Source organism: Pelodiscus sinensis, chromosome 27, assembly GCF_049634645.1.
Source record: "Pelodiscus sinensis isolate JC-2024 chromosome 27, ASM4963464v1, whole genome shotgun sequence".
Classification (NCBI taxonomy): domain Eukaryota; kingdom Metazoa; phylum Chordata; order Testudines; family Trionychidae; genus Pelodiscus; species Pelodiscus sinensis.
Genome location: NC_134737.1, coordinates 17,407,510 through 17,468,457, shown reverse-complemented (window position 1 = coordinate 17,468,457; position 60,948 = coordinate 17,407,510). Strand labels below are relative to the sequence as shown.

The window sequence follows — 60,948 nt, the reverse complement described above, 5'->3', positions numbered from 1 at the left end:
AGCAAGATTAAGCAACAGCCCTGCCGAGCCATGAAAACCAACTCCCAATTCCCGCAGTTTGGGAACCGCTGCACCAGAGTTACCAGCAAAACCTCTCGCCTTGGGAAAGATGTCTGGGGGGCCCTTTGCTGCATGTGGTCGGCCAGGAGGTGAGCAGTTGCAAAGGGAAGTGAATCACAAAGAACGCTTGTCTCAGAGAGGAGCCGTGGTCAGCAAAGGAGCCAAGTATTCTTTAGAACAATGAGGAGTCCTGTGGCACCCTGGAGACTAACAGGTCTGTGTGGGTGCTCCTGCCCCAATCAATCTGTTAGTCTCTAAGGTGCCACCAGACTCCTCGTTGTTTTTGCAGATACCGACTAACACGGCTCCCCTCTGAGACAAGCGTTCTTTGTGATTCACTTCCCTTTGCAACTGCTCACCTCCTGGCTGACCACATGCAGCAAAGGGCCTCCAAGACCTCTCCAAAGGCAAGAGATTCCACTCTGCTTCAGCGTGGCACCTGAACTCTTTGCTGCTTCTTTCTTTCACCCCTGCATTGGATGTGGGTGGGAAATAAACATGCAAATAAACAGCAATTGTTAAAATGAATAACGTACTCCTTTTTATTCTAGTATTAGAACCCAATACTATAATACGCACTCCTGATAAAGCACAACATGGAGAGGAAGGAATATAGCCAGATGTGAAATGAGGAGTGAGTTATGGTGAGACCTACTTCCAGGAGCTCTCGGTCTGGGCACTTTTCTTTTAAACTGAATAAACACTGCTGCTTTTCAAAGCCAGGCAGAACTCACTGACCCTTCCACACCTTCCTCTTCAGCATCAGTTGATGTTCCCCTTTCCTTTGGTTCAGAACATACCCATTTATGATTAACATTTTACAGAAAAATAAAGCATTCCGCATTCATTTCTCATGGCTGGCCATAGCTTGTGATGAAAGTCCTTTGAAATAAAACAGCAAGAGCAGTTGAATTGTTACAACCAAAATGTTTAGATTGTTTATTAGCTGCTCCATTTAACATTTCCATTCTGGTTGTTTAATCTTTCACGAATGTGTGGCGTTCGTTGGTTGGTTTGTTGGTTTGTTCTAAAAGGCTGAAATAAGGTCCAAATGACTTTCTACCCCCTTCTGCTTTTTCCTGACTTTGTTCAGTCTCATTATATTACGTGTAGTTTGAAGATAATCTTCTGACTGAAAAGTTGTTCCCTGCTACATAATGCACTTGTTAGAAATCACAGATAACGTGTAGAACTCTTATATGCTGCAAGCAGTTAACGTGCTGCATATATAAGAGGGTAGACCATCCGTCAGTTCTGTCCACGCTGCAGAGAATATAACTGGCCATTGCATTCTTGAGGTGTGGGATGCTTTTTATGAATATTTTACTGGTCAGCTACAGTTTTGTAGCTTTTCCTTTGAGATGACTTCTGTTATCTGTAGGGCAGGGTAAATAACAGTTCTGAAAGAAAGACAAGGTGTTTGGGGGGGGGGGTTATTTTAAGGCAAAGTGGAACACATCTTGCACACAGATCCCCTTTAAGAATCTTTGAAATCTTCGTGCCCTAAAAATGAAAAGTGCAAAATAGCTAATTAAAGCAGTTTAACAGTCTAAATGCAGCACAAGCTAAATAACAAAGCTCATTATTCTAAAGATGGGAAAAGATCCAAAAATATGTTCAAATATTTTTATATTATCTCTATTATCTCTCATGAACACTGTCTCAAATTCTACCCAGGATGATTAGCATGGCATGGCTTTCCCTCATCATGTTTATCTCAATCAAACTGGTTTTGTTGAAGTCTGAAATGATTCAGATGATATTAACAACTGCTTCGTCTTGTAAAGATGGTAAATTAGTGTGAACTGAGGATGGCAAATGGAAGTGAATGAACACAGAGATGCAAAGCCGGGTTCTGATCTCACTTGTACCCACTGGAAATGCAACGTAACTCCAGAACAGGCACTCTGATCTGTACCACTGAACGCAGAATTTGCCCCTCAGCATTTGAAACATAAAAGTGATACAATTATGGGTAGATTTGCCAATCTAGCAAAACTGGATTTTCCCCTTATCTCTAATGACTGCAAACATTGCCTCTTATCACTATCCTGTAGAAACTTTATCTGTAACATTTCGGTGAGTTCAAAATATTTCAATATTGAACTAGGCCAAAGCAATTATAAAGACATTTTTATGAAGGGAAAGCCCACTGTTTCTTTCAAATCTGAGATACAATATCAGAGATCCTTTGTTGAACAGGTAATTTTCGAAATCTAGCACTCAAAAAAAAAAAGAGCAGAACCATTAATTCTGCATTCTGTTTAATGCAACCAAAACTCCCATTGAAATTAGTTAGGATATTTGAAAACATTACACCTGAGTCACTGAAACTTCTCTTGAGGGGGAAGCTATTTTAGGTTATTTCACAGTAATGCCTGCAGAATAGTTCCTGTGCGGACAATCTTCCTCCCCACTGCACATGCCTTTGTGCAATGAGCTTAATCCAATTCGTTTAAATGATGCAAAGATCCTTGTGTGGAACAAACATGTCCACTCAAACTATTCTGCATCCCCCCTCCGCCTCCCCGGCTTTGCTCCAGGTGTCCCTGGTCTGCTGGGGACTGTCTCCAGCAGACCAGGGACACCGGGAGCAAAGCCCCAGCGGTGGCGGGGTCGCGCGCCTCTGAGGCTTTGCCAGAGCAAAGCCTCAGAGGCACGGCACCCCGCCGCTGCCGCTTTGCTCCCGGTGCCTCTGGTCTGCTGGGGACCGTCTCCAGCAGACCAGGGACACCCGGAGCAAAGCCGCAGCGGCGTCCCGCGCCTCCCCGGCTTTACCACAGCAAAGCCTCAGAGGCGCGGGACCCCGCCGCCGCTGCGGCTTTGCTCCCCGTGTCCCTGGTCTGCTGGGGGGGGGGGGCAGCTAGTGTCCTCCTCCCTTCCCCCAGCAGACCAGGCTTTTGTTGTGGACCCTGGGGTAGAGCAGCTGGGGTGCTGCCGGTTTGGTCCTGCAGGGGGCCTACCTGGCAGCCCAGCTGTTCTGTCCCAGGCTCCAGATTCAGCCGCTGTTGAAACTGATCAGTGGCTGATTCCAGGAAGCTGGGGGCAGAGCAATTCTGCCTCCAGCTTCCTGTAGTCAGCCCCTGGTCATTTTCAGCAGCAGAGGCTGAATCTGGAGCCAGTTCTGACTTACATACAAATTCAACTTAAGAACAAACCTACAGTCCCCATCTTGTACGTAACCCGGGGACTGCCTGTAGTTCGGACTGCGTGCCGCGCGGCTACACGCGGCACGAACTAGCTAGTTCGGATTAGGCTTCCTACAGCTAGTACAGCTTCCTACAGCTTCGTACAGCTAGTTCGGATTAGGAAGCCTAATCCGAACTAGCTAGTTCGTGCCGCGTGTAGCTTCGTGGCACGCAGTCCGAACTAGCCAGCATTTAAAAATGGCGCCAGCCGGCTTCATGCAAATGAAGCCCGGGAAATTCAAATCCCGGGCTTCATTTGCAACTCCGTATGACTACATTACCCCCCCTAGTTCGAACTAGCGGGGTAGTGTAGACAGACCCTCCATCCTTTATTCTCAAGCTGATGTGTCTTCTGAGAAAAGCCGCTCCGTGTTTCCCTGGTCTGCTGGGGGGGGGGGGGGGGGGGCGGCGCTAGCTCCGCGTCTCCCTGGTCTGCTGGGGGGAAGCAACTAGTGCGGGGTTGCCTCACCCCGTTTGTAAGTAGGGATCCGATGTAAGTCGGATCCAAGTAACCCGGGGACTGCCTGTATACCAAAAAACACACCATACTTCATAAAGGTAAATCAGTGATCCACAAGTCTTTGGGGAGGAGAGCGAGGAGCTGAACTGGCAATATGTGGTCACTGTAACAAAAGCAATTTTAGCTTTTCCAGAGCTTTTAGTTCCCTAAGAGGGATTTTTAACTCAAAATACACTTGGCTTTCACTCCCACACAGGGTTGCCAGGTTTCTGGTTTGGAACCGGACAGTCCAGTATTTGAGCTTTCTGTTCAGGAAACAAATTGAGGAAATAGAACTGTCCAGTATTTTCTAGCTAAGATGTAATGTAGATTGTGATGGAATGTCAAGTGTGTCCGGGATTTGTGTTGAACCCATCTGACAGCCCTACTCCCACAGTTTGCTACAGTGGCTACACAGAGAAGTGAAATGCATTTTCCTGTACTACCCAGACCGCTCCTCACCACCACGTTGCTTATTGCAGCTCCACGTACCCTCAATTGGCCATTCATTATCTAATATACTTCCGACAATAGTGGCTGTCAGTTTCAAACCCCCGCCACTCATTTGCAGTGAGCATTTCCAGATTCCCGTGTGAGAGAAACCTGGTATTAGTCATTTAAAGGGCACCGGGCCAGGGACATTTGTCACCAGCCTCACTTCAGTGACTTCGACTGAATCGCTCGCTAGTTAAATTAGAGTAGCCAAGTGTTCAGCCCTGGGACTATCTGCACCAGGACCATTCCCCTTCCCGAGGATGGAAGGATAAACCGCCTCTGTGGAGCCTGTCACAACGCTGGGGTAACTGCACCCATTGGCCCCCTCCATGCTCTGCTCTAGGAATGCCCAGTCAGGTCTCAGGCCCCTAGCCTCACCTTTCTGTGGGTAGGGGCCTGCTCACCTATTCCCCAGGGGTCAGGTTCCCAAGGCTGTGGCACAGTGAGCCAGTCCTGCCCTGCCACTCCCAGTATCCATCAATATCCAACATCTCTACCGGCACAAAGGGGTACGAAGCTCTACAGCTCTGGCCTAGCTTCAGACAGAGATTGGGAGATGCTCGTGCTTTCAGTACAAAACACGATATGACCCTCCTCCCCAAGATACTGCCTGGTGTTGCAATATCTGTCACAGCACCGCTACCGATTTCCCTTTGGCTGTGCTGATGGAAACGAGCCGGGCTAGGGGGAGAGGTATGATTCCTGCAAAGTACGTACAGGCACCATTTCAAAGCAAGTGTGCAACACCCCGCAAGCTGGGAGAGGTGTGTGTGTTTGTGTGTAATTCCAAGAATCTCACCTTTTCCCCATGCCCCCATACTAGGCAAATCATTCGCTCTCAGGTGGAAGCCAACGGTGCTACATTTCAGCTTAGAAGCACTGTTCGCTCTGAAGTTCTAAAGAGCCTGATTAAAGAGGCCAATGAACAAGACACAGAAATAGGCAGAATGAATTTCCGTAAAGCAAAGAGGAAGCATCTGTTTTCTGTTGGAGGGCCAAAGCCTGAGCCCGGCATGAAGCTAGAGTAAGTGTGTTTTGCTGAGTGGGCAGTGGGGACTACTGGGCACCAAACAAGGGACTAAGGCGAGGGAGCTTGGCCCCCTCTGCCCCTACTCCTCTGCAAGCTGGGCTAGGTGCCATAGTGCATGGCTATTTTGGTTTGCACCAGAAACTGTGATGGTGATGGAGCCATAAGTCAGATCGGACCCCGGGGCTGCCTCAGTTTTCCCAGGGCCCGAAGCAATCTAGCTGGCTTAAGATAGCTGTCCCCTTGGGCTTTGCTTCTGGAGCCCCGGCACAGAATCTACCTTTCACCCCTTCCAGCTACCTCCCCTCCCAGCCCAAGGGCAGACCCTGTCCAACGCCCCTTCATCTCCCTCACTCAATGCTTATAGCCCGGGCGTCTTCTACCATTAGATTAGGTGATAGGCACTTAAAATTAGTCCCTCCACTCTCTTCACCAAGCGCTTTTAACCCATGTAAGTGTCCCACTCAAACAATCTCCCATCTGCCAACACACGGCAAAATGCACCTGCAGAAAATCTCCCCTTCTTGGTCCAGGCCACAGCCTCAGACACCTAACTCCACATGGTCTGTGCATGACTTCAGGTACCGCTGCCTTGCTGGGCATGTCTCCAATTTATAACCACAGGTGAGCTCGTACTACCTGGAAGAGTTAGTCATGTTTTAAAAAGCAGCTAGATAAGATCAAAGCTCCCACCTGATTCAGGTCAATCTGAAATGAGATCTGCTTTCCTGTACGGGACTGGAGCCAAATTCATCCCATTCACATTTTGACTCATTCAATTAAAAATAAAAAGGGGGAGCGAAGTGATGATTAAAGCCAGAGGGGATTTATTTTTTTAACAGCAGAATCTTTGGCAATCCAAGACTCGAGGCCTTATTCAAAAAAACTAAAGTTCAAGGACTATGTGCTGGCATACCCGGCACGTACGCCGATGTGCTAGAAAGCATTTCCTTCCATAGCGTTGTGTGGCACACCGAGCCCTTCACACCTTTCAGTACTGATCATATTTTTAAGTGAATTGAGTGCTCTCGGAAGGTGCCAGATTCACAGCCCCAGAGATGTGTGCACTTAGGGTTACCAAATACTTTCATAAAAAATACCGAACATGGTGGGGAAAGAAATAAGACCAAAGTTGTTGAGCAAAAAAACCAAAACAAACAGGGGAAACAAAGTTATTGAGCAAAAAAACCAGTCACTGCGCCTTTAAATCCCCACGCTGCCCGCTCCTCCTGCCACCGCAGCAGGGGAAGAATGTCCCAAGCAGCCTTCCATCTGAGAAAAAACAGAAAATACCAGACATTTTATATGTCTGGTATTTTCTGGGGTTTTTTACCGGACACAGGCTGCAAATACCGGACTGTCCGGGCCAATACTGGACACCTGGCAACCCTACGTGCACTAGTTTCAAGTTAGGGGTGAGCAAGGTTGTTTTGTTGCAAATGCTGTGGGTCTGAAATCTTGACTTGAGCTCAAATGCTACGTTTGAGCTCCCCTTTGGAGAGCGTGATAAAAGAAGTAGATGGGCTGGGTGAAAAATAGATATAGACATTTGAGAAATGAGAGAGAAATGGAGCAAAGTCTGGAAGAGGAAAAACAAACACAGCAGAGCAAATGAGCAGGGAAAACAAGAGAGAAAAAAGTAATGAAAACAGATCCATTGGGCTAGGTCCTCGTCTGGTGTAAATTGGCGTAACTCAGCTGGAAGTCAGACTCACTCCAAAGCACAGCAGTGAGGATCTGGTCAAATGAGCTAAAATCAGCCCTGCTGCATCCCTATCAACATTAAAGGAGCTGCAGAGTTGTACCTGCATGAATAATTTGGCCCAGTGGCGTCAACAAGTCAAACCACTTGCCATAGCCTAGCTATTCTCTTCATGCAGGGAGTTCAGGGGTAGTTCCTCTGTAAGAAATCAAAGCACATGCTCCTTTTCAGAGAAGGAAACATTTTTTGAATGAACCTCCCTTGTGAGGAAAAGCTAAACATAATTTTAAATTGCGGAGGACAAAAGTTTCAATTCCTGTTTTGCATACAAAGAGTATGTGAATGTCATAAAAGCTCCAGCTTCCTGATAGCTCACCTGCCCTTTAGTTGAAAATTAATAATTATAATAACAACAATAATAATACTATCCTGTTCAGGGTCTAACTGATTGCCCTACGTGGGGCTGGTTTTTATTTTCACCTTCTTTTGCAGCATGTGGGTGCGGTTAGTTGCCAGAACTATCTGTATATTTCCCACTTAATCAGTTCACTCCCACGTCAGGATCTTGTTCACCTCAATCCCTTCTGTTCTCTGCCTGTGGCACATAAATAGTCTGTGAACTTGGTGTAACTTCAGTTACTGTTTTTAGAGGGCAGGTGCTGGGGTGGGGGGTGGCCTGTGATACACAGGAGGTCCTACCAGATGATGTGGCCTTAAACTCTATGGCTACATCTACGCTGGAGTGATCTTGCGCAAAAACTCTTTAGCGCAAGAGTTCTTGCGTTAAAGTAGTTGTGCAAGAGAGCATCAGCACTGTCATGTGCTTTTGCGCAAGAGCATCCTTGCCAGTGTAGACGGTCTCTTGCGCAAGAAAGCTCTGATGGCCATTTTAACCATAGGACTTTCTTGCGCAAGAAATTCATGTTGCCCATCTACACTGGCCTCTTGTGCAAGAACAGTTGCGCATAAGGGCTTATTCCTGAGCGGGAGCATCAGAGTTCTGGGGCAAGAAGCCCTGATTTCATACATTAGAACGTCATTTACTTGCACAAGAACACGTGGCCAGCATAGACAGGCAGCAAGTTTTTGCACAAGAGTGGCCGCTTTTGCACAAGATCGCACCAGTGTAGACACAGCCTATGACTCTTATATTTTGTCTTGTGACTATAGCTGTCAAAGCACTTCACAAAGGATCTCAGTGTCATTATTTTACATATGGGGAAACTGAGGCACAGAGTTGGGCTGTGACTTGCTCAAGATCAGCAAGCAGGCCAGTGTCAGAGATAACAGAATGATAATGTCCTGAGTCTTAGCCCAGAGGTCTATCCACTGGCCTGTACTACGGTGATAATCCTGGGCCTTATTCTGTACCTGGTCAGCTATTCAGATGAAAAAGAATAGCAGCAAATGTTCAATTGCCATTCTCTAATTTTACTGATGGGTGCAGCGCCCAGGGGTACAGTCACTAACCCTGCATGGGTGCTGTTTGTTTGGGTGCTGTTTCTGACAATGAACCTGAGTGTATGTGGACACCCTGCTCCATGGAACTCCACTTGCAGACCCGGTCAGCTACAGAACTGGGCTTCCACATACATCCGTCAGCACTGATCGAATTTGTTCCTTGATTTCTAAATCATTAAATCTGTTGAGGGATCAGAGCTGTGTGCTGGCTCACTAATGATCAATCTATTATCTATTCGTAGCTATCAGCTTAGCACAGTCTGCAACACAACATTCTAGCTTGTGCTTCAATCCCTGGAAGCATGGTGTTCGGGGTTATCAGCAGGGGTTTCACATGAACTCTATCTGGTCCAGAGAGAGATGATTCTATAACTGCCCACTATGGGGTTTCTTGCATTTCCTCTGAAGCATTTGGCCCTAGCCCTTGTCAGAAATTACACTAGATAAGCTACCATTCTGATCTGGTCTGACAGTTCCTCACACTCATGTCTGCCCAAATCAAGTAGATGCACTTGTTTTGTTTTGTAATCACAACCTCGCCCCCAAATCTGTATCAAATCCTTAATACCAAATATTTAACTCAAGGACATATAGGCTAAAAATCAGGTGCGTTAACTGTAGAATTACAGATTACTACCATGTCTATCTGTATACAGGCAGTCCCCGGGTTACATGGATCCGACTTACATCGGATCCCTACTTACAAACGGGGTGAGGCAACCCGCACTAGCTGCTTCCCCCCAGCAGACCAGGGAGACACAAAGCTAGCGCCCCCCCCCCCCCCCCCCCAGCAGACCAGGGAGACGCGGAGCAGCTTTTCTCAGCAGACACCTCAGCTTGAGAATAAAGGACTGAGGGAAGTGAGGTGTGGGAGAATAAAACTGAGCTCTGGAGAAATGTTTGGCTAGAGTTTCCCCTACAATATGTACCAGTTCCGACTTGCATACAAATTCAACTTAAGAACAAACCTACAGTCCCTATCTTGTACGTAACCCGGGGACTGCCTGTATACAGACACACACCCATGTGTACACTATCCATGCACAGACACACAACACGTGCTCATAGAAAAAACCCACTGAAAAATATCTGAATTGCAGTGCCCTGAAAAATGATTCGTTTAAAAGAAATCAGCCACAAATATAATCAAGTATTATGTGTTTTAGTTTGGGTTTTAGTTTACGAATGTTGCCATCTTCCCAGGGTTACTCAGATGAAAGCAGTAGTGGGTGAGAAATTTACCCAAACCAAACCAGACTGACAAGCTAAAAACCAAAGCTTGCTTCAGCTCAGTCTGAACAAGAGCAGGTTTAATGTATCTGAACATGCCTCAATTCATTAAAATAAAAGGGGGAGGGGAGGATAATGGAACCCCAAGGGGATTTTCATGCATGAATGTTTGTCAGTGTGTTACTGCACAGTTTACTCAGAATGAAAATCTAAGGCCTGTGCATTGATACATGACACATAGATGAATTCCTGAAACTTGTGGATCTTGTAGAACAGCATTTTGCTCATAGGTCTAATCAAATAGTCATAGTGGAATTAATGAACGGTATTTTTCAGCACGCACGGTTGGTTGTATTTTGCCTTGTACTGCCAGCAGCAGTGATACAATAGGTTCAACAGAAAGAGAAGCCATCTACAGGTACTTGAGACATATTTCTTGGTTGCAAGAGGGAATGCTTTTTAATAGGCAAAACCCTAATTTAATTTAACCAAGTGACAAAAAACAGGAGTATGTCTTAAAGTCCTAATGCATTCAACATGAAAACCAATGGCTGTGTGCCCCGGGACATCGGATGGGCATGCTGTTCATGGAGATGCTGTTAGCGTATTTCCGTTCTCCCCATTCAGCAAGCACAGTACAAAAGGTGCAATCAGGATAAGTCTCCTGTGACACAACCCACAGCACTGGAGAGGCCGGAGAGTTGCTGCTCAGATTCCATGGATTCAGAGCCCGATTCTGGTCTCAAGATACACCTATCACTGAGTAGCTCTAGTGACTTGAGTAGAGCGATACAGGCTTACACGGGGTAACTGAGAGCAGTGCCCTGTAGCTGCCGTAGTTGATGCCTGTGTGTACGGATGCATTTCCCCCCACTTCAGCCCCTCTGGGCCACAAAGCTACCTGTTCTCACTTCCACCATTCCCTTTGTCCCCCTTGGTGTGCCAGGGAGGGGAAAGGACAGGGCCAGATAACACTGCTGCAGTCCCTGGCTCATGGACAGCCCATGGGAAGCCATAACCAGCTGGTGCAGATCAAAGCCTCCCTCAAGCTGTTCTCACCTACACTACACTGGGGTTTGGGGCAGGGTAGAACCAGCCCGCGGGCCAGGGAGCCCCAGGAGCGTGGCCCCTTTCGTCCCAGAGGGGCATCACTGCACAGAAGGGCTGGTGAGCTTCCAGAGCTGCCCTCCCTCACTTTTCCCTGGTGTAGGGATGTTTTGTGTCCTCCCTGTATAGGCTGCCAAGGGGACACACTGAACCAGACCCGCCCTCAGATCACAACCTGTGGCCCCTCCTGGGCACTGCTACCTCATGTGCAAGTGGCTGGACTCCCCATAGCCCGGACACCAGAGGGGCGGTATCAGCTGGTTTGCGGCGACACACCCTCCTCAGTAGATTTCCTGCGCCTGGGTTGATGCCAGCAGAAAGTGTCTCTGAATACACCTTTCCCCATGAACACACGTGCCAGGACAGGCACGGGCAGGGCTGCCCTGTCCTCAGTCCCCCTCCTCTGAACCCAGTTCCTCGAACTCCACCAGCACAGCAGAAACCTCCCAGGGCTGGGGGGTCCTCCTGACACCTCGACAGCACACCCCTCACCTGGTGAGCCCAGCCATTCCTGCCTTCCTCCTTCCACCACTGCCCACAGGCAGGCTGGAATTTACACTTCTTAAAATCTTGGGGCAGGGGGGAGGCGGCAGGGGTGACAAAGACCAAGCTTGTCTGCCAGGTTTTGCACCCATGCACACAGACAGAAGTCAGCTCTATGTGATGGCAGTGGCGATCCATCTGTGCATGGAGGAATGCACTGCAAGCGGCCAATCCCACCTGCACACGTGAAGGGTCAGTCACATTTTATTGGGCTATGGGTGCTCAGACCATGGCTGAAAGCCAGATGCCCAGAAGGAATAAACCAAGCTCCATTCAAGCCAATAAATGCTGGCTGAGGATTCTGGTTCTATAATTTGTAAGGAATTTTAACAGGCTATTGATTAAAAGAGAGGACAGAGAGAAAGGAGGAAAGGATGCCATGTGGCTCATGTCACTTTAATGCATCAGTATATGAGGGATAAAGGTGTCAAAGCTCCACAGTGTAGCTTGTCTCAGTCCCCCCCACTCTGAATAATGAGCTGGTCTTCTTTGAAACAGAAAGGGGAAGTTGCCTCCAACATCTTCCCCATGAAATCCTGCTGCCACTGGAGATAAAGGAGGTCAGAGCAGCACTCGTGGTGGGCTTCCCCATGAGCAGTGACCCAATTACTGGTTTTCCAGGTCTGTGGAACTAATAATTCGAGGGGGAGGGGACTGTTTGATTAGAAACAAAACTGATTTTTTTTCTCTGTGAAACAAAAAAAAACCCAAACCCATTTTGTCCGGGTGGAACGGAATGTGTTCACCAATGACTGAAAATGACATTTTGTTTTTAAAATCGAGCTTTGGGAGGAAATGTCCGAACAAAACAGCGACCTTTCGGAATTGCTTTTCCAATTGTTTTGGATGAATTTGCAGACCGGGTTGGGTGATGCCCCAAAACTCAGTTTTCAGTGGATTTCATATTTGGCAACCAACCAACCAGGCTCTATTCCACACAAGTCCCCAGAAGGGAGGGGCAGGACACATGAACCTTTCTTCACTCTCCATTTCTTGAAGGAGGCAGCAACTTCCCTATGCAATCTTGCACCTCCACAACCTCTCTGCTGCCAAGCAGCAACCAGTCCCCTCTCTTCATAGGCTTGTTGCCTCTAGGGTTGCCAGATGGTTTCAACAAAAATCCCGGACACACTTGACATGACATCCCAATCGACGTGACATCTGATTTAGAAAATACCGGACACTTCTGTTTTCTCATTTCTATTTTCTTCGTTTCCCGAACAGAAAGTTCAAATACTGGACTGTCGGGTTCAAACCCGGACACCTGGCACCCTCGTTGCCTCTGGAAGAGGAAAAGCAACGCGTTTCCCTTCACCCTTTCTACCCAGTTCTGCAGCTGTTCCTGGGATTATTGGCCACTTTATGTGTATCCTGTTTTCAGATTAATTTGGTATTAAGGTTCATGCTAAATTTATTTAAGGGGTTTGTGCCAGGGCGCTCCGACCCCGCAGTGTCGATCAGCCTGTGGGCGGGGCCCAGCTGGCTGAGAGCGCCCCTCCCCCACGGCCTTGCCAGGCATGCTCCCTGGTGAGCAGCACTATAAAAGGCCCTGAGACCGCTCACTCAGGGCTGACTGCTGAAGGGGAAGGACCTGCAGAGCCAGCTCCAGAGTCTGAGGAGCCCACATGGCCTGAACTGACGCTGCAGCCACTCCAGCCCAGCAGCGACTGCCTTGGAGACAGGGGAGAGGAACGGCAGCAGAGAACCGCAAGGAGGTAGGAAGCAGCCCAGGGTGGGGAATTGCAGCCCCTGAGTGCTCAGCAGGTTGAGGGGGAAAGCCCTGGCTGAGCAAGCAGTGGACTGAGCCACTGCTAATAGGGCCCTGGCCTGGGACCCGGTGGAGGGGGGGGGCCCGGGTCCCCATCCCTCCCTCGGCAGTGCCCCGGAGCAGAGGGAGGCCCAGAAGCCTATGGACTAGGCTGCAGGGCCATATTTTCCCCAAGGGGGGAGCCTGGTAAGTAGGGAGCCAGGGCTCCGCTTTCGAACCCGCCAGTCCAGTATTTGAGCGTTCTGTTCTGAAGCAAATGGAGACAGTAGCAGTGTCCGGTGCCTCCTACTCGGAGGCCATGTCGATTGGGAGGGGATGTCAAGTGCGTCCCGTAGTTCTGCTGGAACCGTCTGGTAACCCTACCGATAAGGACCAGGCCCCAGGGCCGTATTTGCCCCAATAGGGGAGCACCGCTGAGACCAAGCCCTCGGGCAGTATTGACCCGGGTGGAGGGGGCGTGACTGAGACCAGACACTGGCCACTGGGCTGTGCAGACCCTGATAGGGGGACCCGCGGAGGATTTTAATGGTGGGACCCCGCTCGAGGGGGCCTCTCGATGGAGTTCAAGCAAAAAATAACATCTCACTAGAGATTCCAAGGCCTGTAACCATCTAGTTTAACATGGCCACAGAACTCCCTAAAATCTTTGGAGAGGAAAACACACTTTTGATTGAAAAATTGCCTGGGACTCATTTCCCCACCTACGAACTTTAATTCCTACAAGCTTCTCGACTAGCTGGTATGGTTGCCAGGTGTCCGGTTTTGAACTGAACAGTCCAGTATTTGAGCTTTCTGTTCAGGAAACAAATTAAGAAAATAGAAATGAGAAAATAGAAGTGTCCGGTATTTTCTAAATCAGATGGAATGTAGATTGGGATGTCATGTCAAGTGTGTCTGGGATTTTTGTTGAGACCATCTGGCAACCCTACTAGCTGGTGTTCCAGTGAGGTTATTTTCTTTTCACAGGTTCATACCGATAAAAACTCCCCAGCAACGTTATTGCATATTTATCTGTGCACCAGACACACACACACTCTCCACCAAAAAGTCAAAGCCAAGACAGACAATCCCAACCCTACCACTGTTTCCAAGGTAACCACTGCCTAGGAAAGAAGCACGACACAGTGGAAAGAAACCGAAAAACCCCAAAGCCTTCACTTCAAAATTTCTCACTTTAAAAATTCTTTACATTAGAAAAAATGAATCTAAAATGCAGCATCCAAAATACAATGGCCCAGATTCTGAGCTGCACCTGAGGGCCAGGACAGGGTCTAGACTAACTCAGTCTCCAGCAGGGACTACTATACCAGCTGGGGCATTACCAAAATGCAGGAGGTATCTGGCCACCCCTCTTCTTCCTGGCTACCCCCTTACTATGTCCCTGGGCCAGGGCACAGAAGCCAGCTCTCTGTGCTATGGCAGGGGAATATCCAGAAAGCCTTTAGTGTGGGAAAGAGTCTGGTGCAATATCAAATGGATAGTAATCGATTCATACAGTGTGTGTAATTCACAAGAGGCTGTGCCTTTCCTAGAGTAGCAATCTATAGTGGATACTCACGGAAACATGCTACTCCATACACTGGGACTCAGAAAACCTAGCTGGCTCTGCCACTGCCCTGCTAGGTGGCCCAGTGCAAGTCACTCTCTCACTCCACACCTCAGTTTCCCCAATTGTAAAGTGGGAATAATAAAATGCTACAGTGGAGCTTGTTGTTCAGCATCAGTTCTGTGTATTGGGTTGTGCCCGATGGCCTAGACCAAGAGCTGCTCTGTGAGAAGACACAAGGTAGGAGGGAAGGGAGACCACAGGCAGGCAGAGCACTTGGGGCTGCCAGGCACAAGACATGTCTGGGGAAAAGATGCTCTGATTTGTTACCACGACTTAGCTGTATGCCTGTTCGGGGGGCACGTGGGTCTGAAGAGAAGGAGTGGAAGGGATTCTGGGAGGAAGAGAGAAGGGTGTGTAAAGGGAGAAGGAACAGGAGGGTGAGGAAAGTGAAATGTGGAAAATGGAGAGAGACCATCTCAGGTGTCCCATGGGCACCAGCATTGCTAATCAGTGTCCCTGTCTGGGCTGGCACGGGGTGTCTTCATGAACCGTTTAATAATCATGGCAACAGCCCTACCCCGAATGAGGCTGCTGCTTGCCCCTCCCTCGGGGATGTGCTAAGTAAGGGCACTGCTCTGGAGTGCTCGCTCGCCATCGTGGCACTGGAGTCTTACTGCCATCATTACTTGGAACCTCAACTTGTCCCTGACTAGAATAAATAGGGGCCTTGCTGCATTCAGCCCTTTCCTCCTGCAACGGTCCCAGCTGTAGCAAAGCTGGTAAGGATTCACTGGGGCCACCAGGTAGCAGCAGTTCCCTCACTGTGAATGCTGGAGCTGCTGTTGGCGGTGCCCACTGCACACTACCCATCTTGGTACCAGACGCTCCCTGATGTGCAGCCCAAGGACAGTTTCCCATGTGGGAAGGATTTCTAAGTTCCTGTGTCTCATGGATACATTCTCTTCTGGGGGGGGGGGGGAAAGCCCATGGAGGGACTCGGCGTTTAGTGCGGTGATGGCAACAGAAAAGTTCCCATTGACTGCAATGTGCATTGGATCGAGCCCTTTGTTATGGGGTCTAGGAAATAAGCGGGACCCAAGTGCTATGATTTGGGAAGGGCGAGAAATCAAATAGCTCATGAATGCTGGGAAGAGAAGTGCTGGCCCGATGTGAACTCTGAATCGGAAGAAATCGTAGAATCATAGAACCATAGAGCTGGAAGAGCCCTCAGGAGGTCATCAAGTCCAGCCCCCTGCTCTAGGCAGGACCAATCCCAACTCAATCAACCCAGCCAGGGCTTTGTCAAGCCGAGACTTAAACACCTCTAGGGTTGTGCTTCCCCACCCTCCTAGGGAAATAGTTTTCCCTAATATCCATCCTGGACCTCTCCCACTGTAACTTGAGCCCATTGCTCCTTGTTCTGCCATCTGTCACCACTGAGAACAGCCTCTCTCCATCCTCTTTGGAACCTCCCTTCAGGAAGCTGAAGGCTGCTCTCAAATCCCCCCTCACTCTTCGCTTCTGCAGACTAAACAGACCCAAATCCCTCAGCCTCTCCTCATAAGTCATATGCTCCAGCCCCCTAATCATTTTGGTTGCCCTCCGCTGGACCCTCTCCAATGCGTCCGCATCCTTTCTGTAGTGGGGGGCAGTAAAATGAAGTAACTGGGAGAAGAGGTTTGTGCGAGCACAGACAATCAGTGCCACAATGGGTCACACGCAGTAAGGAGGCACCTAGCTTCATTCCTTCTGGTGGCTATGTCTACACTTCAGGGGTTTTGCGCAAAAACCTGCTGAGCGTCTACACCTCAAGCATGTTCTTTTGCAAGAAAATCTAGTCAGTTGACAGAACAGAGGGCTTTTTGCGGTGTAGGTATACCTCCATGTATGAGGCATTACTGCGTTTTGTGCAAAAAGGTGTGTGTGGATGCTCAACAGGGGTTTCTTGCGCAAAAAGAGCCTATCAGAAAAAGCACAGGTGCTCTGATGGCCGTTCTGCGAATGGCCATCAGCGCTTTCTTGCGCAAGAGTGTCCCTGCAGTGTGGACGCTCTCTTGTGCAAAAGCAAAAGTGTCCCATTTGCAATGTGCTTTTGAGGTGTGGACGCGCTTTTGCACAAGATGTTTTTGTGGAAGAGATCTTCCTCAAAAGGCTTCTTGCACAAAAACCCAGATGTGTAGACACAGCCTCTGTGTCTATTCTGTCCTCCATCCTGTGCAGGGAGTGAATGTCACCCTGATCCTGGCTGAGAGGTGTGAAAGACAGGGCTGTGGCAAGAAAGCGCAGAAGCCAGACAACCATGTTCTGGCTCCCACTGCGATTGTAACCGTGACAGGATGCACATGCATTTCATGGCCACTCAAGTTAACACCATGTCTAACAGTCTGAAGTGCTACCGAAGAGCCAAGTTCCAGCTGGCGCAGAAATCCCAGCTCGGAACTGCTTGACTTCTGTACACAGACAATGTCAACTGGGATGTTTCATTAATATCCTGGTGTATAACCCTAGACACCCCCCGCCAGGGAAGGCTTTTCCATAATCTGCCAGACAATTCACATGCAGCACAAGAGATCATACTAATCTTCTAAAGCTGCCCCTTTCTAAGCAGAGTAAAAACACTCTAGTCCGATGTGCTGCAAAGAGCTGATCTCAAAAAGTGATGGCGGGGTCCTGTGAGATCCACCATGCCCCTAGCAAGGTGGGAGATAAAATCCTTTCAGATCTCTTATAGACATCACCTTTTATGGACAATAAAATCATTTTGTACATTTATTTTATCAACCTCCCTCCCCAAAATATGGTAAGAAATCATTGTGCAAATTCAAAATGATTAATTAAGCCTCTCTGCACATTATATACATGCAGGTATGCCTTTTTAATAATTCAGAAGTGTCATATTCATGCTTAGGCCTCCCCCACATACCCAAATATGTTGATGCTAGAAGACTTCAAACACAGAATTCATCTGTAAATCTAGAGTCCTCTGAGGGGAAGAAAAGTAGACACTATTTTCAAGCCTTTCCCATTGTAATCAGAATAAATAAAATCTTTAATTCTGTTTATCATTTCAAAACACGTCCAAAGGCATCTTCTTGTATCCTAAATAGGAAATGAGGAACACTAAGTATTCTCCCTGAGAAAATCTGCATACAGTTTTTTCAAAGCAAGGATTTGTTATCTTCAAAATCACACATACAGGTACACAAATCTAAAAGGCATGTTGAGGAGTTACATGGACAACTGATGGACAAACAGCTTATACTTGGATGAATGACAAAAGTGTTCATGAAAGTATGGAAAGAAAAATATGGAGGATCCCACCCTGAAAAAACTGGCAAGTAGGGGGCACTCACATCTACCTAGTGACAGCCATAGCTTCGCTTATATTGTATCTGACCATTTCATAATCATTTAGCCGAGGAGATACTGAGCAGGTGCAAACTGATGTAGTTCTAATGATATGTCATTTTACACTCGTGGATCTGACCCGATGAACTTTCTCAAAGGTTTTATTAACTCAAAGGGGGCCACAAAGAAGAGGAAGGCAAATGGATAAATGTTAAATAAACAGAAAACCACATGTAAATCATTAATGAAATCCTGGCTCCTCTGTAGTCAAACGTCAACTTCAATAAAGCCAAGAATTTTATAAATAATTAAACCATATTACATTTTTTAAAGCTCCAAACATATAATTAAAATCAGATGATTATTTGCCTATAACCTACCTTGTCTCGTCCCTTTCTACATTCTTTTATTATAAATAAGACAAATTCCTCAATTTCAGCAAAATGCTTGTGTGTGCTTAAGTCCATTTATTCTCCGCAAAACACCTAACTTCAGTGGGACGTCCTCAAGTGCATCTTAACTGGGCTCTGACTGCTGCTGCTCCCCTCTTGCATCTTTACAGGAAGGAACAGGTTGTCATTGGATTGGATTTTCCTTTTCAAAAGGGATCTGAGGCCAAATGAATGAAACCACTTTGGAAATCGTCATTTGAGCACAATATTGGTGAATGAAGCCACAACCAGTATTGAAGCTTCGCTGCACAGTGAGCCCATGTAGTGCTCTTTAAATTCAACACATCATGGTTTGAACCAAACAATATGCAAATCAAAATGAAGTAAGACCCTATGCTTGGCTGAAAAACAAATCATAAAGGGGGCTGCATGCTGCTGTGGGTACTAAGATCTGAGTGCGACATCCGAAAGCTGCAAGGTATTAGGATGTTTTCTCCACAGTGCATTAACTCACCTGTTTCTGTCTGACGTTCCGCAGCCGCTGACTTGGATGAGACGAGGCAAGCATATTTTCCCTCAGGATTTTGGATACTTTTCACCCTTATGCTTACTCCCCCCTCCACACACACCCAGTGTCAAAAGATCAACACCCTTTTGCGTGAAAAAGGTTGTTCCAATCTGTATATGCTTGAAAGTGGAATTGCTGTTTGGCACTGGAGGGAGGTTTTTGAAAAATCTAGGTCACGTACCATATGTTTAAGTAACGGGTGAGTTCACCTTTCTAGAACTTCTGAGCAGATGTAGAGCTTTGCATATAGAGAATTAATTTCACCAATGAGATATTAACTTGATAGCGAGGGTAATTTGGAGGTCTGTTGTCTTTATGGCCTAGGAACAGGTGTTTTATTCTGAACATGTGCAGCAGCATCCTACCTATTCCTAGGATGATCATTTTGCTTCGGTAGGTACCAGGACTGCAGGAATGTTTCAAATCTAAAGCAGTGTGCATGGAGGGTAATTAGTGTCTACACCTAGCTCTCTCTGGGATTAACTCTCTGCATGTGTGTGTGGTTTACCAGAGCAGCGGCTTTTCCGTGGAATCGCAGAACTTGGAACCATCTGGAAGGGTTACTGTGGAAACAGCACAGGCTGAAGGGGGATGGGGCGAAGGGATACCATGACAACCTTTTGGGGTTTCCCAGGAAACCAGTGTTGCTATGGAAACTGCATCACTCAGGTCCGAATTAGTAACTTCCGCTGGAAGGCGTTTGCCACTTAATCCTCTTGTGATAGATGCAGACACTTATCTCAGATACATTGGAAATGGACAGAAATACCCCCACACACACTTTGATACTAGGCTCGAGTTTTGTTTGAGGCTGCACAGTAACTTCTAAAAGCCCAATACTGATTTAATGGGAGCCTAAGTTTCCCCCATCTGCATTGGCCTCACAGGATGTTCAAACTCTTAGGATGCTCTTCGGTTAGTCAGTTGCTAATGTGGGAAGGATATTTCCCCACAAACACCATGCAGCCAGGAATTTCAGGTGGGATGAAACAATTCCATAGGTGGGAAAAGGAAATTAGGCACAGAGAATATGGGCAATTTTTCTGATTAAATCACAACTGATTGCACTTGGGTCTCTGAACAGATTAAAATTTCATAAACGATCTGGCTAGGGAAGAAAAGAAATCAAGGCTGTGCCCATGAAGGACATGCACCACATGTTCAATATTTAGCATAATTTAACAACATGGCCATCAGTAAAATTAAATGGTTTTCTCCCCCTTGCCTGCAAAAAGGCTCTGCCATATAATTTTATTTTTCTCTTCTGACTCACGGTTTTCTGTCCAACAAATGCGTGAGTGTGTGATCGAAAGGGAAATCGGCTGCACAGTGACTCTTTGCAAAAACGAGAACAAACCAAACCAAAAAAAACCCCCAAGCTCCAAAGCAGCCCTGCAACATGTTTCAGAATAAACACCTGTTTCAACGGGGAGCGTGTTCTTCTGTTGTTGTCCTTTCATCTTCCCTTCCATAACCACCCTCATCCTCTTTTCTTCTGATTATTTTGTAATCCTCTTCTTTGTTCTTTAATAGGAATGATCTAAAAAATATATGTGTAAAACAAGGGCACACGCAGACCAATGAAGATGCATGTTCCAGACAATACCGATTACATGGTCACTTTGCATTATTATTTTTTAAACATTTCCTCTTTTTAAACATCAGTGAAGATCTTTTTGATGTTCACACAGTTGGGATTGTTTGTGGTTGTGCAGTTTCCCGTCTTAAAGGCAGCCTGTTTGAATGCAGTGTTGTTGATTCCCCCCTCCTCTATCACCATGTACTCCGACTTGCTCAGGGTGGAATTGCTACGTGCCTTCCTCAGCTCCTCCGTAGAGGAGAGGTGCTGGCAGCTCCCGACATGTAGATATTGGGCTTGCTCCTCACCTTCAGTCTCCCGGTGGTAGAAATAATTGAAGTTGGAGACTATCACAGGCACGGGAAGGGCAATGGTCAGAACCCCAGCAATGGCACAGAGAGACCCCACAATTTTGCCCCCAATGGTGATTGGGTGCATGTCCCCATAGCCCACTGTGGTCATGGTCACCACCGCCCACCAGAAGGCATCAGGGATGCTGCTGAAGCCTGAGCTGGGGTCATCAGCCTCTGCAAAGTAGACAGCGCTGGAGAAGAGGATGACTCCAATGAAGAGGAAGAAAATGAGCAAACCCAACTCCCTCATGCTGGCCTTGAGGGTCTGCCCCAGGATCTGCAGCCCTTTGGAGTGTCGTGAAAGCTTGAAGATACGGAAGACCCTCACCAGCCGAATGACCCTGAGGATGGCCAGGGACATGGCTTGCTGGCCATTCCCCTGCCTCTCGGCCAGTTCTGTGCCCAAGGTGATGAAGTAGGGAATGATGGCCACAATGTCGATGATGTTCATGATGTTCTTGGAGAAGGTGGCCTTGCTGGGGCAGGCAAAGAAGCGAACGAGCAGCTCGAAGGAGAACCAGATGATGCACAACGTCTCCACGACAAAGAAGGGGTCGGTGAAGGACGAGACCATGGAGACGGCCGAGGAGGAGGAATTGGTAAAGACCTCCGTGGCCAAGGGGCCGCTGCTTGTGCCAAAGGTCCCCCCGGTCGCCTCATAGTCACGGTCGTCCCTGAACTCTGGCAAGGTCTCCAGGCAGAAGATGACGATTGAGATGAGGATGACGAGGACCGAGACAATGGCGATGCCTCTGGCTGGCCCAGAGCTCTCCGGGTATTCGAAGAGGAGCCACACCTGGCGCTGGAACTCCTTGTCGGGCAGAGGCCGCTGCTCCTCGCGGATGAAGCCCTCGTCCTCCCGGAACTTCTCCATGGCCTCCTCACCCAGCTGGTAGAAGCGGATCTCCTCGGAGAAGATGTCGATGGGCACGTTGACGGGGCGCCGGATGCGGCCTCCGGACTGGTAGTAGTAGAGGATGGCGTCGAAGCTGGGCCGGTTGCGGTCGAAGAAGTACTCGTTGCGCAGGGGGTCGAAGTAGCGCATCCTCTTGCGGGGGTCACCCAGCAAGGTCTCGGGGAACTGAGCCAGGGTCTTGAGCTGCGTCTCGAAGCGCAGGCCGGAGATGTTGATGACCACCCGCTCGCAGCACTCGTGCTCCCCGCCTGGGGCGTGGCCGGGGGGCAGCGGGACGTGGGCCGGGGGGTGGTCGTAGCGCTCCCCCCCCAGCAACGGGTGGGGGTGCTGGGGCTCCTCCAGCAGGGGGCCCCCCCCGCCCACCACCACGGTCATGCCGCCCTCCTCCTCCTCCTGCTCCCGCCCGGGCTGGGGGGCGGCGGAGGGCGGCTCGGTGTAGCCCGGGTTGTGGTGGCTGCTGCCGCCGCCGCCCCGCGGGTGCCGGCTGCAGGAGGAGGCGGCCGGCGAGCGCAGCAAGCTCCGGTGCTCGTCCATGCAGGGCAGCGGCGCGGCCGAGAGGAGAGACCCGCCCGCCGCCAGCCGCCGCCGCTCGGCTCAAAAAGTCCGCCCCCCGCCCAGCGCCGCCCAGCGCCACTCAGCGCGCCGGGGCCGCCCCCGGACCGCCCAGCCCGGGCGTGGGGCGGGGCGGGCGGGGAGCCCGGGGGCTCTGCAGGGAGCCCCGGCTACCCCAGAAGGAGCCCGAGGCGATGGAGCCAAGCGGGCTGCAGCCCAGATGCCTCCCAGCGGGAGGTGCCCACCCCAGGCTAGGAAGCATAATGGGCATCCCGGGGGGGGGGCAGATCGGCTCGCCCCAGGCAGGGCTCGGGGAGTCCCTCTCCACTGAGGTGCTGAAGCTGAGACATGGCCAGCCAGGGCACCGGGAAGGCACCAACCCGTCCCGCCCAGGCCAGGTGGAGCTCAGAGAGATGCCCCCGTGCCAGGAGGAGGAACACGCCCAGGCTGGCAGTGCCCAGGCTCCAGGATAATAGTCCACCGTGCTTGGGTCAGAAAACCCGCATTCTCCCTGCCACGAATTGTGAGGCAGAATTCACACCCCCCCTTGGGACATATACAAATGTCATTTCAAATCCACATCTTGAAACAAAATACATTTTAAGGGAACAAGAAACACAAACAAAAGGTTTTGTGTCAGCATTTGGATGAAGTTGTGATTTTGTTGTTTTTATTTGAATTGGAAGAAAACTAAAGGAAATAACATTTTACGTCAGAACAAAACCAAACAGGTTTCATGGCATCTAGAACTGTTTATTCAAACGGAAAATGTTTGTTTCACTGTTTCCTGCGGAAAAAACCAAGATCTTTCATCAAAATGAACTTTTTCCTGTGAAAATTTTTCAGTTTTGATGAAACATGGTGTTTATGTGGGGAAAACACTCTGCACAAAACATGTTGACCAGCTTTAATAGTTACCTCCTCCACCCACTTGGCCATTTCAACTAAGATGCTCACCGAGGCAATATTTGCTAGGTAGCTACAACAATAAACTTGCCCGTTTTGGGCTGCACACCCAGTGATAATTAAAACACTAAACTAGTGGGTATCGCAACACAATGTGGTGGATTTTTTCAATAAGTGACCTCTTGTTCTATTTCCTGAGCTAAGTTTTTTCTCCAGGACGCGTCTTGAAATGCAGGGTAGAATTCTATGTACATGATTCTACTAATTCCTGGCCTGCTCAGATTGCTAAATTGGAGAGGAGTCCAGTCCAGATCCTGGCTAAACAGCAGTGTTTTCCGGAGGGAAAGGGATAGCAAGATGGGAAATGTAGAGCACCAGTTTTCTAGATTCTACTCCCCACTTTGATTTATTGCTATGGTTATTTTTAAACAAAACAGCCTCCAGAAGGGGGAAACCTATAAAAAGATCAAATTTATTTATAAATAAATAGAGCTGTAGAAAATACACGAACGTATAAAAGGAGCCAAGAATACATGGAAAGCTACAAACAAAATTACAAAAAGAGGCAGGGTGGATTTATCAACAGGCACACCACATGAAAATATCACACAGAATACCCATGCGTCTAACGGAGCTCAAGCTAGCTTTCCCTTCACCACACTCTGCCTCAAAAATGGAAAAGCTCCAGATCCTCTTGTGGCATCATTCTAACCCAGAGCCAGATTGGCCAGTGCAAAACACTCTGCTCATTCACTGGAGGAGCCTAGGACTTCACACCCAGGCCAAGCAAAGCCTCCTCCCAAACAGCCTTTTCTTGCAGGCAAATATCCTGCGTGTGTCCTTGGCACCTAATAGGCAGCCAGTCTGATGCTCTTCAGCACATGTGCCTTGTACTTCAGGGTGCTCACCTCAGAGAATATCTGCCCTTGAAGACATCTTATCTGGACAGCTACAGCCATGCAGAGACTGAGCCACGTGTTAAGGAGCATACCCAACGTGGTGAGCATGTCTGTGATATGCGTCTCACAGGCCTGCAGAGGAGAAGGGACAAAGGGGACAGTCCCTGGGGCCCAGTGATTCAAAGGGGCGTAGGCCAGCAGAAGTGGCAGCTGGAACCCTGAGTCCTTTCAGTCGCTGCTGGAGCACGGCACTGAGTGTTCCGGGCAGCGCTAAGGGCTGGGGGTGCCACACTCTGGGTGGTGCTGAGCGCTGCCTGTGGGCCAGCATGGTGCACTCCGGGCAGTGCTCAGAGCTGGCTGTCCCCAGCCCCACCCCTTCTGCCTTAGGCTCCACCCCATATGACCAAAACTCCAAGAGCACTTAGCCACCCCCCCCCCCACACACACCTTGCCCAAGGGTGTCAGTACCTCTGCAATTCAAGAAATGCACCAAGGTGACAAGTGCACTTCAGGCAATTGCACTGCACTAACTTGAGGGAGTGGCTGTTCCTTACCATCCACTTGTACAATGTCAGAACAACCGGTCCTCAGCCTGACTGCATGCTCCTGTAATTTGTACCAATGTTAACAATTAGCGATAGTGCCTGTCCTTCCCCTTCACAGGCACAATCATGTTCTCTGCTGCCAGTCGCCAGGGAATGTGCAATATTAGGGGCATGCAATGTAAATCTAGGACTGTCAGAATCCCCTTTTACCGGTCTGCCCACAAAGGACAGGAAGCCAAGGAAATTCCCAATCACTTCCGAGTCAGGGGATCTATTTTTCTGTGCTTTGCATTTCTGGTTCTAACTGTGTCATGTTACACTCGAGGGCTCTGCCTCGTTTTTGCAGATACAGACTCATGGCCACCCCTGTGAGACGTATTTAGGTGCAGCACATGAAGATTGTGTGTGATTTATCTCTTCCCCCCTGCTGGAAATGTGGCCAATAAATCAGTGTTGTCTGGCCTCTAGGACACAAATAAGAACGTGGTAGCCCATGCACAGCTTTGACGGATGAGGAAAGGCTCAAGAGGAGAAGGCAAAACTTATATAAATGCGTAAAGTCACAGACCTCTGTTGTCAGTAGGTGGGATTGACCAGGGAACCTTAGGCCCTGCACCACTACCACATGAGCTGACTGCCAGCTGACTTTGTACACCTTCTCTGTGGTCTCAGAGTCTCTGGGTTACAAAGGCAATTATTTGCTATGGAATTTTTCAGTCGGGAGAATAATGCACCTCCAGGGGAAACTCATGCAACTACTTTGTATAGAGAACTCCAGCTGTAGCTGAAGAAAAGTGCATTATTTTAGGGGTGTGAAGTTGATTCTCCAGTTGATAGAGGGGTATTATAAGTAGCATGAGGGGGGTTACCCGAATCTGTCAAGGAAAACATATAAATGTGTTAAAATTACAGGGGGAAAGAAATATTGCAAAATGTGAGGTATTTATGGGGATGTTTGCCTGCCACCCTGGACTGCTCTCAGCTGGTGTGAATCAGGATGAGGTCATCAAACATTAGTTGAGCTACAGTGACTTACTCCAAGCCTCCTCTCAGCAAGGCAAACAGAAATGTACAATGGGACCTTTTCCTCAAATAGGAACTTCATGCTAAGCAGAATTTCTGCCCCTGGAGCGGGACAACCTTAATTTTGCTCTGTGAGTGAGGCAAGAACTTTACTGACCCACCCTTTGCTGGTGGCCTTCAGTGCGACCTTGTACAAGAAAAGAAAGCTTGTGATACAATGTAACAAACTTCTACCCTCATTTTTCTCTTCAAGGGCCCTTTAAGGGGAGATTTTCAAAGGGACAAAGCATGGATTGGCCCCCAACTCCCCCCCTGAATGCCAATGAGAGGTGAGCACATACCTTCCATGTGTGCTTTTGAAAATCTCCTCCTTTCCCATGGGCACAGAGCCATTTGATGCTGGTTTTTCCAAATTCCTCTTCAGCTAAATTTGAGATGTCTTCAAAGCAAATGGCAGAGTGTTTTCCGAAGGATCCATAGGCAGCAAACGTGCACCGCCATGCCATGACCAATTGATCAGCAGAAGCGTTTGTCGTGTGCCACTTCTTACCACCTAGAATACTCAGCAACAGCAGCTAAGTGCTGGTGCGTTTGCTTCTCCATCATGCTATAAATGTGTAGGCTCTGCTAACGCTTAACAGATTCCTTGCATGGATGAAGTGATTAGTGCCACTTTTCAGTGAGTGCCATTGCATCCCCGTTGACTAATTTCCTCTTCAAGGATCTTGGGCTCGTCCTGGCCACCAACAATATCACTTCTAGCTGAGGCTTTCAGTCTCACTGTATAGTTCAACCAGCTTTTTGGTATTGCTGCCTTTGGACATAAGTGTCAGCCGATGGTCAGGGCAGTGTGTGTGTGTGTGTGTGTGTGTCACACCCAAGTCTTTAACTGCTGAGACACAAGGTCCCGTCACAGCAGGCAGCCTAGGAGGCTGAGGGGCACCCCAAGAAGTTTAACGTCTGTGTCTTTACCGCTAGGACCGGGGTCCCGTTGCGGAGGGCAGCCAACAGGCTGACAGACGCCGCAGAGTTTAACGTCCGTGTCTTTACCGCTACGACTGGGGTCCCATCGCGGAGGGCAGCCAGCAGGCTGACAGACGCCCCAGAGTTTATAGGAAGAGCTTATTACATCTCAGATTTCAATTGCTAGGATACAGGATCCCTTCACAGTGGGCAGCCAGGGAGGCTGAGAGATGCCCCAATGGATCTGTCCTCTGGAAGCAACACGACCCAACACTCAAGTTCCCCCTATACCTGTCCCTTATGACCGGCTGAAGTTCTTTTAAATTGTGCTTGGTTCTGTTACAGCAACTGAAGGAGTCAGGTTAAAACTTAACCAGTTACAGGTTTATTAAAGAAGCTTATAAATCATATGGTTACAATGGCTATTGCTCCACTTCTTAACTGCTAGCAAATATAGATCTTAAAATGGTTACAAAGAAAATAAAAATAGAAAATAGAAATAATGGTACCAAGTGACAGCTTAATCTTTAAAGAGCTCTAAGTCTACGTGTACACTTAAGACAAAGGACCAAATCCAGGTACAATTTTTACCCCCTTCTGTGCCTCTCAACTCCAGCGGGTCAAGCCAGGGCCGGTCCCTCAATTCCTAGGAAAGACGAATACAAGGTGGGCATCCCCATGGAACCTCGGGAGGTCAAACACCTAACCCGACAAGCAGATAGATAGTAGATTGACACTCAGAGTAAGTGTGCTGCTGGACCCATCTTTATACCCATAGGGGCCCGTATCCTCTTTCTTATCTAAGATGCCAAATTGTACTGGTCTGTTTTTGTGGCGCCAGTTCTTACAAGCAAGTTTCAACTTAATTTACACTTACAAAAGAGAACTAAATTGTGAGTACTGGACATTTTTTTACTGGGCGAGAGATTCCTCCCCCCACGGACGGCTGTGTGTTCGTATCAATATGGGTTTCAGTCAAGGGCACTCCTCAGCAGCCTCTTGGTCAGCAATTGGCGTATCTCTGTTTACAGCCATTCAGGGTCACAGCAGCCTGCATATCCGGGCCTTCTGTTCAAGTCTTTTTACTGCTCTGTGTGCCCTGCATGCTCCAGGCAAGCAAAGATGGAGGTTACAGGGGGGTTCCTGTCCGGCTACAATAAGCAAACAATTGTTCTTTGATGATAGTTCTGATTTTCTACATTGCCGGCTGTTGTTTGTCTTTTTTTCCTGAACGCTGGCTATTTGTCTGTCCTGAGTTTTTCAGACCATGCAGCCTCCTTTTTATAGAACCATAGAACATTAGAACTGGAAGGGATCTTGAGAGATCATCAAGTCCAGTCCTCTGCCCTCATGGCAGGACCAAGTACCATCTAGATCATCCCTGACAGGTGTCTGTCCAACCTGCTCTTAAATATCTCCAGTGATGGAGAATCCACAGCCTCCCTAGACAGTTTATTCCAGTGCTTACCCACCCTGACAGTGAGGAAAGTTTTTTTTTCCTAATGTTTGTTGTAATTTATACCCACTGCTTCTTGTCCTACCATCAGACATTAAGGAGAATCATTTTTCTCCCTCCTTGTAACATTCTTTTAGGTATTTGAATGCTGTTATGTCCCCTCTCAGTCTCCAAACTAAACAAACCCAATTCTTTTCGTCTTCCCTCATAGGTAATGTTTTCTAGACTTTTAATCATTTTTGTTGCTCTTCTCTGGACCTTCAACAATTTCTCCACATTTTTCCTGAAATATGGCGCCCAGAACTGGACACAAGACTCCAACTGAGGCCTAATCAGTGCAGAACAGAGCGGAAGAATGACTCCTCGTATCTTTCTCACTACATTCCTGTTAATGCAGCCCAGAATCATGTTTGCTTTTTTTGCAATAGTGTCATGCTGTTGACTCCTGTTTAGCTTGTGGTCCATTCTGGCCCCTAGGTCCCTTTCTGCCGTACTCCTTCCAAGGTAGTCACTTCCCATTCTGTGTGTGTGAAACTGATTGTTAATTCTTTGTACAGCATCAAATATATAATATCACCAACATGACCCAGAACAGAGTCCTTTCTTTCTTTGTCTCTTTGTTTTGCCATGAGAAGTCCATCTAAAAAACCCAATGGACTACATCTGCTTGAAACGCTACTTATCCTTTGCTGGTAACAATTTCCCCCACCTCAATCCTTTGCCACCTGTGTCATGTGCCTCCACCCAACAGCCAAACATCTTCCAACTGTGATACCTACTTAGACAAGATGCAGGACAATGTAGCACTTGAAAGACTAACAAGATGGTTTATTAGATGATGAGCTTTCGTGGGCCAGACCCACTTCCTCAGATCAAATAGTTTTTTCTTCCACTATTTGATCTGAGGAAGTGGGTCTGGCCCACGAAAGCTCATCATCTAATAAACCATCTTGTTAGTCTTTAAAGTGCTACATTGTCCTGCATTTTGCTTCAACTACCCCAGACTAACACGGCTACATTTCTATCACTATTCTACTTAGACAAGTTCATCTACTAATGACCTCAACCCACCCTCCCCCACTGCAAAAGTTGCCCCTCAAAAATCTCCTTGTGCTGCTGACAGTCCACAATGTTTCCTCCTACCTTTGTTGTTCATGACTGCTAACAACAAATTGGGGATTGAATCAGGGACCTCCAGAGCTAAAATGTACAAGATACTACAACAGCGGTGGGCAACCTGCAGCCCATCAGACTTCTACATGTGGCCCATGAGACATTTTGTTACAGGGTTGCGAGATTCCACTGGTTTCTGTCCGTGTAATTTTTTCCTACTGTTATACTAAAGTGACATGCACATAAAGCAAAGGCACATGAAGGGAGGTGTGTGCTGATTGCACACAGCACTGCCTGTGAGAGCTAGGCACTCCCTCTGCATCCAGTCACAGCACTGCTACGGTTCAATTGGCACAGCCTGCAAATTCTAGGTACCCAAACACAGTGTTTCTCAACCAGTGGTACAAGTACCCTTAGGGGTACTCGAGAATAGTCTGGGGCGTACATCAACACAACTGAAATTGGGAGAAAACTGAATTTTTGTTTTGAGTTTTACAGCACTTTCTTATTTTTGTACTTTTTACACCCAAAAATGTCATCACCCATCCGGCTACTATTAAGTTGTTTCAACAAATGTGTTGCAATGGTAGAAAAAAAATGTGTGTCTGAAAACTGTAAGTACTGGGGGTATTTATAATTTGTTTTTAAAAAGGGGTACTTTATAAAAATAGGTTGAGAAACACTGCCCAAGCACAATTAGTGAACCTACGCTATCCCAGGAGATATGGATACGACAATCTTGTGGCCCAGGTTGGTGAAAGAGGGCCATTCATGCTACCCACTCACAAGCCTAGGTTGCCCATAGCTATGCTACAGATTGAACTAAAGAGCCACATGTTCGTAAGGGGGGAGAAGCTACAAAAAACATATCGGCTACGTCTACACTGGCCCCTTTTCCGGAAGGGGCATGTAAATTTCACCAGTCGTAGTAGGGAAATCCGCGGGGGATTTAAATATCCCCCGCGGCATTTAAATAAAAATGTCCGCCGCTTTTTTCCGGCTTTTAAAAAAGCCGGAAAAGAGCGTCTACACTGGCCCCGATCCTCCGGAAAAAGTGCCCTTTTCCGGAGGGTCTTATTCCTACTTTTTTCCGGAGGGGCCAGTGTAGACGCTCTTTTCCGGCTTTTTTAAAAGCCGGAAAAAAGCGGCGGACATTTTTATTTAAATGCCGCGGGGGATATTTAAATCCCCCGCGGATTTCCCTACTACGACTGGTGAAATTTACATGCCCCTTCCGGAAAAGGGGCCAGTGTAGACGTAGCCATCCTCTATGGCTTGGCAGAGAAGAGTACATGTAACATGTTCACCAAAGGGCTAACACACATGGTGGGAGAGACGCTATTTCTTCTTCCCCGTGCTTTGCATTCATGCAAGAGTAGATTGGAACTAGCCCAACTGATGCAATAAGTAATGGTCTCACATTGCTGCTGCTGATGAGAGGTTTTGTCCTATATTGGGTTTAAATCAGAGTCATTGCACCTTGTAGAATATTGTGGAGCTGTTCTGAGCCAAGTTCCTTTGCTTGCTTGCTCTTTCTTTCTTTCTTTCTTTCTTTCTTTCTTTCTTTCTTAGGAAATCTTGCAACCCTGCAAAAGCGACGAGGAGTCCTGTGGCATCTTATAGACTAACAGATTTATTGGAGCATAAGCTTCCGTGGGCAAAGACCCACTTCGCCAGATGCATGGCATAAATAAATCTGGTAGGGTATGTCTACACTGCAAAGTTAATTCTAAATAAAAGCCATGGGCCTTGCTTACCACGGATCACACAGCAACCTGTGCACATGTGAGCATGTGCCGTGCCACCCCTGGCATAATCGGCAACTGTGCAGCAGTCTCAGGGCTGCTTTCATTTGGGCTCAGCTTCCCACTGTAGCCATGCCCCCAACATGCACCTCGTCTGTCTGGATGCTGAAGCCAATTAGCACCCTTGCACCAGCTGTGCACTGGCTGAGAATGCCCTAGCAAAAAGCGCACGTTCAGGGGCTTTCTGTCCCGTTTTGGGTACTTTTGTGCTGCAAGAGTGGTGTCTTTACCTTAAGGCTGCATCTACACTGGCATGATCTTGTGCAAAAAGCCTTTGACAGCTTTTTCCAGGGACAGATTTCCTGGGAAGGATGTGCACTGAGCCAGCATATTCCTGGCAAAGGTGGTACAATATTAGCAGAACATGACTTTTCAGTTCATAATTGCAAATATTTACACCAGGTGTCTGATGCTGAGGCTTAGGTTTTGGAAATCAGGGAACAGAAATAATATAACGCAACCTCTGTGCCCAGTCAAAATAGCTCACATCAAATACATGAGCTTGCCTCATGTCCACTCTTCAGAGCAGTGCATGGTGGGGTTCATGCAACATCAACTGGCAATGGCAATTGGGCATTGCAAGCCCATTGGAATACCTGGTCACTCCTGAGAGATGGGAGAACCTTGTTCAAATCTTTTCCCCTCCTCACTCTATGGGGTGGGCGGATTATTCCCTTGTCTGCCACTTCCTAGTTGTGTACACTGACCACTGGGATAAAACATGGAATGGAGCGGCACATCCCGCACATTCTAGATACGCCAGCGCAGTTAGAAAAACTGCCCGATCCTGGGAGACCGTCTTGATTACAAAAATCTTGGACCCATTGAGATGAAGGAGGCCATTCATGTGGCCTGGTCACCAGCCTAGATTGCCCATCAGATTTTCAGATGGGGGGCTGCGGCTCCTCTGGGGCAGTTGAGCTAAGGACCAGAGGGGAGAGGTTTGAGGCAGGGGGACAATATGGCCGATAGCTGACAATATGGCCCAGCTGGCCACTCTCTTCCTGGTGCAACCACCCTCCTGTAGTCTCTCTGTAGAGTAGCTATCCCCCACGCTCAATGCCATCAGTGGTCACTCTGCAGTATAACTGTCCCTCCTATCCACCCCCTCCCGTTCCATGTGATAGAAAACAATCGGATTCCAGGCGCAGCCCTTTTTCCTGTTACAACTGAATCTTGATCTTGCTTTAAGTTAGGATAAGAGGAAGCTGCATCCCAAATTTGGTAGGCCTAGCTCTCACCATTTACGAGGAGTTCTTGAACAAACAGACTTAGAGATGGACAGATGGACTCATGGACAGACAGACAGATGCACCAACGCTCTAAAATATATATGTGGATAACAAATATACTCTGTACCCCATTGCAGGATTAACACAATCTGTCCCCATCTACTGGTGGCAGAAAGTTGTTCAAGTCGAGCCATTCCTTTTAATAGGGTACAGAAAACGGAACAGGAAGAGCTAACCTTGCAAACAGTTGCTGAACATGTACAGTGGCTGTTTTTCATAGTATTTTTGTTACAATGCTATGGATTTAGCAATACCAGTACTGTACTTTGCCACTGAAGAACAAGATTTGATGGCTATACGAGCTCAGCTAAATTACTCTGAATTGCAGAGTTATTTGACTAGCTGACTTCGACTTTCATTGGAGCTGCCCAGCTAAATCCCACCCAACTCTGGAAATCTAGGGGTTACCGCTGAGACTAGAAAGAGGGCTACTTTTAGACCATCACAATGTGAGCACAGAGTGGTATTAAGCTGGTCAAACAAAGCTGATGCAAATTTCACTCAAATGGAGATCAAGTTCTGAGGCCATTTCAATGCCAGAAAATGATATCCAGTGAGTTCTTACCGACTGCCTGTTCCAAGCCATTAGGTTTTTTGTTAAGATATAAAATTACACCAACAAAGCAATTTAATCAGAAATCCATGGAGATGGCATAGCATCTTATTGTGTTTTCATTACAATGATAAACACGTCCATACACGTGTAAGATCGCACAATCATGCAATTACCAAGGAAGGTTATGATGAAACATAATATCCAGGCCAGTCATTGGAGACTTCATCATGCTGCCATTGTAGCTTGTTCAGTCTGAAGTAAACCAAGAGTGTGTGATGTTACAATTTCAGTGTAAAGATGTGAATACCAAAACCGCCGTCCGCGGAATTTACTGGCTGAATTTTTTCCTCCCTGAAACATGCTGTGAAGATCAGAACAGGGTGACAAATTCACAGCAAAGAATTGATTCTCCGAATGTTCCCACCTGGAGGTTTAGACCCGTGCGGAGGGCCAGCACAAGGGTAATGCATCACAAAAGTCCCATGGAAGCCATTCAACCCCCAACCCCACATGAAGTCACTGAGAGCTCCAGATGATGAGCCCTTCTGAAATCAGGGCCAATAATGTTACTGTAAATTGGTGGACCTGGCTACTACTGTCACTGTTGGGAACAAAAGAGTATGTGATTGTAGGGTAAACTGAGGCAGCCCATGGTATCTTGCTGAGAACTGATGTCAGCCGACGGTCAGGGCAGTGTGTGTGTGTGTGTCTCCTAAGTCTTTAACTGCTAAGACACGAAGTCTCGTCGCAGAGGGCAGCCAGAAGGCTGAAAGGAGCCCCGAGAGTTTAATGTCCGTGTCTTTACTGCTAAAGAGAGTTTAACGTACCGTCGCAGAGGGTGGCCAGCAGACCAACAGATGCCCCGGTTATATAGTAAGAGCTTATTACACCTTAGATTTTAGCTGCTAGAACACAGGGGTTCCTTCGCAGCGGGCAGCCTAGGAAAGGCTGAAAGGTGCCCCAACGGATCTTGTCACCTGGGAGTGACACAGATCCAAACGCCCAAGCTCTTCCTATGCCTGTCCCTTTATGACTGGCTGAAGTTCTTTTAAATTGTGCTTGGTTCTATTACAGCAACTGAAGGAGTCAGGTTAAAGCTTAAACAGTTACAGGTTTATTAAAAGACTTATAAAAGCATATGCTTACAATGACTATTGCTCTCTTTCTTAAATGCTAGCAAATATATATATAGATCTTCAAAATGGTTACAGGAAAAAGGTAAAGATAGAAAATAGAAATAATGGTACCAAGTGTCAGCTTAATCTTTAAAGAGCTCTAACACTATGTATATATATACTTAAGCAAAGGACCACATCCAGGTACAATTTTTACCCCTTTCTGTGCCTCTCAACTCCAGCGTGTCAGGCCAGGGCCGGGCTCTCAATTCCTAGGAAAGACGAATACGAGGTGGGCGTCCTCAGGAGATCAAACACCTAACCCGACCAGCAGATAGATGGTAGATTGACACTCAGAGAAAATGCGCTGCTGGACCCATCTATATACCCCTGGGGGCCCGTATCCTCTTTCTTATCTAAGATGCCGAATTGTACTGGTCCGTTTTGTGGCGCCAGTTCTTACAAGCAAGTTTCAAGTTAATTTACACTTGCAAGAGAGATAACTAAATTGTAAGTACTGGACATTTTTTTACTGGGCAAGAGATTCCTCCCCCCACGGACGGCTGTGTGTTCGTATCAATATGGGTTAAGTCAAGGACACTCCTTGGCAGCCTCTTGGTCAGCAATTGGCGTATCTCTGTTTACAGCCATTCATGGTCACACAGCCTGGGCCTTCTGCTCTGTGTGCCCTGTATGCTCCAGGCAAGCAAAAATGGATGTTACAAGGGGGGTTCCTGTCTGGCTACAACTGACAAACTCAAATCTGAAAGTATCAGACCAAGCCTGAGAAACATACAGTACAGCAGTTACTTGTGACCCTGGTTCCCCTGGCATCCACATTCCAGAAGGGCCTCACTTTGATAAGGCCGGTACCAAACAACCATGCGGGATTGTTTTTCATTGTCTGCTTTGTTCCTAGAAAATAAGCTTGGATCCCAGAGATCTTGCCAAAGCAATACCAGCCCCGCAGGAGACGCATTATATTTCCGGCTGACAAAATGACCATCAACATGCCTTTGTTTATGTTGGCTTATTTAGCTTGTTAGGAATAATTACCTGTATTAGTGATAACATGTTTAATTGGCAATGGGCGGAGATACTGTGTAACTGTCGTAGACCATTGGCTTATTTGCATATCCCACTTCCGCTGCTAGACCTATCAAATCACTTCTCCTCCGTCCTTCTGCTACCTATATAATCTAATGTATGTTTGGATTAAGTTAGTGCTCACCGGGTTAACCCCTGATGAGTACTCCACCAGCTGTGTGAACCAATAAATCCTCTGCTTGTTTTCACCTGCACCCAGTGTGTCCAAGAATTATTCCCAACAGTGATCATGTTTGCTAACACAAGAATTTAGTCTCATGATGCTGATGTAGCAGTCTGGGATTTCCATAGGAGAATAAATATTACCAGATGTTTAGTATCTAGCTCTCAAGGGTTGTTTTAAAAATTCCAGGTTAATAAGAAAGTTTTTCCTTTACAATTCGCCCAGGTAACAACTCACTCCTATAAAATACCTGTGATGTTCTCTACGCTAGTCTGTTCTGTTTAGGCTCTTTCCCATTCTTGAGGGATCTATTTTTCTCCTGATGCAGGTGAGTCAAGCTGTATTCCAGGCAGGATTTTTATCAAGGATCTTCCCAGAGTACAGCATGTATCTGAGTGATAATTGCCCTTCACAGAGCAGGTAAGGATTTTTGAACTATGTTTGTCCTTTGGATTTTTTTTTCAGTGCTCAAAATCTTTTTATAGCCTTTCATTTCCTAGTTCAATGAATTGCGATGGAGGCATATTTCATGCAAACCTGGCTTGCAGAAATGTGATCAAGGAAGTTCTCAAGCCAATAGGGAAGAGCAGTGTATCAACTGATGTAGTTCTTTAGCAGAGGCAACAAGTGACAGAACGACTCATGTGAACCAGGGACTTTTGTCATTGCTGGGAGAGGCCATGTTTTAGCATCCCCGGTGATGTTACTCAAGCATAGGTGCTGGAAGTAGGAGTGTGCTGGAAGTGGTTTCCATTACATACAGGCTTTGCAGTTTGGTTCAATGGCTCACAGAACCCCCACTGTACAAATTGTTCCCACCACCCTATGCTCCAGGGACAGGATGGGGAGCAGAGCATCATGTAGTGGTCAACACATTTTGCTCAATGACAAGCCAATCTGCAATTCACCCAGCTGAGGTTCATACAAAGAAACCCTTTATTAGTTTGCCCCATGTGCAATGTGCCCCTATGCCAAGGCACAGGACAGGGGCAGAGCCAGAGTTGGAATGGGACTTCCAGCTCTGCAAAAACTCTGATTTAGAAGGTGTCACTGGGTACGCCCCTGACACGGGGTGCGCCCCCCTCTTAAGGTCCCGTTGCCTGCTCTGTCAGGGTGAATACAACCCTAGCAGTCTCAACATAAAGTCCATGGCCCTCTATCAGGGTAAATGCAGCATTAGAGGCCTAGCCGCTCAGAGAAGCCTTTCCTGGGCCGGGGGTTGAATATCCAGGGAATGGAAAATGGGTGATAGGGGAACCTGGGCCCCCCCTCTCCACCGGGTCCCAGCCCGGGGCTCTTTAGGCAGGGACTATGGCCCCTCCCCTCGGCGGGGAATCTGGCCCATACGCACTGAGCCGCGCTATTGGTCCTGTGCCCTGGGCTGCTTCCTGCCCCGCCCTGGTTCCCCGGGGACCCATTTGCCTCCGAGTCAGTACTTGCCGGGGCTGCCGTCGGGGTTGCGGGGATGCTCCTGCCTCCCTGAGGTTGGCGGTTGCTGGCTCTGCCTCCGGATCAGGCCCAGGCGGCGACTCTGGTCTCAGCTGCTGCAGAAACTCCAGCTCCTTCACCCTGCAGCCTCCCTGACTGCAGGGCTCCCTCTGCTTTTATACCCAGGCTCTGCTGGGAGCATGCCCAGCAGGGCTGGAGGGGCGGGCTTTCTCTGCCAGCTGGACCTGGGCTACCCCCTGTCCTTCAGTGCGGGGCCTGTCCACCCTGTCACAGAAGGGTTTTTCCATCCTCCAGAAAACCACAGAACTGTGATGGGGAACCAGCCATCCAGCCACATGGGGAGCTGGGATTTCTTGGCACCCCCAGCTCTTTGTCGGCCCATGTGGCAGGGTGCCTGGGAGCCTTTGAAAGCTGCCTGGCAGAAACCTGACTGGTTTTTCATGGATTTCCCTTTTGGTAATCAGCATTGTCTGCTGGAAAAAATATTCAAGTGCAAAATTTCTAACTGGCTTTAAGAGATGACAGAGACAGACAGACTGGGTATGTCTAGACTACAAGGCTCTGTCGACAGAGCCATGTAGATTAGGTTTCTAGACATAGGGAAATGAAGCGGCAATTTAAATAATTAACGCTTCATTTACATTAAAATGGCTGCCGCGCTGAGCTGATCAGCTGTTTGGCGGCACAGCGCTGTAGTCTGGACACTCCACGGTTGACATCAAAGGCATCTGTCGACCTCCCCATTATGCCTCGTGGGATGAGGTTTACCAGGGAGGTCGACAAATGCCTTTGATGTCGACCGCGGAGCGTCCAGACTACAGCGCTGTGCCTCCAAACAGCTGATCGGCTCAGCGCGGCAGCCATTTTAATTTAAATGAAGCGGCGATTATTGAAATCACCGCTTCATTTCCCTTTGCCGAGTAAACAAATCTACATGGCTCCATCGACGGAGCCATGTAGTGTAGACATACGCACAGACAGACAGATAGATGTTGTTGTTAGTATTTATTTGTATTGTGGTAATACCTCAGGGTGTGTCTCAACTACAGGATTTTGTCAACAAAAGTGGACTTTTGTTGACAAAACTATACCTGTTGACATAACGAGAACTCAGCAGTTTTGTCGACAGCGGTAAACCTCATTCTACAAGGAATAACGCCTTCTGTCAACAGAGTTCTGTACCCTAGTTTCAAACTAGGGTGGTAGTGTAGACATACCCTTACAGACTGCACAAAGTTCCACGAGGCGTACAGATAGTTCGGAATAGCTTGCTAGTCCGAACTATTTAGCCCGTGCCGCGTGTAGCCGCGCGACACGGGGTTCGAACAAGCCGGCATTTAAAAATGGCGCCGGCCGGCTTATGCAAATAAAGCCCGGGAAATTCAAATCCCGGGCTTCATTTGCATGTTCGGTATGCATACATTACCCCGCTAGTTCGCACTAGCGGGGTAGTGTAGACATACCCTCCCAGTCCTGCACCCAGTTCTCTAACCCACCCTTGCGTCACTTAACATCCAGTTAGAGGCCCTAAATATATGTTTTACATGGTGGACAGACCCTGTGCTTGGTCAGACTTGAATTATACCCCCTGTGAATCTTCACCAAGGGTTGCTATTCATATCAATATTCCAGCCACAGAAAACTCTGCTAAGGTTAGAAAGCCAAGCACTCAAAAGTTAAGAAATCCCAGAATTGCACTTGCCTGTGAGTCTTTGCTTAGGCCCCCTTATGTGTACGCTGGTTGGTGCAGTTACATGATCACATACGATTTGTTTTTACCCAACAGTGCCATCTTCTCTCCACCCTCTGTGGAGATTTTAGCTGGAAAAAGCCCAAGTTGTCTCTCCTGAGCATGTGCAAATTGCTATTTTTCAAAGGCTTGTAACTTGCCCATGTAACCCAAATACCTTCTGGGTTTGGGGCGCTGTCCCATCTAGTGGCATGGAGAGCACTAGCAGAAAGAAGAATGAGCCTTAGCTGGGAGCCAGATGGCTTTTAGTTCCTGCCATAGAGGCTCATGCACTAAGCTCCAGTGGTCCCGGCTCGATTCTGCCTGCAGACAACCCAGGTCTGCCACTGTTACACCCACACTTGGGGCTGGAGATGGGAAAAGGCACATGCCTGACTCAAGGGCCTCTTCCTCTTGCCAGACTTAAGTTCCTGCTCGACGTCTGAGCTTCTCAAAGAGGTTACCAGCACAGTTTCATATTGCAAAACCCTGTATTTTCCTCTAGCCTCATTCTCAGGAATGGCTAACAGCTCTTCTGGCTGGAAGGGTATGTCTAGACTGCATCCCTCTGTCGGCAGCGGGATGCAGATTAGGCAGATTGACATTGCAAATGAGGCAGGGATTTAAATATCCCATGCTTAAGTTGCATAAAAATGGCTGCCACATTTTGCTGACTCAGCACTTTGTCCACAAAAAGCAGCAGTCGAGAGGGGGATCTTTCGAGAAAGAAAGCCTTTGTCGACAGATCCCTTATGCCTCCTGCAAGAACAGTGCCCAGTTCTGTAACGTAATCTTACTCCTGTCCTTCCTTCCTTTTACTCATCTAATGTCTGCACCTGGAACTCCACCTCCGCTCTCCGCTGCTTGCTGCACTCTCAAAGCCTGCACAGAAATCCCATTGACCTTAAAGGGAGTTTATCCAGGGGAACACACCTAAATCTAAGGGATATTATAAATTACTCCTGAGGGGTGGGGATGCTGCCAGCAGGTTTCCTGCTTGCCCTGACCCTGGACTGCTCCCAGAAGCTGCCGCCATACCCCTGCAGCCCTGGAGGGAGAGGGGGCATGTGACATTGCACATTCTGTCCTCACTTGCAGATGCCACCCACTCAGCTCCCATTGGCTGCAGTTCCCGGCCAATGGGAGCTGTGGGGGCAGTGCTTGAAGGCAATGGCAGCACATGGAGCTTCCCTGATTGCCGTGAGCCAGTGCTTCCAGTCCCAGCCCAGGAGGGGAATCAAGGCTCAGGGCCTGTAGGTGAAATGAAATTCAGCAGGGGTCCGGAGGTTCCCCACCCCTGTATTAATCTGGCCCTGCCGGTGGTGCCCCAAATTTCTGGATGCCCAACTCAGCCACATATGCTGCATGTGCCTAAGGATGGCCCTGCCAAAAACGGCATCCTTCCTTTTGTCCTTTTCTGCATCTTTCTGAGGCATGAGGCGGCTGCGTGACGTTTTGAAGGGGGTTGGGTTTTTTGTTTTAATTTTTTTTTTAATGATCAGAATATAAGGTCTCTGAGCTGGAGAGCGCTGGCGAGCTCTGGAGGAGCCGATCAATGGTGGCATCTGATGTCACCCGAGACAGTCACCAGAGCAACAGCTTCACTCGTCATGGAGACAGGAGGGGCTGCTGAGTCACTGCCTGCTTCAGCTTCTCCATTCACCTTCACTGGAAAGCTTGGTGGGATGATTCTCCATCCCCTCGCACTTCACCACACCCCCAAAAATCAAGAACAGAAACGGACAGAAAAAAAATAGCAGCTAACAGCAATGAAACCCTAATTCCACGAACGAACACGCTTTGGTTCAAAAGTCAGTGTCCGTTGGTAATTTTCTGAACTAGCTACAAACAAGAATAGCTCCTGAGAGGGAGGCTTTCCAGCAAATACAGATGAGTAAATTAATAAGTCTGTGGTCAGAGAGGAAGGGAAGAAGATCAGAGGATCTTGTTTAATGAACTAAAACCAAGAGCTGTCACGCTGGCTGCAAGCACGCCATTAAAAGATTGCACGTTTCTTTTCTTCCTTTTCTGGACTTTTATTGCCCCTTTCTTATTTAAAAGCCATATTTACCATCCAAATTCCAGCAAATGAGGTGTCTTTTTCAATTTAAACAGCCTGCCTCAGATGGTTCTTCTTTCCTGTTCCTGCCTCTGGCTCTCTCTTTGGTAGTCGCCAACGCTGACTGCAGCTGTTTTAGGAGATTTTCCCCCCACCATGACATCTGTGGCATTGGTCAGGGCTATTAGCGCCATTTTATGGGAGGGGAACGGAATCATGGAGCCCCCAATCTCCAGATCAGTTGTGAGCTGGGCCTCTGGGACACACCCGTCAAATCTACAGAAGTGCAGGGACAGGAACCCAGTTTTCCTGGGTACTAGATTTCTAACCATCCTTCCTCCCTCAGTGTGACTTTTTCCGTGTAACCGATACATATCGTCATGGAGACACCATGGAGACACCTACCCATTCCAGTACTTCCCCATCCTCCCAGTGAAATAGTTTTTCCTAATATCCAACCTAGCCCTCTGCTTCTGCAAGGGGTTTTGAGACTGTGCCTTGGTACTCTATTGTTTGTCAATGGACTTCCACAGGTGCTTTGAATAGATCCAGTATATCAGCAAGGACAGTGTCTGACATCTGTGCAAAGCTGAATTGTAAATACTTTTTAATTCGAATGATTCATGGTATCTACGGTCCCTTTTATCCTGGTGAGACTGTGCCTGACTCGGGTTGCATTATGCTAACGTTTCAGTGACTCCAGCTCCTGGTCCTAGGTAGAAAACCATGTCGGCAATAATCATTACACCATGCAATCAATGTGCCCTCTGTATTTTTCCATTGGTGTGAGGAATGCATTTTGTAATGTGCACCAAGGCATGGGTAGCTGTGCATCACCAGGAGAAACACATGCTGCCCTCGGAGGGTGCTCTGCTAATCAGCTGGCAGCACCTGAATCTCTCCCGGGCGGTTGCCCAAGCGCTCAGCTTCCAGGGAACATTGCCTAGCACTTTTCATGAAAGGATCACAAAGCTCCTTATGGCAGCGCTCACCAGCCAGTAGATTGGGATCTACCAGTAGATCCTGGAGCCTCTGACAGGTGACCTGACTGGTTTGGCCGGGAAGCTAGCAAGCGCTGGCACTTCAGTTGCCCCTGCACCCACTGTCATGCTGCTCCTGCCCTCTGCCTTGGAGCTGCCCCTTGGGAGCCTCCTGCTCGCTGTGCAGGGTGTGGGAGGGAGAAGGGGGGGCTGATGTCAGGGTGATCCTCCTCCCCCACTCCTGTACCCTGTCTCCACACACAGAGAAGGAGAGGGCGGGCGCTTGGCAATGCAAATCTCTGTCACACACACAGTGTGTGTGTCTCTGTCATTCTCACAAACACACACTGTCCTTCCCTCACATCTCGCAACCCAACACATATGCGAGGGGTTGTTGTTACTACTTTTACTGCTTGCCCCTGCGAGAGGCAGAGCACATGCTGTCAATAAAGAGAGTTTCTATTTTTGACCACACGTGTCCTTTATTTTGTACATCAGGAAGGGGGGCGAGGGAGGGGTAAGTGGAAGGAGGTGAGGGAGGAATGGGGTACGAGCCCCCAATGGAGAGGACTGGGGTGGCTCTGCAGGCTTCTCGGGGTGGAAGCTCTCCTGCAGCCCCCTGACTGACCCCCCCCCCCGGATGGCAGCCTGCAGCAAGTGCAGCTGGCCGATGGCCGAGTGCTGTGATGTGCCGAGTGCGGGCACTCAGGGCACTCCAAGCCAGGACTGCTTTGCTGTCCCTCATCGAGTTAGACAAGCGAGCGGGGCACCCCTGAGAACTGTCTGTCCGGGTGGGGGTCGGGTCCCTTTAAGCACTAGTTCGAATTAACTAATTCGAATTAAGTTAGTTTGAATTAGTGCTGTGGTGTAGACATACCTTAGGAAAAACATCCTGCCTGTCCAGGCGGTTAGACACTGGAATAAGTTGCCTGGGGGGCTGTGGAATCTTCACCTCTGGAGATATTGAAGAGCAGGCTGGACAGACACCTGTCAGCGGTGGTCTAGATGGTGCTTGGCCTGGCCGGGAGGGCAGGGGTCTGGACTCAATGACCTCTCATGGTCCCTTCCAGGTCTGGTGTTCTATGGTTCTCTCTCCAATTTATCTGTCGCTTGCTCATGTGTGGCATCCAGGATTAGACCCAGCACCCCCTCTGTGGGCTCCTCAGTGCTCAGAAGAGCAGGACAATGACCTGCCTTGGTTTACAGAGGCCACTCCTGTTCATACTCCCTGGCATGGGATTAACCCTGTTTGCAACAGCGTCACATTGCTGACTCAATATGTGAACCAGCAGCTTCCTATCAGTGCCGCCCCAGCCAGTTCTTTTCCATTTTGTAGCGGCATGTTTGATTTTTCTTTTCTAAGCATGGGGCTTTGGCGCTGGCTTTACTGACTGTCACCTTGTGGGTGTCAGACCAATTCTCTAAGTTGTCAACTTTGTTTTGAATGCTAATCCTCTCCTCCAAAATGCTTGCAACCCTTCCCAGGGCGAGGTCATCTGAAAGGTTATAAGCGTACTCTCCACCCCATTATTCAAGTCATGAATGAAAATGCTGACTATTACCAGACCCTAAATGACCAAAGTGGTACCCCATTAGATTGATTACTCTTTGCAAAATCCCTCCGAATTTTGCAATAGATTAGGGTGATTTCCACTAGCAGTACCAGGCTTCCTGACAGTGACTTGCAATAATGCACATCCTCCCATCAAAGAGTTCATAATGTGAACTGATCTAAGTCGTGCAAACAATGCGCGTACTGTAATCTGATTTGGCTGCTCAGTGGCAGTTGGAAATTCATTTGTAACTCTGCTACACATCACTCTGTTTTAATAACAATTATTAATATCCTGGCGGAGCAGAGAAGGCTTTTAGTTAAGTTACTGGACACAGACTCAAGAGACCTGGGTTCCAGGGGTCTACCACGCTACGGCTACACTGTGTTTTATTTTTCAGAAGAGGTATACAAATAGCACTCGAATTTGCATATCTTCTTCCATTTTTTTCCCCGGAAGAGGCTTTTCCGCCATTTGACCCTGTCTACACAGAGCCAAATGTCGGGAAAAAAACCCTCTTTCGAAAGCCCCTGTAAGCCTCATTTTACGAGGAAGAAGGGGGCTTTCGAAAGAGGGTTTTTTTTCCAACATTTGGCCCTGTGTAGACAGGCAAATGGCGGAAAAGCCTCTTCCAGGGAAAAAAATGGAAGAAGGTATGTAAATGAGAGCGCTATTTGCATACCTCTTCCAAAAAATAAACCACTATGGTTTGTAAGCTATCCTTTAAATCCGCTTCTGTACCCAATGACTGGAAGATAGCTAATGTAACGCCAGTATTTAAAAAGGGCTCTAGATGCGATCCCAGCAATTACAGACCGGTAAGTCTAACGTCAGTACCAGGCAAATTAGTTGAAAAAATAGTAAAGAATAAAATTGTCAGACACATAGAAGAACATAATTTGTTGGGCAAGAGTCAGCATGGTTTCTGTAAGGGGAAATCATGTCTTACTAATCTATTAGAGTTCTTTGAAGGGGTCAACAAACATGTGGACAAGGGGGATCCAGTAGATATAGTGTACTTAGATTTCCAGAAAGCCTTTGACAAGGTCCCTCACCAAAGGCACTTATGTAAATTAAGTTGTCTTGGGATAAGATCCTTTCATGGACTGAGAACTGGTTAAAAGATAGGAAACAAAAGGTAGGAATAAATGGTAAATTTTCAGAATGGAGAGGGGTAACTAGTGGTGTTCCCCAAAGGTCAGTCCTAAGACCAATCCTATTCAATTTATTCATAAATCATCTGGAGAAAGGGGTAAACAGTGAGGTGGCAAAGTTTGCAGATGACACTAAACTGCTCAAGGTAGTTAAGACCAAAGCAGACTGTGAAAAACTTCAAAAAGATCTCACTAACCTAAGTGATTGGGCAACAAAATGGCAAATGAAATTTAATGTGGATAAGTGTAAAGTAATGCACATTGGAAAAAAAATAACCCCAAATAGACATATAATATGATGGGGGCTAATTTAGCTGAAACTAATCAGGAAAGAGATCTTGTAGTCATCGTGGATAGTTCTCTGAAGACGTCCATGCAGTGTGCAGCGGCAGTCAAAAAACCAAACAGGATGTTCAGAATCATTAAAAAAGGGATAGCGAATAAGACGGAGAATATCTTATTGCCCTTATATAAGTCCATGGTACACCCACATCTGGAATACTGCGTGTAGATGTGATCTCCTCATCTCTAAAAAGATATACTAGCATTAGAAAAGGTTCAGAGAAGGGCAACTAAAATGATGAGGAGGTTGGAGGGGGTCCCATATGAGGAGAGATTAAAGAGACGGGGACTTTTCATCTTGGAAGAGAGGAGACTAAGGGGGGATATGATAGAGGTCTATAAAATCATGAGTGGTGTGGAGAAAGTGAATAAGGAAAAGTTATTTACTTGTTCCCATAATATAAGAACTAGGGGCCACCAAATGAAACTAATGGGCAGCAGGTTTAAAACAAATAAAAGGAAGTTCTTCTTCACACCGCGCATAGTCAATCTGTGGAACTCCTTGCCTGAGGAGGTTGTGAAGTCTAGGACTATAACAGGGTTTAAAAGAGAACTAGATAAATTCATGGAGGTTAAGTCCATTAATGTCTATTAGCCAGTTTGGGTAAGTAATTGTGTCCCTAGCTTCTGTTTGTCAGAGGGTAGAGATGGATGGCAGGAGAGAGATCGCTTGATCATTACCTGTTCAATTTACTCCCTCTGGGACACCTGGCATTGGCCACTGTCGGCAGACAGGGTACTGGGCTTGATGGACCTTTGGTCTGACCCAGTATGGCCATTCTTATGTTCTTACACTGGCCAAATGTCGGGAAAAAAACCTTTTTCGGAACTTCCTTCTTCCTTGTAAAACGAGGTTTACAGGGATGCTGAAAAAGTGTGTCTGCTCTTCCAAAAAAAATTTTGGAAAGAAAAACTCTGTAGTGTAGACATAGCCTCACTCACCCCTTGTCTGTCTGCTCTGCTGAGAGTGGGAGCTGCTAGAACACAGACCCTGCTGCATTTGTACAGCACCAAGCACACTGCGGGCCTTATTGGATCAAGCTAGCATGCTAAAAACAAAACTGCAGCAGGTAGATGCTCTAAGTTCCCTAAGAAGAATCCCACCCAGGACCCTTGGCGGGCAGCCAACCTACCACCCCTTCCCCCCGCAGCTACATTTCTATTTGTACCCGTCTGACTTGTGCACAGGTATATCTGCTGAAATTTTACTGCCCTGTTTAAGGCACAGATGTATCCTAAACAACTTGCCCAAGGTCACACAGGAAGGCTGTAGCAGAGCACAGGAATGACCTTCAGTCTTCAACCTAGCAGGGTAGTTTCCTAACCACTGGATTACCTCTATGGCTCTGCTTTACCCACTAGTCCAGACTTCCTCTCTACTGGTTGGGCCATTAATCTCAGATGAAGAAGTTTAGTCTTGCCTCATAATCCTAAATTTTAGTTGCATTATGAATTACCTTAGTCTCATGTGCCATTTTAAATTGATTTGTTATGCTAAGTACTTGCCAAATGTATAATGAGCGTCTAAACCAGTCCATAAATCAGGCAGTGATTCAATTATTTCTAACACTCTCCCGGTTTGACAGAGGGGTTGATTATTCCATCATTTGCATATTGGGACCATCCACAAAATAATCTAGGCCTGACACTTCACAGTTCAGGGGCCCACCCTGCAGTTTATGATGATGACAGTTCCTATTTTCAGCACATGAGCATGTTATCAGCGCGCTGGAGTCAGCCGGCAGGGATTTGTATTAATGAGAATTGGGGCAGCTTCGGGTGGAATCTCAGCTCCGGTTTTCCTAGCCCATTCACAAACTCCACCGTGGCAGATTTTAAGGCCCACCATCAAGCGTGAGAATCAATAGCTTTTCGACTCAGGTTTCATTGGTGTCGTTAGATGCTTCACCTCAAAAACTGAGTGAAGTTAGAACAAAAAGGGAGGGGCTTTATTTTATTGTAACAAGTTCCCAAATCCAATCACTCCCCAAACCAGGCCTGAACGCAGGTTTATTAAGTTAAACAATCATAATAAATATAGTCTCTATAACAGCCTATAACGTATTGTAAGACTGTTATCAGGTTCCCCTCAGCATGGGTGGCAAGTGAACCAACCCCCGATTGGGGGAGGCTAACCCCACCCCATCTGCCTCCTCCCACTCTTGTCCCCTGGGGTCAGGGACCCTGCATCCCCCACTCATCAGAGGAGCCCTGGCCCATCAGGCTGAGTCACCCCAACTCCCAGTCCAACAGCCCAGCTGAGCTGCCCTGAGCCCTACCAAGCCCATGCCACTCCTGCCTGCCTGAGCCACGTCGTGCCCTGACCGGCCAGAAGAGCTGTGGACCAGGGCTGTGGCAGGGACATAGCAGAGGTTTGGGGAGGCCACAATCCATGCCCCTTTTCTCAGGACTAAGCACACCCTCCTACATCTGGGTTTCTAACCCTTCGTCATTTCTGGAGCTCTCCTGTGAGTTTTGCAGAAGTTTTAAAAATTAACTCGTTTTGCCACTAGAGACGTAGAAGAGAGAGAGCTCACAAATAAGAGACCAAAGGAGCCTGCTATGAAAGGGCGTAAATGTTGCATGGGTGCACGTCACCCTGGCATTATAAAACAGCATCTGGAACTAGAGAGAAGGCAACAAGCCGATTGTCCCTGGCGTTCGATTTGGTGTAGCCATGTTGGGGCAGTGGCCAGAACCTTGCCATGGGACGCCAGGGATCGGAATCCTCCACATGGCTCTGCCAGTCACCTGCTGGGAGTAACCTTCAACAACGCACGTCCTCTCCATTCCGCTTCCTGTCCTCAGCTCAGCTAGGGCTGCCAGACACACTTGACATTATGTCACAATCTACATTACGTCTGATTTAGAAAATACCAGACACTTCTATTTCCTCAATTTGTTTCCCGAACAGAAAGCTCAAATACTGGACTGTCCGGTTCCAAAGCAGACACCTGGCAACCCTGAGCTTAGATTGCAAGGCCTTAGGGCAGGGTCTGTCTTTGTGTCTGGTCTCAGTCAGGGTTCCTAGATGCTTCAGTAATAAATATAATTAGAGCTGATGTCTCTGATATACCTTGACTGCATGCTAGGAATCGGACCACCCGAGCAGATAAAACAAACCCCTCACACCTAATGAATAAACAGTAGGTTTTTAGTCTAAAAGAACAGGAAATCCTGGCTGAATAATAGCCAGAGAAATGAAACTATTATGAGGTACTGTGGGAACTCAAAACCAGGAGTCCTGCCAAGTTAGACAAAGAGCACCCTTGATACAGCTTTGTTGGCTATAGAAGACAAATCATATGAGGCTTCTAGGATGTTGCTCTTACAGTTCGGTTTGTGACGTCGTCTCTGGACAGACCTGTTCGCTCTCATGTCACATGTAGGAGATTGTTTTCATTGGGGAGCCTGTTGTGGAGAACTAGGCTTCTAAAAAACCAGCCACTTCCCCTGTTCCTTTTGTGGAAGTGCCGTTCTCAGTACAAAGAGGGTCGGATGAGCTAGACGGCTCCGCTTGGCTTGAGAGCTTTAGCCTTTTTCTGAAACAAACTGTATCAAAGAGAATAGAGGGCTGGTGAAAAGCATCAGGATGTCAGGCTGGAGCCTCTGCCTGCCCACAGAATAGATAGAGCACAGCCAGCAGCCGCTTCCCCAGACTGACGTGTCTCCACACGGGCAAGTAGAGACCATGGTCCAAGCTCAGAGGTATTGAGGCACCTAGCTCCCCGTGAAATCCAGTGGGCAAGTTTGAACAGTATCTTTGGCCAGCAGGCGGCAAGTTGATGTTTGTTCATGGCAGTAACAGGGCCAGGGCAGTACTTTGTTAAAGGCGTGCTCTTGGCACTGAGTTTGGTTTGGCTTTTGTCCTCTAGCACGATGTAGCGTCTAAGGATGTAAATCAGCAAAGCGCCACTGATTTCAGGAGAGCTGCTCTGCTTTACCCCACCGGTGGATCAGGCCCTGTCTGGCTTGACCGGAGATAACTGCGGGGGAGTCTTTTGACATTTCTGGGACGTGGCACGAGGCACACAGAATGAGAGCAGGTTTATAGGCTACCACGTGAGGCCCTCCTGCTGTGGCGGGGATATTTAGGACACTGCTACTCCAGGGAGATTTCATCAATACACTGTTCTGGATGACTGACATTTGCTTGGTTTTATTGGCACAGGCAGTATCTGAGCCAAATTCTGCATGAATAGACAATCAGTCTGTCCCCACTGCCTACACTTGTGCTCCAGTCACAGTGAGATCCAAGCCAGTGGTGTGTGCTTTGACTTTAGTGGGGCTTGGCTTGGATCAGCAGAATCCAGCAGGGCTGATAGCCCTGAAAGAAGTGGCAAGACTTTGGGCGGGGAGAGGTACTATTCCATCCTAATGCTGGGATCTCTTTTACACCTTCATAACCTTCATTTCAGCCAGGGGTGGGCTGCTGTGATTTGGAATTGACCTGACCTAAAGCAAACCTGCCCTTCTGGGACCAAAGCATCCCTGCTTTTCCAGGTGCTCTACCTTCAATCCTGCCAGTGCTGAGCACGCTGACCCCAATCTAGCCAAACACTCAAACACAGGACTCCCCATGTTTCAAGTGAGGTGGTGCCGGGCTGCAGTAGTGACCCTGGCAGGACTGACCCGTCTGTATCCAGTGCAGAGGTAATGCTCAGCCACGGATGTCCCTGTCTGGAGCCTGACAGATCTCAGAGGACACAACCAGACTGAAACAGAAACCCCACTAATTCTGCTGCAAAACTCATAAGAGTGTCTCTGTCTTGCTTTTTATTGCCTTTTCCCCAGGGGACCAGCACAGGGTCCCAGCTTTGCACAGGAGCTCTATAGCCAAGGGGAGGTTGTGGTATTGCTAAAAAAGTGCCATGCTGCATGGGCTTTCCCCTGACTGTTTTTTTAATTCCCAGTCATGGAAGGTGCTGAAATGCTCTGTCTCTCCTCAGATCCCATTAAAACCCAGCAGAGTTGTGGGGAATTTAACCACGCTGCAAACCAAGCCACATTTTTGTGGTGCCTAAAATAAGGTAGATGCAGTGGTGATGGTGTTAGGCTGCAACTCAGAAACTGCGAGTTCAATTCTCTTCTCTGGTGCTGATTCCCTTTGTGGCTTTGGGCATGTCTTTAAGATTCACATCCTCATAGGTCTTTATGGATACGTCTACACAGCAGTGTTATTTCAGAATAACTGGCGCTATTCCAAAATAACAAAGTGCGGGTCTACACTGCGAGCCGTTATTTCACAAGGAGTGAGGGAAGTTGACGGAAGAGTGTTCTTCCCTCGACTCCTTGCTGTGGAGACACACCAAAAGCCGAGTCAAGCTCTTTCTACTTAAGCTACACAATTGACATAGCTCAAGTTGCACGGCTTATTCTGACTTTAGCCCTGCTGTATAGACATACCCTAAGTACCCAACTACTGTCGGAATAGCTGATTTTATTGGTAGCAAGGCACCTAACATCTTCAAAGATCTGGGCCTTAGTTCCCCATCTGTAAAATGGGACTAAGGGTGTCCCTATCTCCCAGTGGTGTTATGAGGGTAAATATGTTAAAGATTGTGAGAGGTTCATAAACTATAGCACTGGGAGCTCTATCAATCCCCAGTAAAGATAGGAACCTGCATTTGGACACACAATGCCCTTAAGTCTCCCCGTGCCTCAGTTTCCTGTCTGTCAAAATGCATTAGTAAACTGTCATTAGCCTCACAGGGGCAGGGTTCCCTGTAAACTGCATTCAGGTGGCCACCCAGGAGAGATTCAAGTGCCATCCAGCTGATTAACAGAGTGCCCATAGTTGGCAGCATGTGGGAGCAGCTAGGGCAGTGGTCCCCATTGCAGTGCCCATGGGCACCATGGCGCCCACTGGGCCATTTCTGTGCACCCGCCAAGTGATTGGGGCCAGCTCCATCCCCAGGCACGTGGCACATGGGCGGAGCCAGCCCCTGGGCACATTGGCAGCACCAGCCCTGGGTGCACAGCACATGGTCAGTGCTGGTCCCGGGTGCGTGGCGGTTAGGTGGCCCCATCCCCGGGTGCACAGCGATTAGGCAGCCCCATCCCTGGCTGCACGGAGCGAGGTCTGTGCCGGCCCCGGCCCCAGCCCCGGGCGTGCGGCATATGGGCAGTGCCAGTCCAGGCGCACGGCACAGGGGCGGCGCTGGCCCTGGGGGCACAGCACATGGTCAGTGCCGGCTCCGGGCGCACGGCAGTTAGGCGGCCCCACACCCGGGTGCACGGCGCAAGGTTTGTGCCGGCCCCGGGCGTGCGGCATAGGGGCAGCACCGGCCCCGGGTGTGCAGCACATGGGTGGCCCCGCCACCGGGCGCGTGGCACATGGGCGCTGCCGGCTCCTGAACATAGAACCATAGAGCTGGAAGAGACCTCAGGAGTCGTCAAGTCCAGCCCCCTGCTCTAGGCAGGACCAATCCCAACTAAATCAACCCGGCCAGGGCTTTGTCAAGCCGAGATTTAAACACCTCTAGGGATGGAGACTCCACTACTTCCCTAGGTAACCCATTCCAGAGCTTCACCACCCTCCTAGGGAAATAGTTTTTCCTAATATCCAACCTGGACCTCTCCCACCACAACTTGAGACCATTGCTCCTTGTTCTGCCATCTGTCACCACTGAGAACAGCCTCTCTCCATCCTCTTTGGAACCTCCCTTCAGGAAGCTGAAGGCTGCTCTCAAATCCCCCCTCACTCTTCGCTTCTGCAGACTAAACAGACCCAAGTCCCTCAGCCTCTCCTCATAGGTCATAGGCTCCAGCCCCCTAATCATTTTTGGTTGCCTCTGCTGGACCCACTCCAATGCGTCCACATCCTTTTTGTAGTGGGGGACCCAGAACTGGACACAGTACTCCAGATGCGACGAGGAGTCCTGTGGCACCTTATAGACTAACTGAAGTGTAGGAGCATAAGCTTTTGTGGGCAAAGACCCACTTCGTCAGATGCATCTGACGAAGTGGGTCTTTGCCCACGAAAGCTTATGCTCCTACACTTCAGTTAGTCTATAAGGTGCCACAGGACTCCTCGTTGCTTTTGCAGATTCAGACTAACACGGCTACCCCTCTGATACAATACTCCAGATGTGGCCTCACCAAAGCCGAATAAAGGGGAATAAGGACATCTCTGGATCTGCTGGCCATGCTCCTCTTAATGCACCCTAATACGCCATTCGCCTTCTTGGCTACAAGGGCACACTGCTGACTCATCTCCAGCTTCTCCTCCGCTGTAACCCCCAGGTCCTTTTCTGCAGAACTGCTACTTAACTGGTTGGTCCCCAGCCTGTAACAATACTTGGGACAATACTCTGCACTTGTCCTTGTTGAACCTCATCAGATTTCTTGTGGTCCAATCTCCCAATTTGTCTAAGTCACTCTGGACCCTATCTCTGCCCTCCACCGTATCTACCTCTCCCCCCAGCTTAGTGTCATCCGCAAACTTGCTGAGGGTGCAATCCATCCCCTCATCCAGGTCATTAATAAAGATATTGAACAAAACCGGTCCTAGAACCGAACCTTGGGGCACTACGCTAGAAACCGACCGCCATCCTGACATCGAGCCGTTGATCACTACCCGCTGGGCCCGGCCTTCTAGCCATCTTTCTATCCATCTTACCATCCATTTATCCAATCCGCATTCCCTTAACTTGCTGGCAAGAATATTGTGGGAGACCGCATGTTCTGGCCCTGGGCATGCAGCGTATGGGCGGCCCCACCCCTGGGCGTGCAGCACAGTTGCAGCGCCAGCCCTCGGAGTGCGGCGCATGGGTGGCACCAGCTCCGGGCACGCAGCCAGGGGCAGATATAGGGCAGGGCGAGCGGGGCGGCCACCCCGGGCCCTGCCCTTCAAAAAGCCCCGCGCATGCGCCGTGGCAAAGGGGGTCCCTGCGGAATTATGCTGCCCGGGGCCCCGCAAAATGGTCATCTGCCCCTGCATGCAGCATATGGGTGGCCTTGCCCCGAGGCGCGTGCACGGCCCCGCCCCCGGGTGCCTGGCATGTGAGCAGCCCCACCCCCAGGCACCCGGCAGCCCCAAAAGGTTGGGGACCACTGAGCTAGGGGCTAACCTAGTTTGATCTTTACTCAGGTGTTTACGAGGGAGCTGAGCTCTGTTGAAAATGTGACCTCAATATCAGAGCACTTGGGAATCTGTCCCTGAGCCCTTTCGAAATCTAGCGCCTAGTTCTACTGCTGCTAACTACTGGAGTTACTCTAGGGTAAATCTGGCCCTCCACATGCAAATGATTATGAATTAGTTATTTAAAGAATCCACACTCCATCTTCATCATACAAATCAGGGCCTAGTCCCTTGCTGAGCCAACAAGCTGTAGAAACGATCAGCACTCGGAGCCCCAAGCCGGCTGGGTGACACAGAGCATCAGAGCCATTACCAGGAGTTTCCTTTGCGAGAATGGCTGTGAAAGCCAATGGCCACATTACTGTGAGCGTTAGTTTGAAATCTCCCCAGACCCTATACAGTGGAAACATAGGATTCAAAACAGGCCTGGAAGCTTTTATGGATAGTGAGAACGTCCAATAACCTAGTCCACAATTTTTGGAAGGTTTATAAACATTCTGGCTTCATGAAGGAACCTCTAATTAATTGGGGCCTGGCAGAAACTTCCTCTGGCACCAGATTATTCCATAACTGCCTACAACACCTGCCTCTGAAACAGCAGCTACAGCCTCTGACAATATTCCGGGCCAGATGGACCACGGGCTGGCCTGATATGCAATTTCCACATTCCTGTGATTTTGCATTCAGTCCCACCGGCTAGGAAGCAGTATCTCTGAAATTACTGTGTGTTCCCACGATACAGTTCAGATAATCTCTGAAGTGATTTGATGGAGAGATTTCTGCAAGCGTCAAAAATACAGAGCAGACAAGTGTGGCAGAGGCATATTTGGAAGCATTTCCTGGTGAAACAAGCGACCGAAGTAGAGTTAAGTCTCTCTCATAGGATTAAAGGGGAGAGGAGCATCGTCCAGTGGTTGGAACATTCATCTGTCCATTCCTGACTTGATGTGTGACTCTGGCCAACTGACAGAGGGGTCATTTTCAAAAAATGGGCCTCATTCTGGCCTCTAAAGCATGCTTGTGCAAACCCAACTGGTGGTTTCACAATACATTGGAAGTGCAGTTGAAATGCTGGGCTTGGTTCCCTTTGAAACGTCTGCAGGCATATTTTCTGATTTCAGTGATAGATTGGCAAGTGGTCTGCTCCCATTAGACACCCCTAACTAAGGCTATGTCTATGCTACAGCAGAAAGTCGATTTGAGGTACCCAACTCCAGCTACGTGAAAAATGTTGCTGGAGTCATACCCTAAGTCAAGTTACAGCAGAGTCTACATGGGGGGGGGGTCAACTGGGAGAAATTCTCCTTTCTTTTCTCACCTGGGGAAGAAACAGGGTTGACCGGAGAGCAATCTGTAGTTGATTTGGCAGGTCTCCATTACTCACTCAATCGACTGCCAGTGGCTCAGTCTCAGAGTAGTGGAGATATAGGCCCAGGGTTAGATTTTTCAGAAGAACTCAGAGCCCAAAACCCTGCGTTCTTCTAGAAATCTGACTACTTGTTTGGGTGCCTAACAAAGAGCTCTGTCTTCTGTGGGAAATTGGGCTCCAAGGGTAGGTGCTCTTTGGAAGATTCGGTCTCATGATAGAGAGTCCTTGATCAAAGGGGTCTCCTGCTTCCTAGAAGCAATCCACCACTTTGAAAGCCCAGAGCAACCAGATCAAACCCCACTCACCTGCAGGTGGCTTCAGAGACTCGTTTGTGGCTAAGACTAGAATGCATTCCACATGCTTGCCAGATGGTTCAAAATCAGTGCACTTAATAGCTTGGTAGGTTTAAGGCCATGCGGGGCTGTTCTGACCATCGCAGGGGGCACAGAATTCCACCCATTCATTCCTCTGCCGTGCTCAATCATTTGCAGCTGAGCAAGAGCAGAGTTTTCAGAGACGTCCACTCTTGCTGTGAAAGGAGTCCAAATGAGGGCAAACCCATTTCTTCCCTCGTTATTCCCAAGGTTCATTATCTCCTTGGTTTGCTTCAGCTTCCAGCCACTGGCTTTTGCTATGGCTCTGTCTAATGGATTACAGAGCCCTCTCTTCCCAGCCACTGGAGGAGTCTGCCTGGAGTGAAGATGCAGCCGTCATCTACCGCGTAGTTGAGAGAGTTTGTCCGTCCGTCTGTCTGTCTGTTCCAGAACTCCTAAATGGGCGTAAGAACTAGGGCTTCCAAATTCGGTCGGCAGCTCCCTCCTATCATAACTCAAAGCAAGGGCAGGGTTTGCTTGTGCCAGGACAATGGGATGTGCCTGGAATGGAATTGCTTCTCAGAAAGCCAAACAGAAAAGAGACAGAATCACCAGGCAGGTGAACGGGGCTGGTTGGCGCACCCCAGAGCCTGGGTGCACTTGGGCGGGGGGGGGGCGCTGAAACGTTCCCTCCTTCCCTCCTCCCCCCCAATTTGTATGGGAACTTTGCTGGCTGTTCCACTTCATCAGAGAGCCAGGGAAAAGTGCAGCTTTCTCCATTCCTCACTCTTGCTGGGGGCACAGGGGCAGATGAACCTGGACCTGCCCCAGCTGGGAGCACATGCACCTGTCATGGAGTGTGGAAGAGGTTCCGGGCCCTGCACCCCCATCCGCAGCCAGATGTGAGACTCAGCCAGCAGGTAGAACGGGTTCATTCATTGAAAGCCAGCAATGATTCCAATGACATTTTCATTTCATTTTTCAGAAACCAAAACTGAACTGAGGGAGGCCTGAGCAGTGCCGGGTGCGTCTGATCTAAGGAGGCACTCGCAGGCATGTTCCCCCTGCTAAGTGGTTAGTGCCGGAGCCCTGTCCATCCTCCTCAGCATCATCAACAAGCCGGGGCTCAACACCTGTTGGTGTCTGGTGCCTCCCTCGTGATTTCCTTCCATCTTTCCCTGTCCGGTGCGGAGTAGCTGAGTGTCTGTAGACTAGCTCTGCACCAATCTACTGTATCAATTCGTTGTGGGGTTTGCCTCTCCTATTCGGACCATCCATTTTGCCGAATTCCAGGGTCTTCACTTTTTGCTCGTTGTTCATGCTGAACATCTGCCCGAATAGCTGTAACTTCCGTTGTATAACCTTCTGCAGCAGGCTCTCTTTTGGCTGTATCTTCCTATAGAATTCCTTGTTGGCGACCTGTATCCATCCTATTCTCAGGATCTTTCTATAACAACTCCTCTCAAACTCCAATAACCGTCTCTTCGAATCTTTCGTTATCACCCATGTCTCACATCCGTACAACATGCTGCTAAATACACACGTTTTCAAGACGCTCGGCTTCATTCCCAAGCTAATCGCTTTACTTTTTCAGATCTTATCCATCGCCACCAAACTTGCTCTTGCTTTCACTATTCTAGTCGCTATTTCCTTATTACAGTCTAAATCAATGGTCCCTTTTGGGGCTGCCAGGTGCCTGGGGGCGGGGCTGCTCACATGCCGGGCACCTGGGGGCGGGGCCGTGCACGCGCCTGGGGGCAAGGCCACCCATATGCTGCATGCCCAGAGCTGGCGCCACCCATGCACCGCACTCCCGGGGCTGGCGCCGCAACTGTGCTGCACGCCCAGGGGTAGGGCCGCCCATACGCCGCATGCACTGCGTACGCAGCGGGCCCCATGCACTGCGTACCCGGAGCCGGCGCCTGTGCCACATGTCCAGGAGCCGGCAGCGCCCATGCGCCACACGCCCGGTGGCGGGGCTACCCATGTGCTGTGCACCTGGGGCTGGTGCCACCCCTATGCCGCGTGCCCGGGTCTCCGCTGCCCATATACCGCACACCCGGGGCCAGCACAAACCTCGCACCCCGCGCCCAGGTGTGGGGCCGCCTAACCGCCGTGCACCCGGGGCCAACGCTAACCATGTGCTGTGCGCCAGGGCCAGTGCCGCCAATGCACCCAGAGGCTGGCTCCGCCCATGCGCCACGTGCCTGGGGGCAGGGCCGGCCCCGATCAGTTGGTGGGCGCACAGAAATGGCCCAGCGGGCGCCATGGCGTTGGGCACCGCGTTGGGGACCACTGGTCTAGATCATACGTCATGTTGCTCTCCAAATACGTGAACTTCTCTAGTTCGATCTCATCTACACTGATCTTCCTTCCTATTTCCTTATCTCCAAATACCATTGTTTTCATTTTATCAATATTCATAATCAATCAGCACCACGTTAATTCCTTTGTGAGGCAGGGTTTCAACTAGGGATGCTATTTTACTCAGCAAAAAAAGGGCTTTCTCTCTGCAAACCAGCTGTGGGAAGCACCATGGCCCGTCGCTCAACATGATCGTACTGCACAGGCTTCAGAAGGGATGAGCAAACACCGACACAAATCGCCTGTAGCTGGGTCAGTTACAGAGCTGGAGACCAGGAGGGAGCCAGCAGACCCTTTGGTACCCACTCCCAGAGCCCACACACTGAACCCATGGACTGACACTAGACCACAGTGAACAGCCTGCGGGAGAATGAACAATTTACGTACCACAGACCAAGCATCAGAGTGACCAAGGTGCCCCAGTGGACAAAGACCCTGCAGCAAGATTCTACCCAGACAGTCTTGGCAAGTCACCTGCATCCCTTGGAGCAGAGGCAAGCGAAAAACCCAAGGCCTGCTGTGGCCTGGAGGGAAATTCCTCCCTGACCCCAGAGATGGTGCCCAGTTAGACCCTGAGCATGCGAGTGAGAACCAGTCAGCCAGACTCATGACCGCACTCCCTGAGCCACAGAAATACTGACCCGCTGAGAGGGCTGCATGGTGGCCCAACAGCAGAGACCTTTAAGGGCCCAAGACAGTCCAGTCCAGGCAGAGAGAAATGTCAAAACTGCTTTGAGCCATCTTTAAATCCTAGACTCCCAGGACTGGCAGAGCCCTCAGGAGGCATTGAGTCCAGCCCCCTGCCCAAGGCAGGACCAACCCCAACTAAACTATCCCAGCCAGGGCTTGGTCCAGCCGGGACTTAAACACCCCTAGGGATGGAGACTCCACCCCCTCCCTAGGGACCCTAAGGCAGTGGCAACAGACAGGACTTGTTCTACTCCCAGGCTGGCAGCTTCTTCCCTGGGCCAGACAGTCCTGCTCCTCCACAGTCTTGTTCACTCTCCTCAGCTCTCACTGGGTCTGTCTACACTACCCCCCTAGTTCGAACGAGGGTGGCTAATGTAGTCAACCGGAGTTGCAAATGAAGCCCGGGATTTGAATTTCCTGGCCTTCATTTGCATGTTGCCGGGCGCCGCCATTTTTAAATGTCCGCTAGTGCGGACTCCGTGCCGCGCGGCTACACGCGGCACGAACTAGGTAGTTCGGACTAGGCTTCCTATTCCGAACTACCGTTACTCCTCGTGGAACGTGGAACCATGTAGATTAGGCTGATCGGCAAAGGGAAATGAAGCCGCGATTTAAATAATCGCGGCTTCATTTCAATTTAAATGGCTGCCGCGCTGAGCCGACAAACAGCTGATCAGCTAAAGTGGCGAGGAGTCCTGTGGTACCTTATAAGGTGCCACAGGACTCCTCGCCGCTTTTGCAGATTCAGACTAACACGGCTACCCCTCTGATAGTTGATCAGCTGTTTGTCGGCTCAGCGCACTAGTGTGGACGCTCCTGCGCCGACCTGAAAGCCCTTTATCAACCTCCCCCGTTATGCCTCGTAGGATGAGATTTACCGGGGAGGTCGATAAAGGGCTTCCATGTCGGCAGGGGAGCGTCCAGACTAGCACGCTGAGCCGACAAACCGCTGATCAGCTGGTTGTCGGCTCAGTGCGGCAGCCATTTAAATTTAAATGAAGCCGCGATTATTTAAATCACAGCTTCATTTCCCTTTGCTGAACAAACAAATCTACATGGCTCCGTCGACAGAGCCATGTAGTTTAGATGTACCCCCAGAGCCCAGCAGATCTGCCCTCCATTAGAGTGCAGCAGCCAGCTGCTCTGGGTCTGTCACAGTGTGTTGAATGTCATCCCAATTTGGGATGAAAACCCATTTCAGAGTCTCAGAACACCCAGGCCACACCCAGATCTGGTGCGCCCAGCCCGTGTGGAAGGACAGAGCCACGGCACTTGTTCTCTGCTCTTGTGGCCCCTGGATTCTCCTGTGCATGAGGACAGGGGTCCTATTGCTTCCCTCCTGGAGGAGGCGGTACAGTTCTCCTCTGGAATGGATGTTCTCAAACTGTGGCCTGCAGGCGGCCAAGTGCTCTGCAACAGTTCCCCTAAGGTGCACACCTGGGCAGCTGCACACAAGAGAATGAAGAGCTGCCCATCTAATTAGTGGCTCCCAGGTGTGGCTCCACTAATCCAGTTCCCGGACCCTGGATTCTTGCATGGAAGGGGAGATGGTGGCTTGGGGGGAATAGGGGTAGATGGGAGGGGCAGTAGGGTGAGCTGAGAGAAACAGGTGGTAGGCGGGGGAAGTGGGGTGAGAAGAGGGGTGAGGGGATCTGGGATGTGCATGGCTGCAGTGGCCATAGAAAGAAGTGACTTTCCAGCTCCAGGGCTGTGGCTGCTGAGGAGAGATGGCCTCCTCCCCAGCCCCAGCTCCGTGGGTGCTGTGGCGGGGAGAGACCCCTCTGGATATCGAAATCTGAGCCGTGTGCTTTGATCTGTAGCACAAAACGTGTTAATTCTTATCTCTAGTGCTTTTATCCAAAGTGTGTTCCAGTACGTAGCTAACAGCATAACTGCCATACGGGGAGATCATTGAGTGGTCCACTGAGACCCTCAGCAGGTTTCCTGTGGCCCGTGAAAAAAACGTTTGAGAACCTCTGACGTCAAGGGGATTCTTGAGGGGGGCTGCTGGGCACAGAGCAATCCTGGCTGAGCCCTGGCCTGGCCCGAGCAGGCACGTATCAGACTGTTGTCTGCTTCCCATCCTCATCCCCACGGAGCCGAGACTCTAAAATCAGGCAGGATCTAGGAGAGCAGTGCAGATGGACAGACAGCCTCCCTTAGGAGAGCAGCAGGCACGGCTGGCTTTACCATGAGGCGAACTGAGGCGCCCACCTCAGGTACCAGACTGTGGGTGGTGCCACTAGGACCCAGTGTAGATAATTGTCTGCTGCTGGTGCAGATGTAGGCAGCAGAGCAGTCCCGTGAGACGAGTGGAACAGGAAGAGGCAGATTCGAGACCTTTTAAAGTTCTGGCCCAAGCGAGGGGCATGGGGGCGTCATTTGAGCTCCCCGCCTCAGGTGCCAAACTGTTGTGGGCCGGCCCTGACAGCAGTCAAAGGGGATTGCAGAAATTCTATCCAAAACCCTGTGGCTCCCATTGCTCCTGTCTCCTTGACAGCCACAGCTAGATCACCAGGACAACACATTGCAATCATCAACCCCCCGCCATGGTGTGGCCACTCTGTGGCTGTGACTCACACACAGGACGAGCTGAAGACTTACAGGTATGGAATTTATTTCATCCCCGCTGGCTCTGCTGGGCTCTAGGTCGTCACCATGGCTCATTATGACAGTGGATACGTCACTCCTAGACAGCATCTCCCCCACCCCTCCACCCAAGCGCTCAGCTTACTGGGAACACTGAGCTGGGATGTTAATACAGCACAGTTCAAATGTCAGCTGGAACCAGAACAAATAGGCCCTGGGTCCAGTTTCTTTAGCCCCTGGCAGGGCTCAATAGTTCATTCCACACTCCGGCCTTTCCAGCTGGTGTGAATCGTCTGTCCACTCGTGTCGGGTCCCCTCTGAAAGCCCTGCGGGTCTCCCCTTGGGAAAGGCCTTCAGGCCCCAGCAGCCCTCCAAAGCAGGGGGGTTCTACCCGGCCTGCTCCAGGCACCTCCAGAGAAACCTCACCGAGCTTTCTCCTGGCCCCTGCTCTTCTTCTGGTTGATGGAACCTCTCCCTGGCACATGGTCCCCAAGCTACCCTCACATGATGTCTGGCCGCCACCCCAAGCCCATCACTTGGGACCGGAGAGGCTGACCCCAATCCCTTAAAGAGCCCAGCCAGCCTGTGATCGTGCACTAGGCACAGGCACCCGTTCCTTCTGAACAGCTGCACCAGCGACTGGGGGAAGCAAGGTCCTGCCCACGCCCTGTGCAGAGCCTAGCACTAGCAGCAGCACAAGGACGACCATTTTGTCCGGCCTCTGGCAGCCTCTCCCCTTCCTTTTGTACCCACAGCCAGGACCGAGGTAACCTGCTCGGGGGGGGAGGGGAGGAGACGATAGAATTGCTGGGCTTTGGGCAAGATAGGGAGGGCAGCTCCATGCTCCCAGATGGGGCGGGGCCTTAGGCAGAAGGGGCGGAGCAAGGATCCTGCCCTCCCCGCTCCCGCCAGCACAACGCTCAGGGCTCCCGCAGGGATTTAAAGGCAATCCTGGGCCTGGGAGCAACTGCCCCTTTCCCTGCCCTGCCATCA

At 49.1% G+C, this 60,948-nt stretch overlaps 1 protein-coding gene across 1 annotated transcript; it reads right to left on the bottom strand.

Moving 5' to 3' along the window:
- Positions 1-457: 457 nt before the first annotated feature.
- Positions 458-22,380, bottom strand: KCNA3 (potassium voltage-gated channel subfamily A member 3). Its single transcript, XM_075910063.1, has 2 exons — positions 18,884-22,380; positions 458-1,460 (listed from the first exon to the last, which is right to left on the bottom strand). Exon 1 carries the CDS (start codon positions 22,317-22,319, stop codon positions 20,592-20,594), a length of 1,728 nt encoding a protein of 575 aa, XP_075766178.1. The 5' UTR covers positions 22,320-22,380; the 3' UTR covers positions 458-1,460; positions 18,884-20,591.
- Positions 22,381-60,948: the final 38,568 nt, after the last annotated feature.

What these genes read in the sequence shown, in the direction of transcription:
- KCNA3 (XM_075910063.1), bottom strand. Translation starts at nt 22,319, where the DNA reads ATGGACGAGCACCGGAGCTTGCTGCGCTCGCCGGCCGCCTCCTCCTGC.